General features: G+C 38.7%; 1 protein-coding gene across 2 annotated transcripts; it reads left to right on the forward strand.

Annotated features, from left to right (window-relative positions):
- Window positions 1-23,746: 23,746 nt before the first annotated feature.
- Cyp4x1 (cytochrome P450 family 4 subfamily X member 1) lies at window positions 23,747-50,936 on the forward strand. Of its 2 annotated transcripts, XM_026410671.2 has the most exons (12): window positions 23,747-23,953; window positions 28,050-28,191; window positions 30,209-30,253; window positions 31,838-31,965; window positions 33,981-34,108; window positions 34,193-34,347; window positions 41,087-41,193; window positions 41,770-41,960; window positions 46,995-47,128; window positions 48,399-48,463; window positions 49,878-49,960; window positions 50,464-50,936. In XM_026410671.2, the coding sequence occupies exons 1-12, from the start codon at window positions 23,777-23,779 to the stop codon at window positions 50,636-50,638; spliced, it is 1,530 nt and encodes a 509-aa protein (XP_026266456.2). In that variant the 5' UTR covers window positions 23,747-23,776; the 3' UTR covers window positions 50,639-50,936. The 2 variants fall into 2 exon arrangements, with proteins under 2 accessions (XP_026266456.2, XP_026266457.2); XM_026410672.2 differs by lacking the exon at window positions 30,209-30,253 and having other exon boundaries at window positions 23,941-23,953.
- The last annotated feature ends 18,400 nt before the right edge of the window (window positions 50,937-69,336 follow it).

Genomic DNA, 69,336 nt, shown 5'->3' on the forward strand with positions numbered 1-69,336 from the left:
GGCTGCTTTGAACAGCAGCAGAAGCAGGCCAAGCAAGGAGCCCAGAGATGATGTTCATATATTGGAAGGGCTCAATGCAGAGATGCTCATGGAGCAGCAGCTTCTGGGTCACTCTCTGTACCCCAGTGTCACTGACTTCTGACCCCCACTGCTAATGATTTGGGGTGATTGTCCTACCTACCTGTGGGATAAGAAGGGTAAGGACCAAGCTCAACCTCAAAGTCCAGAGTTGATTAACCTTCTTGATCCACCTTGGGAGTCAGTGAGAGCAAAGCTTTAGCAGCTGACAGTGGTAATGCGTGCACATACCCACGTGCATACACACATGCGCACACACACACACTTCACCTTCTCTGTATTGTTCACAAACATTTAGTGAGTACCTATTATGTGCCAAGCAGGAGGCTAAGTGATGGGGTGAACCTTCAAGAAAAACAAACAAAAGCCCCAACTTCAAGGAAATCTTAATCCAGATTACCAAATGTTCAGTGGGTGTGACCGCTTGTACCAGTACCATGATTTCAGTGATGAGAAACTGATTAGACAGAGGTAAATGATGTGGTCAAGGGAAATGAGGCACTGAGAGTCCAAGATGATGTTAGAACCCTTCTTTGTTGGACTCCCAAAATCCCTGCTCCACCTGCTTCCAAAATGTTCCCTGGGTCTTTTCATATCTACTCATATGTAGCCAGGAGCTTATCCTCTCTGAGCCTCACTGACTTTTTTTCAAATTTTATTTACTTATTTATTCTAATTTGTTATACATGACAGCAGAATGCATTTCAATTCATAGTACACACATAGAGCACAATTTTTCATGTCTCTGGTTGTACACAAAGTAGAGTCCCACCACTCATGTCTTCATACATGTACTTGGGGTAATGATGTCCATCTCATTCCACTGTCTGTCCTAGCCCACTACCTCCTCCCTTTCTCTCTCTCTCTTTTGCCTGATCTAAAGTTCTTCCATTCCACCCATTCTTTCCCCACATCCCCATTATGGATCAGAATCCCCATATCAGAGAAAACATTCAGCCTTTGGTTTTGGGGGATTGGCTTACTTCACTTAGCATCATATTCTCCAACTTCATCCATTTACTTGCAAATGCCATGATTTTATTCTCTTTTAATGCTGAATAGTATTCCATTGTGTATATATATCACAGTTTATTTATCCATCCATTTACTAAAGGGCATCTAGATTGGTTCCACAATTTAGCTATTGTGAATTGTGCTGTGGTAAACATTATGTGGATGTGTTACTACAGTATGCTGTCTTTAAGTCCTTTGGGTATAGAACGAGGACTGGGATAGCTGGGTCAAATGGTAATTCCATTCCAAATTTTCCAAGAAATCTCCATACTGCTTTCCAGATTGGTTGCACCAATTTACAGTCCCAACAGCAATGTATGAGTGTGCCTTTCTCCCCACATCCTCACCAGCACTTATTGTTTGTAGTCTCAATAGCTGCCATTGTGACTGGAGTGAGACAAAATCTTAGAGTAGTTTGGATTTGTATTTCTCTAATTGCTAGAGATGTTAAAATTTTTTTTGATTGATTGGATATCCTCTTCTGAGAACTGTCTGTTCAGTTCATTGGCCCATTTCTTGATTGTGTTATTTGATTTTTGGTATTAAGATTTTTGAGTTCTTTATATATTCTAGAGATTAGTGCTCTATCTGATATTTGTATGGTAAAAATTTGTTCCCATTCTGTAGGCTCTCTATTCACCTCTTTGGCTGAGAGAAAGTATTTTAGTTTGAATCCACCCCATCTATTGATTCTTGATTTTAATTCTTGCTCTATAGTCTTATTAAGAATGCCAGGGCCTAATCCAACATGGTGAAGATTTGGGTCTACTTTTTCTTTTATTAGGCACAGGGTCTCTCATTTAATTCCTAGGTCCTTGATCCAACTTGAGTTGAGTTTTGCGCATGGTGAGAGATAGGGGCTTAATTTCATTTTGTTGCATATGGATTTCCAGTTTTCCCAGCACTGTTTGTAGAAGAGACTATCCTTTCTCCAATATATGTTTTTGGCACCTTTGTCTAATATAAGATAATTGTAATTACGTGGGTTAGTCTCTGTGTCCTCTACTCTGTACCATTGGTCTACCAGTCTATTTTGGTGCCAACACCATGCTGTCTTTGTTACCATTGCTCAGTAGTATAGTTTAAAATCTGGTATAGTGATGTTACCTGCTTCACTCTTCTTGCTAAGGATTGCTTTAGCTATTCTGGGTCTCTTATTTTTCCAGATGAATTTCATGACTGCTTTTTCTATTTCTATGAGGAATATCATTGGGATTTTGTTTGGGACTTCATTGAATCTGTATAGTGCTTTGATAGTATAGTCATTTTGACAATATTAATTCTGCGTATCCAAGAACAAGGAAAATCTTTCCATCTTCTAAGATCTTCTTTAATTTCTTTCTTGAGTATTCTGTAGTTTTCATTGCAGAGGTCTTTCACCTCTTTCATTAAGTTGATTCCCAAGTATTTTCAATTTTTTGAGGCTATTGTAAATGGGATAGTTTTCCTAGTTTCTCTTTCTGAAGATTTGTCACTGATGTACAGAAATGCCTTTGATTTTTGAGTGTTGTTTTTATATCCTGCTACTTTACCAAATTCATTTATTAGTTCTAGAAGTGTTCTGGTGGAATTTTTGTGGGGAGGTCTTCTAAGTATTGAATCGTATTGTAGGGAAATAGTGCTAATTTGAGTTCTTTTTCTATTCATATCTCTTTAATTTCTTTCATCTGTCTAATTGCTCTGGCTAGTGTTTCAAGAATTATGTTAAATAAAAGTGGTGAAAGAGGACATCCCTGTATTGTTCCTGTTTTTTTAGAAGGAATGCTTTCAATTTTTCTCCATTTAGAATGATATTGACCTGGGGCTTAGCACAGATAGCTTTTATGATGTTGAAATATGTTTCCATTATCTCTAGTTTTTCTATTGTTTCAAAGATTAAGAGGTGCTGTATTTTGTCAAATGCTTTTTTATGCATGTATTGAGATGATCATATGGTTCTTATCTTTAAGCTTATTGATGTGATGAATTACATTTATTGATTTTCATATGTTGAACCAACCTTGGATCCCTGGGATGAACCCACTTGATCATGGTACACTCTCTTTTTGATATGTTTTTGTATTTGATTTGCCAGAATTTTATTGAGAATTTTTGCATCTATGTTCATTAGAGATATTGGAAGTTTTCTTTCTTTGATGTGTCTTTGACTGATTTTGGAATCAGGGTGACATTGGCCTCATAGAGTGAGTTTGGAAGTGCTCCTTCTTTTTCTATCTCATGAAATAATTTTGGAAGTATTGATATTGATTCTTCTTTGGAGGTCTTATAGAACTCAGTTGTGTATCCATCTTGTCCTGGACTTTTCTTGGTTGGTAGGCTTCTGATGGCATCTTCTATTTCATTGCTTGAAATTGATCTGTTTAAATTGTGTATCATCCTGATTGAGTTTGGGCAAATAATATGACTCAAGAAATTTGTCAGTGCCTTCAATATTCTCTGTTTTATTGGAGTAAAAATTTTCAAAATAATTTCTAATTATCTTCTGTATTTTTGTAGTGTCCAGCATGATATTTCCTTTTTCATCACAGATGTTAGTAATTTAAGCTTTCTCTCTCCCTCTCTTCATTAGCATGGCTAAGGGTTTATCAATTTTATTTATTTTCTTCAAAGAACCAACTTTTAGTTTCGTCAATTTTTTGAATTGTTTCTTTTGTTTCAATGTCATTGATTTCAGCTCTGATTTTAATTATTTTCTGTCTTCTACTGCTTTTGGTGTTGATTTGTTTTTCTTTTTCTAGGGCTTTGAGATGTAATGTTAGGTCATTTATTTGTTGACTTTTTCTTTTTCCGGGGGGTTTCTTTTTTTAATTTTTTTATTAGTTGCTCAAAACATTACAATGATCTTGACATATCATACATTTGATTCAAATGAAGAATGAATTCTTATTTTTCCATATGTACAGATTGCAGTATCACTTTGGTTATACAGCCACATTTATACAGAATACAACAGACACTAGTATGGCTGTTTGTATAAACATGACTTTTTCTTCTTTTAAGGAATGAGCTCCATGCAATGAACTTTCCTCTTAGAACTGCTTTCATAGTGTCCCGAGATTTTGATATGTTGTATCAATGTTCTCATTTACCTCTAAGAATTTTTAGTCTCTTCTTTGATGTCTTTTGCAACTGATTTTTCATTCAATATATATTATTTAGTCTCCAGGTATTGGAGTAGCTTCAATTTTTATTTTATCATTGATTTCTAATTTTATTCTGTTGTAATCTGATAGAATGCAGAGTATTATCTCTATTTCTTTGTATTTGCTAAATGTTGCTTTGTGGAATAATATATGGTCTATTTTAGAGAAGGATCCATGTGCTGTTGAATAGAAAGTGTATTTGCTCATTGAAGGATGAAATATTCTATGTTTGTTGGTTAAATCTAAATTATTGATTGTATTATTGAGTTCTATAGTTTCTTTGTTTAGCTTTTCTTTGGAAGATGCATACAGTGGTGAGTGAGGAGTGTCAAAGTCACCCAGAATTATTGTGTTGTGATCTATTTGACTCTTGAACTTGAGAAGAGTTTGTTTGATGAATGTAGATGCTCCAATTAGGGGAGTGTATATATTTATAATTGTTAAATCCTGTTGGTGTATGGTTCCCTTGAGCAGTATGAAATGTCCTTCTTTATCCCCTTTGATTAACTTTGGCTTGAAATGTACTTTATTTGATATGAGGATGGAAATCTCTGCTTGTTTCTGGAGTCCATGTGAGTGGTCTGATTTTTCCCAACCTTTCACCTTCAGTCTGTGGATGTCTTTTCCTATGAGATGAGTCTCTTGAAGGCAGAATATTATTGGGTCTTTTTTAAAAATCCAATCTGCCAGTCTATGTCTTTTGATTGGTGAGTTTAGGCCATTAACATTCAAGGTTATTATTAAGACATGATTATATTCCCAGTCATTTTTGTTTATTTTTGGTATTTAACTTGACTTGGTTTCTCTTTATTGGTTTTTCCTTTATTGTAATACCTCCCTTCGTTGATTTTCATTGTTGTTTTTCATTTCCTCCTCATGAAATATTTTGCCAAGATGTTCTGTAGTGCAGACTTTCTAGTTGCAAATTCTTTTAACTTCTGTTTATCATGGAAGGTTTTTATTTCATCATCAAAACTAAAGCTCAATTTTGCTGGATATAAGATTCTTGGTTGGCATCCATTTTCTTTCAGAGCTTGGTATATGTTGTTCCAGGATCTTCTAGCTTTCAGGGTCTGGGTTGAAAAATCTGCAGATATCCTAATTGGTTTCCCCCTATATGTAATCTGATTTCTTTCTCTTGTGGCTTTTAAAATTCCCTCCATATTCTGTATGTTAGACATTTTTATTATAATGTTCATTGGTGTGGATCTGCTGTGATTTTGTACATTTGGTGTCCTGTAAGCCTCTTGTATTTGATTTTCCACTTCATTCTTCATTTTTGGAAAACTTTATGATATCATTTCATTGAATAAATTGTTCATTCCTTTGGTTTGGAACTCTATGCTTTCCACTATCCCAATAACTCTTAAATTTGGTCTTTTTATGTTATTCCATAATTCTAAGTATTCCACTTATGGTTTCTTATCATCCTCAGTGTGTGGTCTGCATTCTTTTCATGATTATATATTTTGTCTTTATTGTCTGAGGTCCTGTCTTCCAAGTGATCTAATCTTTTGGTGATGCTTTCTATTGAGCTTTTAATTTAGCTTTTTGTTTCTTTCATTTCAAGGATTTCTGTTTGGTATTTTTTCAGAACCTCTATTTCCTTATTGAAGTAATCTTTTGCTTCCTTATTTGCTTATGTAGCTCTTTATTGAAATGATATTTTGCTGCCTATATTTGCTCTCTTATATCATCCTTTAACTCACAGAACATTTTAATTATATACATCCTGAACTCCTTCTCTGTCATTTCTTCTTTTGTGCTGGCCATGCATTTTAATAATGTAATATCTGGGATTGTTGGGGGGCACTTTCTTCCTTTGTTTTTTCATATTCTTTGTATGTCTTCCCTTCTAGCACTGTGGATCTGAGGCATTATTGTTTTTACCCTATATGCTTGTATATCCCTGAAGGTTTATAATACCTCTCCTTTAAGGGGGAGAACAATGTGAGCAGATTCCAATACAAACAATATACAACTTTAAACCAAATAACTGCTTATTTAAGGTGTTTACAGTTTTGTCACAATATACAGAAATGATGAGTTCAACTATCATCTACAATATAAACAGTAGGTTTGCAAAAGGGTCTACAGTTTCTGATAGTGAACAAAGAACCAGGGGTGAGGTGTAGGATGAGATGTTAAGGGGGTAGGAGGTGAGGATATAGAGTAATTAGATCTTAGAAAGTGTGAAATAGAATCTAAGAAATTGGTTAGTAGCAGGAGAAAAGAGAGAAAGTAATTTTGGAGAGATAATTAAGTGGCCAGACAGTACAGAAAAAAAAAACAGACAAACATGAATATTATGAAAAGTAAAAATAGGAGATAAAAGAATATAGAACACCACTGTAATATATTATTCAGACAGCCCAGTCCTCAGTAGCCTAATTATTGAAAAGTACTTGGTTTCACAAATGTTGGGGGTGTGAGGGCGGGAGAAGAGAGAGAGAAAAAAAAAATCTTGAAGAAAAACACAAGGATAGCTTTTGTTGGAGATCAGTATCTTTCCAGCTTCCCTTCTCATCCAATAGGTGGGGTTGTCAGTTACTTGCTGCTATCTCCTCCCTGAGGATGGTGAAGGTTATTAGAATGGGAGGTTTGGTCTTAGGGGTGTGAGTCCTGGAGTTGGTGTATAGTACTTGCTAACCCAATGGGAGACCCCGGGGTGGGTCTGCTGGTTGGCATCCGGTCCAAGCCCTGGGGCTGGGATGGGTCTGTCTTCAGTGTCTTCTTTTGCAAGATGAAATAACAATCCTTTCCCCAAATATCCTATAAGACTTCTCATTCAACTAATATTTCCTGACCTCACAGTCTAGTAGCTAAAATTAGAAAGGTACATCAGTACAAAAAAAAATAGTGTACAGTTGTACTGGACAAATGGAATGTTCACCAAGAAAAGAGAAATCTTCAAAGAAATAGAGTCTGAAAAGATTAATAGGTGTTTATCAAGTGAGGAATGCTGGGTAGGGAAAGGACACAGAGATCATAAAAGAGCAGCAGTTAACATGCTTATATCATCCTCATCCTCACTTTTTTCATGATTATCTCCCCCAAGATCTAATCAAATGCCCAGAATTCAATAAGTAAAACTTTAAAGATCTTTCAAGATGAATTCCTAGTATTTCACTCTCCCAGGGCCATGAGTTTCCTCCTGACTGGTTCCATCACTCAGGTAAGCTCCTAACCTCCTTTGCCTTATCTAATGACAGGTTATTTATCATACAACCCAGGTGGCAAGAATTCTTTTCTTTCTCCCCTAAGTCCTGGGCACTGCTGAGCAGTGGAATTCAACTACCTATATACCATCCCACCTAACTTTCCCCTGTTTTGTGGATATTTTCTGTCCTCAGGGACTCTTGGGCCATCACTCTGGTCTACTTGCCTTATCTCAGTTTTTCACCCACAACATGCGGGACTATAATGGGGAAAGGTCTGGAGTCAGAACCTAGTGTTTAATTGTGGCTGTTTTCTTCTCTCTCTGAATCCTGGGTTTGTTCTTACCATTTTGGGGGCTCATAATATGGTGATAGTTAACATTTAGTGAGCTGTTACTATGTACAGGGCACAGAATAAAGAACTTTACATGCTTTCTCTCACAAAAACCATACAAAATTATTTGTTTGTCTCTTTTACTCTCATGGTATAGATGGGAAATCCAAAGTAGAAAGAGGTCAGCTGCTCACCCAAGACCACCCAGCCAGTAAAAAGTACAGCCAAGATTCCAACCCAGGCAATCTGGCTCTAGAGAATTTACTGTTAAACATTGATGTAGGCCAGGTATGTAGCTCAGTTTTAGAGCATGTGCTTAGCATTTGCAAAGCCCTGGTTTCGATGACCAACACTCCACAAAAAAAAAAAATAAAGTAATAGAGGAAATGATTAGATTGAACCTCTATTCCATATGGCAGCAACAAATTTTCCAGAGAGTATTTCTTGTTTTTTATGTTTCATCCAACTTTTCTGAGTAGCAGGAAGATGTAACAGATTATCTACACCACATATTGGCACAAATAAAAGCTTCACTATCAAGGGAGTCTCCTAGAGAAGATGTATGACATACTAGGTGACTAGGTGCACATATCCATTGAAAATTATGTTTACAGAGAATTTGGAATGGAACCACCATTTGACCCAGCTATTCCCCTTCTCGGTCTATTCCCTAAAGACCTAAAAAGAGCATGCTACAGGGACACTGCTACATCGATGTTCATAGCAGCACAATTCACAATAGCAAGACTGTGGAACCAACCTAGATGCCCTTCAATAGACGAATGGATAAAAAAAATGTGGTATTTATACACAATGGAGTATTACTCTGCATTACAAAATGACAAAATCATAGAATTTGCAGGGAAATGGATGGCATTAGAACAGATTATGCTAAGTGAAGCTAGCCAATCCCTAAAAAACAAATGCCAAATGTTTTCTTTGATATAAGGAGAGTAACTAAGAACAGAGTTGGGAGGAAGAGCATGAGAAGAAGATTAACATTAACAGGGACAAGAGGTGGGAGGGAAAGGGAGAGAGAAGGGAAATTGCATGGAAATGGAAGGAGACCCTCATGGTTATACAAAATTACATACAAGAGGAAGTGAGGGAAAAGGGGAAAAAAACAAGGGGGAGAAATGAATAACAGTAGATGGGGTAGAGAGAGAAGATGGGAAGGGAGGGGAGGGGAGGGGGGGATAGTAGAAGATAGGAAAGGCAGCAGAATACAGCAGACACTAGTATAGCAATATGTAAAACTGTGGATGTGTAACCGATGTGATGCTGCAATCTGTATACGCGATAAAAATAGGAGTTCATGACCCACTTGAATCAAAGTGTGAAATATGATATGTCAAGAACTATGTAATGTTTTGAACAACCAACAATAAAAATTCTTAAAAAAAGAAACAAGATACAAGGCATTTGACACTTGTAGACTGTATAGTGTCATGTGGAATGAGGCCAAATGATTAACCTGTAGGGGCTGTTGCAGCTGACCCCCATTGCCCATCCATGATAGAAGTATGGCACCACCGTGTAGCTCCTCCACCCACTCAGCCCACCATTGTCCAGCAGAGAATGTACAAAAGCCCCAAAGCAGGATTCTTTCATGGAAAGCTGACAACACTGAAGAAAAATCACAAACCTCATAGGTCTCTGGAGGTGATGGGCAGGATTGGAAGAATGTTCAAGAAACTAAGACGACAGGGAAAACAGCACAGAGTTCTGAGTTTGGGGTGATAAAAGATGAAAGGAGAGGGGTTTAATAACCAGTTGTTATAGTGTGCGTTTGAGCCTCCTGGACCAAATAGGGGCCTCCTAGAGAGTTATGTGTGTCCTATTGTGTGTCTGATCTTACTTTACCCCCATACCTCCTCAAGGATGCAAAGCTGGCCAAGCAGGAGGTTCAACATTGGGCTCAAGTTAGAGAGATGAGCAAGAGCAAGAGTATCAGGGACTCGGGGCTGAGAAATCTGCTCCTTCAACGAGCCCCTTTGCCGCAGTCTGGCTGGGCACAATTCAGGAGCCACTTGTCAAAAGAAACAAACTTTATTTTTAAAACTACAAACGCCAAACAAAACAGCTCCTCAGGAAAAACCCTCAGAGCCCAACTGCCACCACCGGCTTCCACAAGCCTCTCACCACACAAACCACACCACCTCCCCCAATCCTCCTGCTCTTGAGGCCGATTGGCTGGGTCACGTGGGCGGAGCCAAAGAAGTCCCCCAATGAGCAGTTCCGTAGTCTGAAGGGCAGGGAAACAGCCCAATGAACATCACCACAGAGGAGCCAATCAGCTAGATGTTGCTGGGGCCGCTGTGAGCCAATCATCAGCTGGCAGTCTGAAGGGCAGGGAAACAGCCCAATGAATATCACCGCAGAGGAGCCAATCAGCTAGATGTTGCTGGGGCCGCTGTGAGCCAATCATCAGCCGGCGGCTGGAAGTTTGCTGGCAGCTGGAAGTTTGCTAGGGCCCCTTTGGCTGTGGCTCTCAACATCTCCCCCTCTCTGTTTAAACAACAAGCATGTGGCTTAGGGACCGTGCCTGCCTTAGGTTGTCCAATACTACATATGGTCCTTACCCGTCTTCGGATGAGCTGACCTCAGGGCGTCAGCCTCCTGTCTTAGGTTGGTACCATTGTAATTGGATCTTACCCATCATTGACTACCGGTCCGGTATACAGCCACACCTGTGGAGAGGTACCAGCGGGGGGGTGAGGTTCTTTGCCTCACCTCTGTTGGCCCCCAAATAGCTGAACGATCATGACAAGCAGAAGGGAGGAAGATATACCAAGCCAATCAACAGCTCTTGTTGGAAAAATTGTACCACCGATGACATCATCAGCAAAAATACTCCAACACTACCACAAGTCGCTGCACCAACAGATAGTTCACAATGCATACAAGTGAGTTTACAATGCATACAAGTGACACATAGTTTAGGCAAGTTCTGTAAGCGGTTCAGTGATGGCTATTGCAGAAACTGTAGATTAGTTTTATCTTTGTCTTCACCGGCACAGGGATGAAGATAATGGCTAAAGAAAACATTGTGTAACATTCTAGAAGGTATTAAAAGAAAACAATTTTCTTAACAATTTACATTGTCTTCACTGGCACTGGGATGAAGATAGAAATTCTGGCAATAATGGCTAAAGAAAACATTGTGTAACATTCCAGAAGGCACTAAAAGAAAACAATTTTAAAACATTGTGTAACATTCCAGAAGGCATTAAAAGAAAACAATTTTAAAACATTGTGTAACATTCCAGAAGGCACATTTGGGTATGTGCTATGACTCACCTGCCTAGAAAGATGAAACTACCCTGGAGGTAAAAGAGAGCCTAAGTTACTTTCAAGTCAAGTGAGCATTGACCACTCCACAGTGTGGTGGTCTCCACCCAGCCTGGCTTTTAAATGGTACTCACGGTTCAGGGATGTAGAGCGGGTCTGAGCCATGTCGGACGTACTGAGTACAGTGGAACACCCTGTAGGCCAGTCCTGCCAGAAAGTCTCGCGGGCTCAGGTAACCAGCCACCGGCCTCACCGTGAAGCCAGACCTCTCTAAAGAGACAAGAGGAGAGCCAACTAAGTATTAACTTGACATGGCCTGAGGGCCCATACAGGGGTTCCTATTATTTATAAGGATATTCTAGAAACAAAGTAATCAAGATTCTAAACTTTTGACTACTGAATGACATATCCTGTTAACAACTATCATGTTTGGGGCTTCTGGTGACTAAAATTCTCTCACAAATTATGATTCCCACAGGAATAAGACCTTCCTTAACAGGGAAAGGTAAAAAACTAAAGTTAAAAAAAATGTGTGTGTATATACACATACATATAAAGGGATTTCAATTCAGAAGTCAAATTAGGAGAAGAAATCCCAAAGACACAGGAAAGGATTAAAATCTCAAGTGATGGTTATCAAACATTTCCTTGTATCTTTCTAAAAGCCCCCCCTGGGGATTCCTTCTGCCCTTTGCTTGTGTTCCAAGGCATACAGCAAGGCACCCTTCACTAGCATCTAGGGATCAGTTCACACCGCAACTTCCTATGTGGATACCTCTCACTCCTTCATCCTGTATTGATGTTTTATGTGATACTATATTAATTACTAGGATTTAAAGAGGTACTCTGGAGCTCTACATGCTATATTTATGGTAAGAGAAATAAAATAAGAGCACAATAAAATCTGTAAAATTTAAAAAAAAGAGAGAATTTGGAAGGATATGGGTATAACTTATAAAAAAATAACAAATAATATAGAACTTTATGTAGAGTATGAGCTAAAATCTTGGGGAAATTGTGCTTGCTATTGTCAAGACTTATTAACAAATAAACATCTTCCCACCTTTCTGGTGAAAGGTTAATAAAATAGGTACTTGTCACTCCGTTTTTCTATATGCTTAACAAAACACTGTTGAAATCTTAATAACTGTTTGCTAATCTTGTTCCCAGAATGTGCTGTCCCCAAATGTGAACTGTTTGTTAATCTTGTTCCCAGAATGAGCTGTCCCCAACTGCCAAACTACAAAATGTAACTTCTCTCCCTGCCCTCTCCAAGGAAAGTATATAAGCTCTGCTTAAGCTGTTCTCAGGGCTCTATCTCTCTTTGCTCTATTCAAGTGAGCACTGAGCCCCAGCATGCTGGTCCCCAAATAAACCCTTTGCTGTTGCATGAGGCAGTCTCTTGGCAGTCTCTTCCTCCGATGTTTCGCCGGTCCCTTACACTGGTACCCAGACACCTCCACCAAAGACCCCTGGAAGGTTGTAACTAGGTATTATATGTCTTTATGTTTCCCATAGCATGGAGAAGTAGCTGTGCCTATTGATGCTGATCAAAAACTACTTTCTAACTTGTATAATGAGGAGTTGCTGGTCAAGATTTTCTCCCATTTTGTAGGCTTTCTCTTCACACTCTTAATAATTTCCTTAACTGTGCAGAGGCTTCCTAGTTTAGTGGCATCCCACTTGTTGATTGTTGGTTTTATTTCTTGTGCTTCACCTCCAAAAATTCTTGCATCATCTCATACAGAAGCTTTCATAAGACACCTCATATCTAAACCATAACACCATTAAATTCACCTATTTAACATTCAATAGTTTGGACATATTATGTAATTCGTTTTTATTGTTGAATACATGTAATATAAGATTTTAAACTTTAACCAGAGTACAATTCAGTGGCACAAATTACATCCACAATTTTGTGTAATCATTGCTGCTTATTTTAAAACCTTTTTAATAACTCAACTAGGAAATTTATAACCATTAAGCAAAAACTCCTCACTGCCACCTCAAGGTGAGGCTGAACTCCTCTACTCCCTGGTAATCTCCACTATACTTTTCTTCTTAAAATTCAATATAGCAGTATTTGAGCAACTTAAGGTAAATATTGAACAAATAAACCTCAAGATCAAACATACTTTTAACTCTATGAATTTGTATCTGCTAGCTACCACTGTATGTCATTACTGGAAAAAAAGGAGTACAATAAGACCCATGTCCCTAAAGTGCCCCCTCTCCATTCCCAAAAACCTAGAAAAGTTACAGTGAGAGCAAGTCTGGGATGGAATGTCCAGATAAATATTATTTTGAAGGGCACTGACTTGCTCTTATGTATGCTGGAAGTGAGGCACATTAGTGCTGGTTTAGTCAGCTTTTTCACTGCTATGACTAAGACCTGACAGAATAATTGAAGAGAAGGAAAAGTTTATTTGAGAGCTCAGGGTTTCAGAAGTCTCATTCCATAGGCAGCTAGCTCCATCCCTCAGGGCTTAAGGGGAGGCTGAACATCATGGAGGAAGAGTGTGGTGGAGGGAAGCAGCTCACATGATAATCAGAAAACAGAAAGAGACTGTACTCACCAGATATAAAACTTACACTCCAAAGGCACCCCACAATGCCCACCTCCTCTAGCCACATCCTACCTGCCTTCAGTTACCACCCAGTTAATCCTATCATGGGATTAATTCACTGATTGGGTTAAGGTTTTCATAACTGAATCATTTCTCCTCTAAACCTTTTTGCATTATTTCACACATGAGTTTTGGGGGAACACCTGACATCCAAACTGTTGGGAGTCACCCCGGCTCCAAAGACTAACTTCCCCATCCCCCAAGAAGAGCCGTCCAATGGTGAGCCCTGCTGGCTCACATGATCCTTACCCACCAATCAGACTAGCCCTGCTGGCTCACATGATCCTTACCCACCAATCAGACTAGCCCTGCTGGCTCACATGATCCTTACCCACCAATCAAAAAGCACCCCATGCCGACTGTCAAACCCTTCAACCATTAAACTGTCATAACTGTCAAACCACCCCCGGCTCTATAAATATGCAGAGCTGTTCCTCACTAAATGGGCATTTTCTCCGCGGCAAGCCTTGATCGTTCTTTCACAAACCATAACAGTGCTCTCTGAAGAAAGCTGTTTTCTTGCATGCATGTCAAGTTCCCTGGGATGCTGGTTGCACAATGAAGCAAAGCAAATTAAGTTAATGATATCACTACCTCTGTAACCTACTAACTTAACCTACAAAAACCTTGCTCCCTGTTGCAAAAGCACCACGGATAAGGAAGTCCTTGTTCAGCCAGTTGCCACTGGACAAAGAATCATGGGGGAATGGAAGCACAATTTTCTGATGAAGTACTGTTCATTCTACTGCCCCTAGACCTTCTGGTGAAGTACTTGTCCAGCATATTTCCCCTAGACTTTCTGGTTAAAAACACTTATCCAACCTGTTGCCACTGGATTTTCTCTGTAAGCATTTTTCAATAAACCTTATGCCTCACATCCCATTTCTGGTGATCTTTCAGCAACCTCTCCCACTGCCCTAGCACAACAGTGCTATGGACAGTACACCATTTTTCACAGTTGGGGTGACTAAGGCGTAGAGAGGTTGCTACTTGCCCAAGCACCACATGAGTCCAAGGGTTATGTTCTAGTCGCAGATGTGACACACTTGCAAACAATAGGTCAGCAGCCTTTGATCTATAAACAAATCGAACATAAGGCAGTACAATACTCCAATTTCTCTCTTTCCCTTTCCCATTTAAGGATACTCTCTCTCTAACTTTCTTGCCACAAGGAAAGCTTAATGTAGGGCAGACAAGGCGGGAAAGCAAACTCCTTTCCATATTTTTGTTTTCCTAATGGCTAAGGTTTAGATCATGTGATCCCAACTCTGAGGAAATTTTTAATCAGATGAATTATAAAGCATTGGTTTTTTATGTAATTGATAATGATTATTTAAAATTATAATTATAATATTATAAAATTAGAATATTTCTAGAATTAAACTCTAATGCAAGTATGCAACTAAACACACCTGCATTTCTTCCTCTAATCTAATTATTTCAAGTGAATTAAAACCTATTGTTAAAAATGTGAAGATGGCAAGAAAAAACAAGTGACCCATCAGAACTATTACCAAAGTAATTAACACTTTGAATAAAATCATTAAAAAAGAAATTGAAAAAGTAATACTTCTGCAAATTTTCTGAGATTATTATAAATACAATACACATGTAAGTTTTCCAAGGTACAATCTTTTTTCTAAATTTTTTGTTCTTTTTAGTTATATATCACCATCTATCCAAGCTGGTGACCTACGATGGGTTCACAAAATCGGACTATTCCAAAAACTTAAGAAAATGATAAAGAAAGCACTCAAACACACAGAAGTACCTTTTCAAAATCCGGGGATGACTCTGTGACCTTAGAGGTCTGTGGAAAGACAGCGAACCACTGGAATTCTTTATTCTTTTATAGGGGACACACAAGGGGAGGTTCCATGGAACATTCTATCCCAAAAAAAGGGCAAAGAGGTAGGATTACAAAGGAACAGGTGGGTGTAATTCAACCCCATCGGGTGACACCCACTCCTGGAGCCACACCTTCCTTATCTAAGAGGAGGTAAAGCCCAATGTATTGCAGGGTGCACTAACTGTTCAGCACCCCTTTACTCAGGACTTACAGGTGTGCACATAGCTTTTGTCGAGAGCAGATCCTGACAGTCATACATGGTAGTGGAATGTATTTCGACATATCATACATACATGGAGTGTGACTTCCCTTTCTTGTGGTTGTACATGATGTGGAGTCATTCAGGTCATATATTCATACATGGACCCAGGAGAGCTATGTCCCATTCATCTATTGTCATTTCAATACCCATCTCCGCCTTCCCTTCATTCCAAAGTACATTCTTAATTAAATTTATTTTGACAATTTCCATCTTTGTATTTTAGCACAGTATCCTTCTCCATATTAAAATTTTAAGAACTACTGAAGCAACACAATGGGATGATGATATCTAGCAACTGTTCCAAATTTCTCCTCTGCTAGGGCACCCAATCTTCTGCCTGGGCAGAAGATGCCTTGAGATCCATTAAGAAAATTGAGGTCATCTGGCCTCAGTGATCTCATCTGTCCATCTCTCCTCCCATTATTCCTCTTATGCTTCTAATGTGTTGCTTTTCCCAACTTGGATCACTTCAAAACTACTTTTTTGTTGATTAAGGAGCAGAACAAAGTGATCAGTATCCCAACATGATACTTTCATACTAGTGCTTAGAACTCACAATGAAATTTCTGTGCCTCATCCTATTCATTTCATCCATTCTACTTGATGCCTTATTCACCTCCTGAAGGATTCCCTGACCTTATACTTTCTCTCTTACTGACCTCTCTTAGAACCTGACAGTCTTTCTCTTGCCTTTTTCCTTCAGAGCAAGCACCAAACTTCTTGTCTTGATGATAACCATCATTTTATTTATGTTTCTCACCCTGCTCTTCCTTAAATCTTCCCTAGACCCTAGGTCAAGTGAATTAAACAACTTTATGAAATAGCTTCTGTGTGCCTAACCCAAACATGGGCTCTGAGAAAATCCAAGAAATGGGGAAAAACAGCGTTTGAGCTGCCATACAGTTTTAAAACCTGATTAGAAAAATAAATGGAAGCCTAGCACAGTGGTGAACACCTATAATCTCAGCTTCTCCAAAGCCTGGGGCAGGTGGATAGCAAGTTTGAGACCATCCTGGGCAGCTTAGTGAGACTTTCAATAATTTTTTTTTAAAAAAGCTGGGGATATAGCTCAGTGGTAGCACACTTGCCTAGTATGTGTGAAGCCCTAGGTTTGATTCCTGATACTACAAAAAAAAAGGAATACCAAAAAAAGAAAAGAATAAGATGAATATACAAAGAAATGCATTGTAGGTCTGCATTGGATTGCTGAATATGGAAAGAATAACAAATAAATGAGAATATGAGTGAATGAAGTGCCAAATGAGAGGCATCAAAGTACACGCTTTAATTGTCCACAAGATAGATTCCCATGGGCTGGGTGGTTAGGGAAGTGTTTGAAGAAGAGGTAAGTCTTGAGGATCACTTGGAGACATGAGGAAGCCACACAAGGGCAGGTGGTAGGGATGTGGTTGGGGTTAGAGAAGACTGGCTCTTCTTGCTCTTCCTATCTCAGTGAATAGAGACAGATTTCCCTGGGCTTCTTCCCTGTCACACCCATGTCCAGTCACCCATTCCCATGAAAAACATACCCCAATATCTCTCCCACACATTCTGGCTTTTTGTCCCTCTGCACGCCCCAGTCCAGGCCACCATCATGTCTTATTGGAATACTGCAATAGCATTGGGACTGGTCTCTCTAGGTCCATTTGTACCACTGCCCTCCAATTTATTCTCATAAATGTTAAGGTCTCAGTACCTGGAGTTCGACAGCTTGGAGTCAAATACAGGCCCCATTTCATACCCTCTGATATCCTCGGGGCAAATTCCACAATTTCTCTGTCTCTGTTTTCATCTATGTAAAATGGGACAATAGTAATACCTATCTCAAATATTTATTATGAAGATTAAAGAAGTTACTAGATATAATTTACTTTAGAATAGTTATTGATACATAGTAAGTACACACACAAAAAAAATTTTAGCTGATCTACTATCTAACCATGTCATTTCCCATTATAAAACCTATAGTCGATTCCCATTACTTAAGTAAGGTCCAAACTCCTTAAATGGGCCTCCTAAGTTACTGCAGTCTGACTTTTGCCCTATATGTAGTCTTAGCACCTATGCTACTTATTGAGACTTGAAAATCCAGCCATGTTAAACAACACTCACAAGCCAGTTGACTTGGACTGTTTCATGCTCTGTTCACAAATTTTTTTCTGCCCTGTGGAACACCTTTTCCCATTTTGTCCACCTACGGGATACCTGTGGCATTTTAAGGAATAGCCCCACTAGACTCTAAGCCACATGAGGGCAGGATCTTGTCTGTTTTACTCAGTGGTTAGGGCAATAAATGGCATGTGGTAATTGCTCAGTGAATATCTGCATAATACACAGATGAAAATATCTCCTTAGCTATGAAACTTTTCCTGCATTCTCTCCTGCATCCTTTCACCTTGTTAGACAGCTTGGATTCTCCTTTGCCTGCCTTAAATATCAGTACCATTTATATGATGACTACCTTAAGAGTACATAAGCAGTCCTCATCTCCCCACTACCCTGAGTTCCCAGCATGTAGATATATGGGGTCTAAGACATCCTACACGTCTACTAACTGAGCAAATGAGTGAATCTCTGGAATCCCACATTGGTAGGTAGCAATGCTGTCCTGGGAACCAGCACCACAAATGTCTAGATTTTTATCCCATGGTTCCATGTTCCAAAAAGAGTTTATCTCTAAAAACTTCCTTATTATTGAGTGATAATATATTTCCATGTTTTAATGGATCAAAATTATGTGTTTCTGTGCTGATTTATAACTTTGGTCAAGAGCTTGTTACCTTGCACTGCCATATTTGTAGATAAATGTATAATTTTCTGCAGATTTTGTACAGTATTGAGGTAGTTCCCTGATGCCACTAACCTCCTGTTTCTTGTTTGTCACATGGTAGAAGCCATAAGATGCACATTGGAAGAGGATGAAGGACTCCTTCTGGCAATCTCAGGGCATTGTTTTCATCAAGGGACGTGACTCATTATCTATATTGCTGAGACTTTTCATAATTCCCAGTCCCCTGAACTGTAGGCAAGGCAATTCAATTTAGTGGTAATTCAATTCAGTGCCAAGAGCAGTAAGGAGTCACTGCTCAGCTTTTGGTGTTCAGAATAGGATTTTGAGTTGTGGTAAATATTGAAAGCTGGTGTTTGTCAAGAATAAATAATTTTCAAAATTTATTTATCTTCCATTAGCATGCCCAGTTGGAGTAGCTTATAGATCTTCATTCTCAATAAGGGACAGAGTGAACAAGTAGAAAAAGTACATTTCCTATCACATTAAATGAAGATGGCAGGAAAAAGTACATCTCTTGCAGTAAGGTAAGGAGAGGCAGAAGTCAGGTATTTAGAGATAGGAGGGTTTCTTTTTCCCGTAGAGACTAAAATCCTACAAATGGAAGTTTGGATAGTATATTATATCAGCTTTCAGTTACTATAATGAAATTCCTGAGTCAAGTAACTTATAAAGAGAAAAGGACTATTGACTTACTGTTCTGTAGTTTCCGGTCCAAGATCAGGTGGCCCCAATTCTTTGGGCCTCTGGTGAGTTGGCACATCATGGTTGAAATACATGGAAGAACATTAGCTGTGTTGGGAGTCAATCCGGCTCCAAAGACTAACTTCCCTATCCCCCAAGAAGAGCTGTCCAATGGTGAACCCTGCTGGCTCACCTGATCCTTACCCATCAATCAGACTAGCCCTGCTGGCTCACCTGATCCTTACCCACCAATCAGACTAGCCCTGCTGGCTCACATGATCCTTACCCACCAATCAAAAAGTACCCCATGCCAACTGACAAACCGCGCCCCCCTCTATAAATATGCAGATCTGTTCCTAAATAAACGGCATTTTCTCCCATGGCAAGTCTTGATGGTTCTTTCAGGCTGGGGTTGTGGCTCAGCGGTAGAGTGCTCACCTAGCATGTGTGAGGCCCTGGGTTAGAATCTCAGTACCACATAAAAATAAATAAATAAAATAAAGGTATTGTGCCCAACAACAACTAAAAAATAAATATTTTTTAAAAAAGGAATACATGGAAGAACAAACTGCTCACCTATGAACCAGAAAGCAAAGAAAAAGAAGAGACAGGGTTCTACAATCTCCTCAAGGCATTCGCCCAGTGACCTAAAGACCTTCTACTAGGCCCCACCTACTAAAGGTTCACAGCATCTCCCAATATTACAGCCTTGGAGACTAAGTCTTTAACACACAGATCTTTGTGGGACATTCAACTTCCATATCATTCCTCTCAATGTCTCTAAAGTTTCATATATATTTTGGGGTTCATATCTATCTTGGCTTCTTTATATCGATACTATCAACTGCACCCTCCTTGACCACACCTTTACACAATGCAAAATGCACTCTTTCTAACCCAAGAGTCCCTAAAATCTTCTATTACAGCAACGTCCAAAAGTCTGTCTAGGACTGGGGTTGTGTGTGGCTCAGATCATTTTTATGTGGTGATCCCCAGCACCACATACAAATGAAATAAAGATATGTGTGACTACCTACAACTAAAAATAAATAAATATTTTTTAAAAGTCTGTCTAAAGTCTCCTCTGAGACCTAAGGCAAAGTCAGCTATGAGTTCCTATATAAATAAAAAAGGAGTTTATATAATTCCAAATGCAATGCCTGTCCCACACAGGCACAAAGTAAATATTAACAAAGAATAGGAAAACAGGGCTGGGATTTTGGCTCAGCAGGAGAGCGCTCGCCTAGCACGGGCAGGACCCCGGTTCGATTCTCAGCACCACATAATAAATAAAGGCATTGTGTTGTGTCCATCTACAAAAAAGATTCTCTCTCTCTCTCTCTCTCTCTCTCTCTCTCTCTCTCTCTCTTTTAAAAAAAAGAATAGGAAAACAGTAAGGACAGATCAGACTCAAACAAGATTGAAATCTAGCAGGGCAAACATGAAATCCTAAAGCTCCCTGTCTAACATCCAAGGCACACTGTGACAGAAGGTGGGCTCCCAAAGGCTTGAACAGCCCCACCCCTGCAGCCTTGCTAGTTCCAACCCACATGGCCACATTCTTAGGCGGGCTTTGCACACTGCCCATAGCTTCCCTTTACAAGTGCCGCACGCCCTGGCACCTCCTCCTTCTTTGGTTCTCCATTACAGCTTTGGTTTTGCTTCTATGGCTCTATTACACTTGGCCTTGTTGGGGACTGCTTGCAGGGACTCTGACCCCATAGCACACTGCCTTTTGGGAACATTAAACATCCAAACTATAGAAGATAGATAGAAGGAAAAGTTAAAAGCACAGATTTTTTACTTGCTTCCTTTGGGGGAAGGAACCAGAGTGACAATGGAGTGAAGGAGAGAGAAGACCTGAGCTAACACCTTCAAGCTTCTCATAGGCTACTTGTGTACACTGCAAAAAGTCACAAAGTAACTTTGTTACCTCCAAAAGAACATGGAGTGATTCTGGGTGGGAGAAATTGACCCTGGAGCAGAAGGGTTACTTCATCAACTGTGAAGGCCTCAGAGGGATTCACACCACCAGCAAGAGCCTGGGTGAGACCAGCTCTGACCCTGAGGACTATCTAGAAGTTCACCAGTCACACCCTGTATTGGCCAGTCAGCACAAGGGATACAAGGACCAGACAAGGCTAAATATCATGAAGAAGAGAATATTCAGGACCCTGAGGTACATTGATCACCATGTGGTCACATGAAGATCACCATATACCCATCATGGTTTGGGCAAGAAGCAGGATACTAAGGTGTCTTGAGTTACCCAGAAGAAACTAAACCAGAAGATTCTCAGACACTGTCAAATATCAATGTCCAGGGCTGGGATTGTGGCTCAGTGGCAGAGCACTTGCTTTGCACATGTGAGACACTGGGTTCAATCCTCAGCACCATATAAAGAATAAATAAAAATAAAGATATTGTGTCCATGTCTAACAAAAAATATATATTAAAAAACAACTATAATTAATATCCAGTTGAGGGATGGAGGTGGGCAGGAGGTGGAAAGGTCTGGGGAAGCTGGAACATTTACTGACATGGTATAATGGAATATGCAAGAGGCCAGAACTTGGTCCAGGATGAAGTTACCAGCCCTAGAGACTGTTTTAACCATGTACCTGCCAAATAAAATCCCAAAGACTGGGAGGAGAGTTGGATGGGGTGGGTACTGACAGAGAAGAGAATAGGAAGCTGTAGAGGAAATTGGGTTTATTGTTCAGGGCTGTAAATCCAACATCTGAATCATGCCTGCCTTCACATAAGTAAATAAACAAATGAATAGACGATGGGCAACACCTACAAAGAAGGACAGAAACTGGGGCCTGTAAAATCCTTGTTCACCATCTAATAGGAAATAAATTCTAAAAACTCACACTTTGTAATTACAGTCATCTCTCAGTATTCATGGGGGATTGGTTCCAGGACCAACTCCCCAGGAAGGATACCAAAATTTGCAGGTGCTCAAGTCTCTGGCATAGTATTTGCATATAACCTAACCATGTCCTCCTGTATACTTTAAATGATCTCTGGGGCACTTGTAATACCTAATACAATATAAATGCTGTGTATATAATTGTTGTACTGCTTAGGAATAATGACAAGAGAAAAAGTCTGTACATGTTCAGTACTGATGTAATTTTTAAAAAATATTTTCAATCCACAGAGGATTTACTGTACATATATTATATCATATATTTGACATGTATCAGCAGACTCTTGCTTGTAGAAACTGGTTTCAGCATTGGTTGCAGCTGCAGTTGGACCCTGAATAATTCTGCATCCATCAGCTCATAGCTTAGGATCCAGGTACAAAGGACAGAAAAACAGAAGCACTGTGACGGCAAAGATGGTATTTTACTCACTGCTTTATCTCCAGCTTTGAGAACACTGATTCATGTGTTATAAGTGATCGATATTTGTTGAATGAATAGGTTTTCAACAAACTATGTTTAAAACCCTTGATCCACAAGATTTGGGCTTTAATTAGAATAAGATAAATTCCATGCATGTATAATTTTATCAAAATGGACTCTAATGTCTTCTGTAACTAAAACTTAAAATATAAAAATTTCACATAAAAATTCTCTAGAGTACTGAGAAGGGGTGAGAATATCTGGTAGTTGGTTAAAGCATTCTAAAAGTCATTGACTGTTTCTTTAATTATTGTGCAACAAGCCACATTCTATGAAGGGCTGACTGTATTTAACAGTTGACTATTTTCTGTGCTCTTGAGGTTATTTCTTGCATCCAGGGCTGGCGACTTCATGGGCTGGGACCTGAACAGTACCCAGGACCCTAAACTTTGAAGGGCATTTGCTTGGTTTAAAGTTTTTCTGTTATCTTAAAATTAATAAAACTTTGATCCTACGTTTATTTTGAACTGAGAGCCATAAATTATGTAGTAAGCCCTGATTATATCTGAATGGTGGAAATACTATATGATGATGTATTGTTTTGTGTCTCTTTCCAATTCAGGATTCAGTGCCCTCATATCCACAGTATGAAACATTGTAGACGCTGGTACTAGTCACAAATTGGCGTGAGAAGCAATTGTAAAACATTCACCAGCACACTCTCTATAAGCCCACATTACATACATAAAATCATCATACACCTCCCTTCCCCCACTCCAGCGCCTGTAGCTTTAGATAGGATTCCAGAGTGGGAAGGAAGGTCTTTTTGCATAGCAGCTTATTATTTATTGATGACAAATAGAAAAAAAAAACAATTAGCTCAGCCTAGGCGTTATTTCAAAATCTAAATTCGGATCTTCCATGAGTGAAATACCACACCCCAGAACAGTGAAAGAAATTCGCCTAAAGCAAGATGCGCATCAGTGGATAAAGGGTTAGGAATCAAGAACGCGCGCCTGCCTCCTCTCCCCCCCGGCCCGAGCCGCCCCTCCCACCGCCCTTTCTCCTTCCCCGGGAAATGCAGGGCTGAGAGGCTACAGCCTGAGTGATGCTGGCCAGCTCTGGCTGGTGAAAGCGCACGACCTCCCGGTCCCTGGAGTCTGCTAGTGTGTCTGGCGTGCGCAGAGCGATGGAGGCCTCCTGGCTGGAAACGCGATGGGCGCGGCCTTTATACCTGGCGTTCGTGTTCTGCCTGGCCCTGGGACTCCTGCAGGCCATCAAACTCTACCTACGAAGGCAGCGACTGCTGCGGGACCTCCGCGCCTTCCCGGCGCCTCCCACCCACTGGTTCTACGGGCACCAGAAGGTAGATGGAAGGGAAGGGGTCATGGGCGGGTGCCAGAGACAGCCTGCGGACGGCGAGGCGTCTGCTGCTTTTCCTATCTCCAGACCCTCGGTCCTGCACGGACCCCCCAGCTCAGCCTTGACACTCAGCACCTTTTCATTAGTCTAGAGACTTCCAGCAGCCCCACAGGGAAAGGTCACTAGAGAAGAAACAGTGGGGGGTCGGGAGGGAGATTCTATGGATATATGTACCATATTATAAAATGCCTTCCACATATATTGTTTAAAATAGTATGTTATTATAAACAATACTTATTAATTGCATAAAATGTGCAACACTAAACACAATTGTTGGCACCCTACAGTCCATTCTAACCAAAGAAAATTAACTTTCTTTTCCCAAGATTCTTGTGAAGCAGGGAGCTATCCCAGCCAACCTCTCAAGAAATATGATTGATTGAAATCAATCAATCAAATAAAGAGGGAGACTGTTGCTTTTTGGTCTCTCCTGTTCTCTAAATCTGCTCCCAGTCCTGATTTTTTTTTTAAATTCAACCAATTTTGAGTGGCATTTGTGTGATAGATACTAGAATTACAAAAAACAAAATGGGTCCCTACCTTCAAGGGGCCCAAGTCAGGTACAGACTTAGGCCACCAAAAGAAATGAAAATACAAAGTAGAAAAAAAGTGGATGTGTAACCGATGTGAACCTGCATTATGTATATAGGGTAAAAATGGGAGTTCATAATCCGCTTGAATCAAATGTATGAAATACGATATGTCAAGAACTTTGTAATGTTTTGAACAACTAATTTTAAAAAAAGAAAGAAAATACAAAGTAGAGAGTGCTTCAGTGGAGGCTCATAGTCTTGGAGAATTCCTAGGAGAGGAAAGAATGTCTGTGAAGGGCTGTGCAGAATCTTAAAAGGATGGGTGGGGCATGTAGTGTTTTCATCTTCTAATGTCTTCTTCAGTTTCTTTCTTTGGTGTTCTATATTATTTTGGTTATGTGAATCCTATTTACTGCTGATCTAAATGGTCCAGGCTGATTTTGACCCTTTTCTACTACAGCTCCCTCCCCTATAGTATAGCTAACTTCCTCAGTTTCCCATGTGCTTAAATTTTCAATATCTGTTATGCTTTTTGTGGAAATAGCTTTAATAGGGCTATCACACACATCTCAGTATTTTCAAATATTAAAATATGCCAAATAATCTATCAAGCCAAATGCTTTTCTGGAGGTATTTCTCCCACAGCCCTCTCCTCCCCCTCCAATCCAGTTAGGCCTGGTACATAGCTGTTGTTCCAGGACCTCCTGTTGATGCTGTCCTGTGTCACATCTCATGTCTCCTGGACAGTATGGCTTCTTTTGTTTCCTATTTATTTCATCATTTTTATGGTTTGATTCTTGGGAATGAGTGAAGGATTTTTTGAGCTGTTAAATGGCCATAAACATTCTAATTTCAAACATGAATGGAATTAAGTTTGGCTAGGTATAGAATTCTTTAGAAATTATTTACTCTCAAGGCTGGCGTTGTAGCTCAGTGGCAGAGCGCATGCCTAGCATGTGTGAGGCACTGGGTTCTATCCACAGACCACTTGAAAGTAAAATAAAGGCATTGTGTCTATCTACAACTTAAAAAAAAAAAAAGAAAGAAAGAAAGAAAGAAATTGGTTATTCCCAAGCCAGGGGGGTGGCTCACACCTGTAATCCTAGCAGCTGCAGAGGATGAGGCAGAAGGATCATGAGTTCAAAGCCAACCTTAGCAACTTAGCAAGGCCCTAAGCAATCAACAAGACCCTGTCTCTAAATAAAATATAGAAAAGGGCTGGGGATGTGGCTTGGCCCCCTGGGTTCAATCCCTGGTACCAGAAGAAAAAAAGAAAAAAATTGTTTATTCTCAGAATTTTGAAGGCATTATTTCATTGTCTCTACCTTTCAAGATGACTATTGAAAATGCTAATAATTTTCTGATTAGTTTGTTTCAGGTTTTAATTGTATATGTTTAAGGTTAATAAAATGATGTTTTAATATATTTATCTGGATACGCATAAGAATAGTAAGGAGATTAATATAGTCAAACAAATTAGCATATCCATCATCTCATATAGTCACCTTCTCTCCTTTTCTTCCTCTTCTATCCCCTCCCAACTCCTTTTTCTTTTCCTTTAATTTTTTATTACTGCATTACAATCATATGTAATAGTGGGATTCATAGTGATATGTTTATACATGCCCGAAATTTGATCAATTTCATTCCATAGTACCTCCCTCTGCCTGATCCCTTTCTTCTACCCTAAGGGTCTTCCTCCTATTTTTATAAGATTTCCTCTCCACTCCAACCTCACCCCCTCCCCTTTTTTTTCCTCTCTCTCTAGCTTCCACATGTGAGGAAAAAAAAAAAAAAACATATGGCCCTTGACTTCCTGAGTCTGGCTTATTTTACTTAACATAATGTTCTCTAGTTCCTTCTTATAAGTGACATTATTTTATCTTACCTCATGGCTGAGTAACTCCATTGTGTATCTATATCATGTTCTTTATTCACTTGTCCATTGATGGACACTAAGGCTTCTTCCCTAACTTGGCTGTTGTGAATTGCAATGCTATAAATGTAAGTATGCAATTGTTGGTAGGACTGCAAATTAATACAACCACGCTGAAAAGCAGTATGGAGACTCCTCAAAAAACTAGGAATGGAACTACCATATAACCCAGCTATCCCAATTCTTAGTATTTAATCCAAAAGAACTAAAATCAGCATACTATAGTGATACAGCCACATCAATGTTTATAGCAACACAGTTCACAATAGCCAAATTATGGAACCTGTCCAGATGCTGTCAATAGACGAATGGATTAAGAAAATGTGATACACACACATACACACACGTTTTACTCAGCCATAAAAAAAGAATGAAATCATGGCATTTGCCAGTAAATGTATAGAATTAGAGAACATCATGCTAAGTGAAATAAGCCAGATTCAGAAAATCAAAGGTCAAATGTTTTCTTTCACATAGGGAAGCTAGAACACCATAAGGGGGAAAAGGAAGGATCAGCTATCATAAGGATATGGGGAAGATCAGTGGAGAAGAAGAAGGACATTGAGATGGAGGGAAGAAGGACTGGAAAGGAGAGGAAAAGCAGAATAAACTTAACAAAGTCATGCTCTGTGCATGTATAAATATACCACAGTGAATTTCAAGTATAGTATATATAAAAGTATATATATATATATAAATATATATATATATTAGATAGAAAGATAGAAAGCAAACAATCAAAAATAAATAAACAAGGAAAATAGAGAAAGGGAGGATGGGAGGGAAAGTGGGGGAAACAAGGATTGAACTGGAGTAAATCAAATACCATGCTTGTATGATTTTGTCAAAATGAACACAACTACCATGTATAACTATAATGCTCAAAAAAATTGGAATACATATGTACATATATGGTATCTATGTGCACTTATTTCTATGTGTAGCTATAGTATGCTACTTTAATTATTTTGGATAAATATCAAGCAGTGGAATAGCTGGGTCATATGGTGGGTCTATTTCTAGTCTTTTGAGGAGCCTCCATAATAATTTCCTTAGTGTACATATTAATTTACACTCCCACCAACAAAATGTAAGTGTTCTTTTTTGCCACTTCCTCACCAGCAATTATTATTATTGCAGTTCTAATGGAAGTGAGATGAAATTACAATAAAGTTTCGAAGATGTCAAGCATTTTTTCAGATATTTCTTGTCCATTGTTATTTCTGATTTTTGAGGAATATGTTTCCTTCATTTGTCTATTAACTGGATTACTTGGTTTTTTTCAGGAGGTGTTAGATTTTTTGAATTCTTTATATATTCTAGATATTTATCCCCTGTCAGAAGAATAACTGACAAAGATTTTCTCCCATTCTATAGTTTCTCTCTTCACACACTTATTTCTTTTGCTGTACAGAAGCTTTTCAGATTGATGCCATAACATTTGTTAGTCCTTGGTATTATTTCCTGAGTTTTGCAGTCCTGTTAAGGAAGTTATTGAGACAGGACAAGTCCAGCCAGTTCTCTAATTTCCTTTACTTTATTTTTTCTTTTTCTTCTTTTCTTCCCTGCAGTTTCTTCAGGAAGATAAAATGGAGAAGCTTGAGGAGACTGTTGAAAAGTATCCTTGTGCCTTCCCTTGTTGGGTTGGGCCCTTTCAGGCATTTTTCTTTATCTATGACCCAGACTATGCAAAGACATTTCTGAGCAGAACAGGTAAGACAAGGGGCAAATCTCAAGGACCTAATCCTCCTAGGAGTGAGATGGACATGACCCACAAGCAGGAACTGAAGCAGAGATTAGTACTGGGTCTTTAAAAAAAAACAAAAAAACAAGGGATTTTATTCATGAGGGAAAACCATGATTAGGACACAAGCCAGCAGGTGGTCACAGCCTCATAATACTGAGTGTCCACCTGCAGGGTAGGGGGAAGGACGAAGGGAATACACCCAGAAACCCCATTCCACTCCTAGAGACCCAGACACACTCCCAAGTGACTCAAATGACAGATGGGGACAACAATTAGATGGAATAGTGGCCAGAATGAGGACCTGTGAGACCTGTGGAATGTGGCAGGTGCAGAACCCCTATCCATTCAGAAATCTCTTGGACCCCATTTGTGTTCGTCTTCAAGGACGTCTTGAAGGTCATGTGCAAGTCTCTTCAAGGCAGCTTCTAGTTGCTTGCCATATACCCCGAGGCCCCAGCCATGGGGCTCCCCAGGAAAGGCTGCTGCTGGGACACTCTCCTGGGTACTCTCTGGAAGGTTCCCACAGGCCTGGCTCTGAATGGAGAAGCTTCTGGGGCTTCTTGGGCTGGGGAAGTGGGCGTCTTTGGCAGATGGGCATGTACAAGACAAGCCAGACCAGGAGGGGCTTGCCCAGGTTGGGCTTGCCCAGGTTGAGTGTGCCCAGCATGAACACGAGGGCTTCGAGGGCCGGTAGGGGTAGAATTCAAAGCGGTGACAGCCTGGTTCCCAGTACCGGTATGAACACTGCTGTACCCTAAACCAATTCTTCACGTGTTGCTCCTCTAGGCCAAGGTGGGAGGCCAGGGGCACCAGGGCACCCAGGGATGGAAAGGGGTCCTCAGGAAGTGTGCTTCTAGCTCTTCTTTCTGCTGCTTGCTGGGGATTAAAATAGGCCAATCCAGGGCCTATGGGCCCAGTATACTGCGAAGGCTTTGGATATTAGCCTTGGCAGCAGAGGCTCCATTCAGAGGAAAGGGAGTACTGGGTCTTTATGATCCCCTGGAGCAAGTGTGGAGAGGGGACAGGACTCTGACCAAGTGAACTCCTTATGTCCTTCTCGGTCCCTAGTCTAGTTCCCAACTCCAGAGTCCTTTAAAGCTGAGCTGTCATTACCAGACTGGCCTTTGCCCCTCTCATTTTTGTGACTTCCCTTTCATCAATACTCCCCACTCTCATCTGTCCTGAACATAAGCCTCCAGGGGAAGTCAGAAGTATCCCTGCCTCTGTAGGCTCAATACATAATTCTGGACCTATATCTTTCCGTTACCAGCCCAACCTCCTGATTATGATCCAATTTTTTTTAACCTTTATGTATGTACTCAGCTATGTTCTTTTGGGGGCCATGAATCAGCTGCCTCCTCTACCCACCCCTTTTCAAGGCCTCCACCGTGAATTATGCATAGCACAGAATTAACATGGCCAGTGTTTGCTCTGTCAACTTTGCAAAACAAGTGTCTCATATTCTAATCTGTTCTTCATATTCCTCATCCTTAGTAAAACCTCATAAAAGAAAAGAGCCTTTCCCTGAAAGTCTCCAGGTTTCCCATCCCCCTCCTCTGATTTGTCTCAAGTTCAACTCTTAAGAAACTCCATGTCAGTGTCACAAGAGCAACAGGGGGCGTTCGTGTCTCACTCTATGGTGACTGCTGGTGTGTCTCATATTTAATATACCTTTCACAAAGGATATATGTTGTGCTACTCTAGTTCTGGAAATGTGGCAATCCTCTGGCAACCACTGTTTCTGTTGGTAGAAGTGAAAATGAGGGAAGAATCTGGGTTTGGGTATCTATGTGTCTCCCGGGACTTGCTATTCTCTGACACTGAACCAAGACCTGTGTTTCCCCCTCCTCCCAGGGCTCCCATTTGCTCCTTGTGAACACAAGCAAATGGAAAAAAAAAAAAAACTTCACTAACTGGTAATGAGTGAATGAGTGCTCCCCTCTAATGCTGTCTTTTGTTTGTTTCCTCTGCTTGACTCTGCAGACCCCAAGTCCCAGTACCCATACAGGTTCATGACTCCGTGTCTTGGTATGTATGTGCCAACCTGTACCCGCTTTCCCACTAAGTCCCCTTTGCATGGTAGAGCATTTCAGAGACTCAAATCTGACCTCAAAAGTATCAAGAGTGAGGTTGATATATACTGGGAGTTATCTAGGGGAAGGTCACAGGGGAACTTGAAGGTCAACTCAGAACTTTCTGGAAAGCCTTCTTATCCATTTCTCTCCTCCAAGTCCCATTTTCAAGGCATCATAGGGATGAACCTGTCTCCTCAATTTCTTTTTTGTTTTAATAGAGACATCACATTTTTATTGTTTGTTTTAGCCAACGTTCATTGACTATGTGCATTCCAAGAACTGTTTTAAGCACTTCATATTAATAAAGCTTTTTTAATCCATGACATTGCTAATATGAATGAAGCAACTGAAAATGATATAATATATTCCAAACAAGACATAAATTTAAACTAAATCAGAATATCTATATTTTGTTTTTGTGTATCTAACCTACATTACCTTCTCTTTCATTAAAATTGTAGCTTCACCATTCCTACTCTGAGAGACTCCTTTGGTCTCTCTTGCTTCCTTGGATTTTTTTTTCTTTTTTTTTTGTAGTTCTCTTATTTTCATATGCAAATCAATAAATTTTATTCTGAAGTACAGTTTGGCAATATTCTATGAGCAGATAAATTAAGCTGTTTAGTCATATAATCGATGCGTGTGCTAGACCAGGAAAGAATTAAATGAAAGAATCTAGGCTTTGAATCCAGATCCCCTTAGATTTGAATCCTGCCCCCCATACCAGTAGACTAATTGAATGTGATTTTAAGGAAGTGATTTAATCTCTCTATGCCTTAGTTTCCTCATCTTTGAAAATGAGGATAAGAATCACTGTTATAGCTGTTATGAGACAAATTAATGTGTATTTCTAGCACTTTATGTAATGCCCAACATTGTACCAGAGCCAGACCATGCATCATGAGCCTGGCATATTTTAAGCACTCAATGAATAGTGTCATTCAGACTTTCAGGTCCTTTTAAAAATAAATCCTTAATGAACACTCTGGCAATAGATTATGGTGAGGTATTGGCCTTGATAAGTGTTTACATGGGTGTCATTCATAGACCAGGGCTCAAGAGGGTGGTATCTGGGAATAGAGTTCCTAGTGAATTTGTATTTCACTCATTTATGAATTGGTTTACAGTGGAAAGGAGATGGATATTTGTTGTGTTTCTACTGTGAGCTAGGGCAGGACTAGGTTTTGTATCTTATTATACATCTCCATAGAATCTGCATGACACAGTAAGATTGGTATTTATTATCAAAATTTATTATTGAAAAAAAATAAGCCTCAGAAAGTTTAATCAACTTCCTCAATTACTACATAGTGATTTTAGTATTACCACTCTCATTTCATCAGACTTTGAAACTTATCAGACTTTGAAACTCAGGATGTTAAATTCATCCATCCCAGATATAAGCAACAATACTCACTACCATCTTAACCTCTGAGCCCTTCTTTGATATTCCACTATTTCACTCCATGCTATTCTTTATCTTTCCTTTTTCTCTGATCTAATAAGTGTCATGGATTTATGTCTTTTATTTCTCAAGGAAAAGGACTCTTGAATCTAGATGGGCCCAAGTGGTTCCAGCATCGTCGACTACTGACTCCTGGATTCCATTGTGATATCCTGAAAACATATGTCGATATGATGGCCCATTCTGTGAACATGATGTTGGTAAGTAGGGTGGGGAAGTGAAGCTCTGTTGCATTGCAAGGGGCTTCTAACTGGAATTGTATTAGGCATACATTTCATGGATAGTGAAAATCAAAAGTCAATTTCTGAAATTAATCCATGTATAAGTACCCACTGAAAAATAGATGTTTGTGTAAGCTTTTGCTATTTTCTTTGGGTGATTAAAATAATGATGAAAAGATCTAGTCTTCTGACTTAGATATATTCTGAGATTCTATAGCAATACACCAAGTACCAAGTAGTGATATTCATGCAGTAAGTGCTGTAGGTGACAAGTAAGAAAGCCAAGACCAGCTATGGCAGCTTCTGATTCCAGAGAGACTAAAATTTACCATGAAATATAAATTAGATGTGTGTATATGTAGATAATATGATTGAGAAAGTTTTAGATGGAGCTGGTCAGCATGAACAAAGGTTTGTAGGTTGGAATGGATTTGTATGAGGGCCATAAAGAACTAAGCAGAGGATTAAATGTCTTCATTGAAATCCAGATATGAAGTTCCCCTTGTAGATAGTGAAGGATCACTATGAGATGATCTACACCCCAAAGGAGGAGGTCTTTGCAGAGGAGCATTCCTGGGATCGTTTCTGATTTATAGTTAGCTGTGCCCAAGCTCTACTTTTAAAAAGCTTTTAATTTTTAAATTGTATTTCTTTTAATTGGATGAATAATTCATTAATACAGTTTCATCGTAAATACTTCAAACACCAAAAAGCCAAATTCCCTTCACCATCATCTCCAAAATCATTTCTGTTCCCAAGGAATCACTGTTTCCTATTCCTCTACTGACTTCTCAGCCAAGTTCACAGAATCCCATTTAACCCCTGCCTGGATGGTGGTGAAGTCATTGGTGAGGTCATGAGGCAGAGATCCAGAGACTACCAGGGACAGAGTTAGAGAGGGAAGAGGGCACCCTCTTCCAACTCTGGTGCTGCTCAGCAACCAACACAATTTCAACCTCCATTTCTAGGAGCTATTTCTGCTTTTCCTGTTTCTCAGTCCATTTCCAGGAGTTCCTCTCATACTTCCTCTCCCTGCAGAACGGTTCCAGAGTGCACTGAACTTCAAAGACTGCTCATGCTCTCATCTCTTCTAAACGTAACATTTGTGCTCATTGTGCACACTGTATACATGTGTTGAAATATCACATTGAGCCCCATTAATAGATTCAACTAATGGAAATTAATTAAAATATTTTTTAAAGTAGCTAATTCAGATGCAAGCTAAACTGACTAAACAATTGACACTTTGGTATAAGGTTTTCAAACTCTACCTTTTATTCAGACTCCTAGTCCTTGGGAACTAGCTTAGCACTTGTAGATGCTCAACAAATGCAGGTTGACTTGAGCTTAAACATTTTCATTTATTTGCATTTTTCACAAAGAAAATTTATATTGACAATTACATTTACAACTGGGGACTCTGTGCCAGTTCAGGAAAGTCAGGCAAAGCATTTCAAGCCATGTGAATAGGTCTCTTTGTGGGGGGAATTCAGGTGGGCACAGGTTGCACCTGGCTGGGAGCCAGTTCCCTGCAACTACTCCACTGCCCAGTTTCTCTCTAGCCCAGTTTCTGAATATAAAATGTTTTTGAAAATGTTGCAAGTATCTTTTAAGTACCGTTAAGGTGGTTGAGAGTAGTGGCAGGGTGTCTAGCAAGTTGGGAACTGAAAGTGAAGGAATGAAACCCTTTGTACTTATGGGGCCTGCACTAGCGATGCCTATTCTACAGAACTCTGATCCATGTGGAAATAGTAATACCTGAAGGACCATTTACCAGATATGCAATTTATTACATGTTTTTTTATCACTCAGCTAGATGCATATTTTTCTTCTTCAAGCCCAATATAAGCACATGGCTCATTTGCTTTCTTAACTTTGGTTCCTGAGGGGTCAAAATTGTGTCTCTTATGTTATAAGGGCAAGGTCAGGGAGGAGACTGCAAATGAAGGCATTTTGATGATAGTAATGATGTTGATCTTGACCTCCTCTGCCAGGATAAGTGGGAGAAGATTTGCAGCACTCAGGACACAGCTGTGGAGGTTTTTGAACACATCAACTTGATGGCCCTGGACATAATCATGAAATGTGCTTTCAGCCAAGAGACCAACTGCCAGATAAATGGGTCAGTGACAAGAGAGCAAAACAGATATTTGTTCATCATTATCTAAGTCAATTATTGACACAGTGTCCTAACTTTATTTTCTAGCTCCCTTGATCCTTATGTAAAAGCAACGGTTGAACTCGGCAAAATTATATTTTATCGCATGTACAATTTCTGGCACCACCATGACGTAATTTTCAAATTCAGCCCTAATGGCCACCTCTTCCAAGAGTTAAGCAAAGTGCTACATCAACACACAGGTAAATACATGGGTATTTCTTGGATTTGATTTGCCCAAGTCCATATATCATCATTAATTGTATTGTGGCTATCAAGAGGGATAAGCCTCAGTGTGAACAGAAAAAAATTATTGTTCTTAATGGAGCTTTTATATGGACAATGCTCAAATTAAATACAATTTGAGTCCTTTAGAAGAGTTTGCTACATCCATAGTAGTAATTAGTCTTCTCAGGACTTCTCATTATGTTATGCAATTTTTATTTTGTACAGTTATTAATACAAACATAATAAGTGGACTCTTAAGATTTCGAAACATATAGAACATATAGGTTTTGTGCAGTTATTGCAGTAATAATTATAAGTTAAAAGTACTCATGCAATGTAGGAATGGATGGGAGAAAGAGTAGACATGGAAATGCACCAAAAGAAGCTTGATTAAAAAATATGTTTATGTTAGCAAAGTGTAAACTCAAAAATTAAAATAGAATAAATTTTTAAGCAATTCAACATTACTTTTCATAAGTATCATAATAGAGAATACTCACCCGGAAGTCTATCCTTCATGAACTCCATCATTAACTAGCAGCATGACTTTGGACAGTTACTGCTTTGTTTCAAAGTCATCTGAAAAATGGTGATTTAAAAATAAACCTATCTCATAGGTTTCTGGTGATGATGAGTGTGCTAATACATGTAAAAGGTTTAGGATGGTACCTGGCACTGGATAAATATTAAATATAAAGTATAGTTACAATATCTTTGCCCCCAGGAAACTTTCAAGACTCACCAATACATGCATATTCACACTTACATATACACATAGATACTATAAGGAGAACATTCAGTGAAGCAGGTTAGAAACAATTTAAGATACAAGTGGGCATTACATCTTTATAGTAATAGTCCTCAAATGTTTTTGCATCATGGATCACAGAAAATATTAACTTTTATATGGTTCATTGGAGTAAACAGGAGTGGATTTGAGGACAACTACGTATGACTTTGATGATTCTTTACATTTTCATTATGTATAATTATGATGAAAAAACAAAATCAAAAGTATTAGAGAAAATATTAAGTGTCCAGGTTGTTGAAAACTTTAAAAACAAAACATTTTCAGTTGTGCATGCCATAGTCCCAGTAACTTGGGATGCTGACGCAAGAGGATTGCAAGTTCAAGGCAGTCTCAGCAACTTATGGAGGTGCTGAGAACTCTGTGAGACCCTGTCTCTAAATAAAATACAAAATAGGGCTGGGGTGTGGCTTAGTGGTTGAGTGCCCCAAGTTCAATCCCTGGTACCTCCAAAAAAATTTTTTTAAATAACCTTCTGGGGATTTTAATTGTGTGTATGTTGAATCTAAAAATCAAGTAGGGAAGAAGTGACATCTTGACAATATTGAGTCTTCCTATCTATATACATACATGGAATATTTTTTCATTTATCTAGATAAATTTTATTTTTTTCTTCAGGTTTTTAAAGCATTCCTCATAATGGATTTGCACATCTTTTGTTACATTTATACGAAGTATTATGTTTTTCAGAACTAATGTACATAATATTCTGTTTTTAATTTCAAATGCCAAATGTTTGTTGGTAGTATATAAAAAATCACTTCTATTTATTAACTTCATATCCTACAACCTTGTCATAATTACTTACTAGTTTCAGGTGTTTTTTTGTTGAATCTTGGAGATTTTTCTACTATCATAACATCTGTGGATAATCATAGTTCTGTTTATTCTTTCCTAATCTGTATACTTTATATTACTTTGTCTTATTGTATCAGCAAGGATTTCCAGTAAGATGTTGAATAGGAGTGGTGAGAGAAGACCTCATTGCTTTATTCCTGACTTTATTGAAAATATCAAGTTTCTCATCATTATCTGTGATGAACACTTAGGGGTTTTGTAGATATTCTTTGTCAAGGTGAGGAAGTTTTCCTTCTGTTCCCAATTTGCTGGGATTTCTTTTAAACATGAATAAGTGTTAAATTTTGACAAATGGCTTTTCTGTATTTACTGATTAATTGTACTCTTTCTTCTTTACGCTGTTAATCAATAAGTTACATTGATTGATTTTCAAATATTGAACCAGCCTTGCCCACCTGGAGTAAATACCACTTTTTTTTTTTTAATATTTATTTATTTATTTTTTAGTTCTCGGCGGACACAACATCTTTGTTGGTATGTGGTGCTGAGGATCGAACCCGGGCCGCACGCATGCCAGGCGAGCGCGCTACGGCTTGAGCCACATCCCCAGCCCCTAAATACCACTTTTGTTGAATTTTTGCATCTATGTTCATGAGAGATATCAGTCTGTGGTTTTCTTGTAATATCTCTGTCTTATTTAGGTATGAAGGTAATGCTGGCTTCATAAAATGAGTTAAAGTATTCTACTTCTATTTTATGGAAGACACTGTATAGAATTCATTTGATTTCTTCCTTAAATGTTTGGTAAAGTTCACTAGTGAGATTATCTGGGCCTGTTTTTTTTTTTTTCCTGTTCTGGAAGGTTCTTAATGATTGATTTAATTTCTTTCGTGGATACAGAACTCTTTTAATCTGTCTCTCATGTGAGTTTTTTGAAGATTTTATCTTTCAAGGATTTAGTCCATTTCATCTGGGTTGTTTCTTTATTGGGTGAAGTATTCCACATATGTCAATTAGATTCAGTTGATAGATGGTATTGTTGGTTTTAACTGTGTGCTTCCTGATTTTTCTACACTGGATTTATAATAGAGAGACAGTGAAGTATCCAAATATTCTATCAGTTTTTGCCTCTTGTATTTGGATGCTTGTTGTTATGCATACACATTAAGGATTTTTGATGTGCTCTTAGAGAATTAACCTCGTTATCATTATAAAATACCTTCTTTATCTGTTGCCTTTCCTTGCTCTGAAGTTTATTCTGCCTGGAATGAATATAAATACTCCAGCCTTCGTTTGCTTATTTATTATGGTTTACCTTTCTTCATTTCTTTACTTTTAATCTGTAGGTATCTTTATATTTAAGGTAAGTTTCTTATAGACAACATGCTGTGTCTCATTTTTATGTACTCTGACAGTCCATCTTTCAATTGGTACATTTAGATCACTGGTGCTTAAAAGAGATAAATGATATATATAGTTGGATTAGTAGCTACCAGATTGATTACTGCTTTCTACTCACTGTTTTTGTTCTTTGGTCTTCCATTCTTTTCCTACCTTTTATGGGATTTTAATAAAGTTCTTTTTTTTACATTTATTTATTTTTTTAATGTGGTGCTGAGGATCAAACCCAGTGCCCCAAACATGCCAAGTAAGCTCCCTACCACTGAGCCACAACCCCAGCCCACCTTATGTAGTTTTTAATTCAGTGTTTTCTATGACTCAATTTTTTTCCACTCTGTCAGCATATCAATCATACATCTTGCTTTTGTCAGTGGCCATACATATCTACAGTTAATCCAAGTCTACTTTCCAGTAACACTACACTACTTCACTGGTAGTGCAAGCACTTTCTGGCTGAGTATTCCCGATTTCTCCCTCCTGTCCCTCTATAGCATTACTTGCCATTTATTCCACTTATCTGGAAAATATAATCATTAAGTATATTGTTGCTGAAATTACTTGAGACAAACTGTAATCTGTTAGCTCAGTTAAAAATAGGAAAATCAAAAGACCTACATTTTACCTTCACTTATCCCCTAACGCTCCTTTCTTTGTGCAGATCTGAACTTCTGGTCTGTATCATTTTCCTTCTTGCTGAAGAACTTCTTTTTAACATTTCTTACAAAATATTTCTACTGTAACAAATTTACTCAATTTTATATGTCTTAGAAAGTTCTCCTTAATTTTTAAAGATGATTTCTCTGGGTACAAAATTCTAGGTTAATGGGATTTTTTTTTTCTTTCAACACTTCAAACATTTCACTACACTTTCTTTTTGCTTGCCTAGTTTCTAACAAGAAGTCCAATGTGATTCTTATGCTTGGTCCTCTATAAATAAGGTGTTTTTCCTGTGTTTTCTTTAATGATTTCCTGTATGTTTTGTGCAGTTTGAATATGCTGTGCATATGTGTATTTTTATATCATCCTATATGGCATTCTCTGAGTTCCTTGAATCTGTGATTTGGTGTTATTAATTTTGGAAAGTTCTCAGTCATTTATTGCTTCAAATATTTCTGTTTCTTTCCTCCTTCTCCGTGTGTGTGTGTGTGTGTGTGTGTGTGTGTGTGTGTAAAGGTAGGTAGCACCTTCATATTTTTATCCATTTCTTCTATGAAAGTAAATTGTTTTTCTGTTTCTATTTCAGTCGATTTTGTTACATTACTTTCCATTTTATTTGAGTTTTAAAATATATGTGAGTAGCAGGAAATAGTCAATTGTAACTCAAAAATATTTCTGCAAATAAAAGTTATTTTCCTATTATGCTGGAGGCCTTTGACTTAAACATATGCAGGCAGATTTACCTTTGTGCTGCCTGATGGGAGTTGTAATTATAGATTATTTAGGTAATAAAAGAGTTGGTTCTGATGGGCATGAGACAAAATGGCCTAGTAGAAGAACCCTTTGAGGAATTTGGCAAGTCACAAGAGTGAAGGCAACAAAGGGGAAACTATTCCAAGGAGAGAAAGAAGAGAAACTCCAGGAATCAATAAATGAGTAACAGAAAGCCTAAAATGCATAGAAACAGAGGAAAGGCAACTCTGAGTAAAGTACAAAGCATTTTACAACCTCAGCCCTGACTCCCCAGCTGAGGGAGGTGAACCCAACCCTGCAAGCCCAAGGTAAAAGGTCTGTTACTTGAAGTATATATCTTCTTATCGATTGTCTTGTGATATCATGACTTTTAGTACTAAAAAATGAATCTTGTTTTAATAAGTTTTGTTCAAATTCTACTTTGTCCAATATCAAGATTACAACCCTGCTTCCTTGTCATTTCTGATTGTCTGGTATAATCTCACCTATCCTTTTATATTTAGCCATTCAGAATTACTTTAGGTATGTTTCTTCTATGCAGCACATAGTTGCATTTTATTTTATGAGCCAGTTTTAAAATCTTTTTATTTCAGTAAGCAAATCATTCTCATTCTCATTCATTGAAATGATTGTTATACATGGTCACAGTGCTGTCATATAATTATGTTATCATTACTGTGTGTATTATGGTATAATTACTGTATTTACTTATTAAAGTTGTCATAACAAATGATCACAAACTAGAACAGATGTTTAGAACAGACTTTTTCTCTATCACAGTTCTGGAGGCTACAACTACAAAGTATTGGCAGGGCCATGTTTCCTTGGGAAGGCTCTAGAGAAGGCTCTTGCCTTCTCCTTCTACCTCCTAGTGTCTGCTGATGATCCTTGGCATTCCTCAGCTTGCAAATGCATCACTATTATTTCTGCCTGTCTTCAAATGGTTGATTTCTCTCTGTTTCCAAATTCCTCTCTTCTTTTAATAATACAAGTCATTGAGGTAGGTCCTACTCTAATCCAATACAACTTTATCATAACTTGATTGCTTCCACAAAGACTATATTTTTGAAATAAGGCCTCCTTCACAGCTCTTAGTAGATATGAATTTGGGGGAGACATTATTCAATCCACTATATAGTTTCTTTATACAGCATGTCATCTTTGGTCTTTTTAAATATATTGCCTTTGATATTTAAGTTGTTTATATTTTTTAATTTTTTATTTGTTCTTTTTAGATACCCAGGACAGAAGAGAATATTTTGACATATTATACATACATGGAGTATAAAGATGTTTATGTTTTTGTTCTGAGGCTACCATAGTATTTATTTCCTTTGTAGAATCCTTAGTCTCCTACTTTTCTTTATTTAACCTTTTACTGTTCTAAGAGGTCTAGCTTGCCAGTTTTTGTATTGTGGTAAAATGTATATAATTTAGCATTTGCCATCTTAACCTTTTGCAAGTGTACACTTCAGTGACTTCAAGTATATTGACATAGTTGAGCAACCAACTGCTCTTTTAATGAAGTGGTCATCTCTGTAGATTCCTCAGAATGGGTTCATGAGCACAGCATTCCCTGAGTTCTTCCATGTTTAAAACAAGTTTTTTCCTATAGCCTTGATACTGTAAGGACAGTTTGTCTACATATAAAATATTTATCTCATACTTTGTTTCCTTGAGTTTCTTGGAAATGTTCTACTATTGTCTTGATTTCTTTACTGTTTGTCTCAAGTTTGAGCTAGCCCAATTTTCTCTTCCCTAAAACTCATTTAATCTTTTTGTCAGAAGTCTCTGAGGATTTTTTTTCCTCTGTCTTTAATGTCAAATATTTTTATGTTCCATATGTTTTTGTGGTTTTCCTTTTGGTCCCTTCAAACAAGCATGTGTTGGAGGTGGGGGGTTTTTTGTTTATTCTTGGTCATTTTTCCATTGTTTTGCCTATCTTCTATTTCATCGGATAATTTTCATGAAGATGATATTTCAGAGGAAAAAAAGAATGATTGATCATTTGAATCTAAATTTGAAATTATCTTAATTATATTGCTTGCCTACTGATATAAACTATGTCTTTGGTTTGTTGTATTTTACTTTGGAACTTTGATCAAAAGTTGTCCATTTGATGGAAAAATAAATCATCTGTGAAAATTAAATCAACTTAAATGTAATGTACCCAGTCTGGTCTCTGAAAAGCCAGCAAAATCTGAAGTTATTCATGGGCCCTGACTTACTTTATAATTTACTTGACTTTGATTGACTTTGCTGCCACTTTGGTAATGGGGAGATATTATTCTACCCAGAAAAGGTAATCCAGGACAGAAAAAAAACCCTCAAGGCTGGAATGAAGCAGGATAACACTCAAAAGACAAAGTACCAGGATTTCCTGGATATTATCATTTCTGCCCAGGTAAATCTTCCAAATATCTTAGCCTAATTAATCATCCAGTTAACTATGTGTGTAGGTGGATAAGAGGGGATGGGGTGGGGAAAAAAGCAAAGCTGATCCAATAAATTTAACAGTACTTTGAATTGAGAGGTTGGCTCCATGAAGGTTGGGGTAAGGATAGAATTCTGCAACTGTCACTAGACATAGTCATTGAAGACTAAATTATGTATTTGACAGGATTGGGGATTATATAGGTATATGGAGTTTAAAGGGAATCAAAGGAAAATGGGTCACATGAGTAAGCATGTAAAAAGAGAAGGAGTTGGCACTGGAAAGTCTGGTTAGATCTGGGAGTCTGAAGAGAATTCCTTGGGTCTGATGAGTGGAAAGCACTTTGCAGTCTGCTTTTCCTATCTAATGTTGGTTCTCCTTTATGCTCTGAATGAGATGTCACTCATAGAATATATTTGTTGAACTGAATTAAAATTGAAACTTTTTTATATCTCTAAGTTTTCCCCTAGAGCCATTAATTTTAATTGGGTCTCCAAAGATCTGTAAACTCGCATCTCATTAAAACATCTCTACTGTACATTCTAGGCTGAAAATGAAGACAGCTTCTCCAATGCTGACCTGCGGTCCGAGGTGAACACGTTCATGTTGGCTGGGCATGACACCTCGGCCGTGAGCCTCTCCTGGCTCCTCTACTGCCTGGCTCTGAACCCTGAGCATCAGGAGAGATGCCGGGAAGAGATCAGGAGCATCCTAGGGGACGGATCTTCCATCACCTGGTAAGATCTACCTCTCTAATCATTTCATTCTAGTTCTCTCCCTGGGATTCTGGGGTATTTTTGCCCTGGTTCCTTAATAATGACAGTGACTCATGATATGTGCATGTGGAAGCAGAAGAGGTAGGCTGTTTCTCTGTTCTTTCTCAAGAAAGCCCCAAGTAAGTGCCTTGTCTTTTGCAAAAGTTCATTCATCCAGAAATTGTCATTGCTTTTCTATTCAGTGGTGTATAAAATGACCCATTTCTTTCTTTCACCTAATCTCTGGCACATTGGAAATGAGGACCTGACCGGAGGCTAGCATTTAGAGTTTGAATGGTTGGGCCCAAGTGGAACTCCTGAGAGAGCTGAATGAACAGCTGCATCATTTAAGGCTCATTGTGGACACTCTCAACCATCCCCTTGTCATCAGTTTCATTCCTCGAGGTGACTTTGGACTTTGAACCTGGTATTCAGTAGGGAGATGTGATGTGGGCTCTGCCCTCAGCGAGCTCACTGTCTAATGCGGACACAGACCTCCATGGGACAAATTGAAATATAGCGTGATAAGGACAATGATAGAGATATGTGCTAGCCACCAGAAAGACTTAGAAGACAGGCACCTAGCCTGGCATGGGGGCTCAAAGTGATTTCCTTAGAATGAGTAGAAGTTAACCACATGGAACACTTCAACTCTACTTTGCTAGGTTTAAGCGTATCTTGTTATTAATAAAGTCCATCTTATGGATTTGCTCCTCAAATATGCTGTTTGCAAAGAAACAACATGTTTCTGACATAAATCACACCCTTCATCCTGCCTGGTGAAAAGGAGCAGAAAGATAGAAATTCTAAGGGTCACTGAGCCACATGACTAGGAAAACAAATATTGTATTTCATATGAGAAGATTAGCTCAATTGAAATATTTGTAAAGCAAAATTTGAAGTTATAAAGGTATAGCAGAGCTATCATTTTATAAGGAATTATAATGATTTCTTAACACAAATTAAAAGCTTAATTTATATAGCATAAAATACAAAATTGGGCAGTCATTTTTATTTTTTGCCGGGGGTGGGGTGGGGTGGGGTGGGGATTGAACTAGGGGGCACTCAACCTCTGAGCACATCCCCAGCCTTATTTTTTGTGTTTTATTAAGAGACAGGGTCTCGCTGAGTTGCTTAGTGCCTCACTTTTGCTGAAGCTGGCTTTGAACTCACCTTCCTCCTGGCTCATCCTCCCAAGCTACTGGGATTACAGACATGCACCACCTCATCCAGCTCATTTTTATTTTTAACTGACAAATATGCTTGTGATGTTTTGATACTTGTATAACTTGTGGGATAACTAAATCAATCAGTGGGTATATCTATTAACTTACATACTTATTTTTGGTGATGAGACATTTCAAACCTATCCACTTAGCAGTTTTCAAGTATACAACAAATTGTATGTTGTACTTGCAATGCTACCATAGAATTGCATGATGTGCAATGTATCTCCTGAATTTATTTCTCCTATCTAACCAAAGTTTTGTATCCTTTGACTAGTATCTCCTAGTCCTCAGACCCCTGAAGCACCATTCTACTCTCTGCTTCTAGGAATTCAACTTCTTCAGATTCCTCACGTGATTGAGATCATATGGTCTTTGTCTTTCTGTGCCTGTTTTATTTCACTTAGCATAATGTCCTCCAAGTTTTTCCATGTTTTTGCAAATGATAACATTTCCTTCTTTTTTAATATACTTTTAGTTGTAGATGACACAATACATTTATTTTGTTTTCATGTAGTGCTAAGGATTGAACCCAATGCCTTCCACATGCAAGGCAAGCACTCTACCACTGAGCTACAACCCCAGCCCAAGATTTCCTTCTTTTTAAGAGCTAGATGGTTTCCTGTTGTGTATGTATGCCACATTTTCTCTATCCATTCATCTGATGATGGACACTTAGGTTGACTCCATATCTGGGTTATTGTGAATAATGCTGCAATGAAGATGGGAATGCAAATGTCTCTTTGACATACTGATTTTGCTTCCTTTTGATATATATCTGGAAATGATATTTTTGGATCATATGGTCATTCTATTTGCAATTTTTAATGGAACTTTCATACTTCTTCCTATAGGACTGCATTAATTTTCATCGCCACTGATAGTGTACAAATGTTCCCTTTTCTCCACATCCCCACCAATGTTTATCTTTCTTTTTTATTTTATTATAGCCATTCTAACATGGTTAGGTGATATCTCATTGTGGTTTTAATTTGCATTTCTCTGATGATTAGTGATGGTGAACATGTTTTTTGTATGCCTGTGGCCATTTGTATATCTTTGAGAAATAGTGTATTCAGGTTCTTTGCCCATTTTTAATTGGATTATTTGTTTTCTTGAGACTGAATTGTGTCAGTTATTATACATTTTGGATATTATTCCCTTATCATATATATGGTTTGTAAATCTTGTCTCCCAGTTTTTAGGCTGTCTCTTCACCTTGTTGATTGTTTCCTTTGTTATGCATAAGCTTTTTGGTTGATGCAAACTCATTTGTCTGATTTTGCTTTTGTTGTCTGTGTTTAGAAAACTATATGTTAAAAAAAATGCTGTCAAGACATGTCAAGAAGCTTCTCCCTTTTGTTTTTTTAGTAGTCTTATAGTTTCAGATTTTAAATTTAAGTCTTTAATCCATTTTGAGTTGATTTTTTTATATGGGGTGAGATAAAGTTCTAATTTTATTCTTCTGCATGTGCACATCTGGTTTTCTCAATACCATTTCTGCCATTTCTCCACAGTGTGTTCCTGGCATCTTTGCTGAAGAATAGTTATCCATAAATATGTGGATATATTTCTGGGCTCTTTAACCTGTTCTGTTGGTTTTTGAGAAGGTGCCATGCTGTTTTGATTAGTAAACTTTATGGCGGTCATCAGATAAGGTAGTACTTTTCACAAAGCACTTTTACCTGTGAATGGCTGTGGGAACTTCCTATTCTCCTATCCTGCTGAGTAATCATTCTTTATTTATTCATTGATGTGATAACAGTGAATATCACTTTCCAACATGCCTTAGATATTTTAACCTTCACTAGGGTAAATACCTACACAACTAAAATATCACCCTTTCTCATTCTTGTTTGGCCTAAATGGGAAAAGAGTAAGTAACTCTCTGCTGGCTGAGAAAACAAAGTCTAGATGATCTGTTAATTGTCATTTATTTTAATGAGACAAAGGGCAAAAATATTACAAAGAACAAAATGTCTTTTTTTACTGTCACATGTATTTATAGTAATGACATTGGGATGTGGTATTCTGAGAATTTATATTTCCTCTAAACAGGTGCTGCAATCATTCTGCAAAAAGCAATTTCTGGGAAAGCTGGATAGTTGTCCAAGTTTTTCCATTTGGCTCCTTGTCAGACCATTTCTATGTTGGATTAAAATTCTTTCCTATTTTTTTTTTTGCACCATGATTGAGGTGGGCAAATTTTTAATTCTTAATTATATAAAGTGCCAGTGTAAGAATTATTTTTTTTATCCTTAAGGAAAGAGTTCAAAACTAAAATTTCATATTACCAAATGGACAAATTCTGCATTCACAGTAAGTAATAAGAAAAGAAAATACGGGCTGGGGTTGTAGCTCAGTAGCAGAGTGCTTGCTTAGCATGTGTGAGGCACAGGGTTTGATTTTCAGCACCATATATAAATAAATAAAATAAAGGTCCATTGACAACTAAAAATATACTTTAAAAAAGAAAAGAAAATACAAATACAATAAAGTGAATAGACTAAATATATATGCAGTTATTACTTTTGAACCAAACTGACTAACTAGAATGCAAATTAAAAATACAACTTTATTCTTCTGCTGACACTTCAGACTTGCTCTATTGAGCAAGTTCTTTCATCTCCAGGACAGAATCCTGAGATCACATAGAGGTCTCATCCATTTAAATCACAAGAGTAGTCTCATGTCCATGATTGAACTGTCCAGCCCCATATAATAGTGAGACCTTCAAATGCTCATCCTCTTGGAGCATCTCCCTCCATCCCAGTTTGGCACTTCTTTGGGCCTGGAAGCCAACAGAGAGTGAGGACTTTTTTGCTGTCTTGTCCTTATTGATCAGCTCCTCCCCTACCTGGAAGCTGCTCTTTCTGACTCTTCCAGGAATGATTGGGGCTGGGGAGAAAAGAAGGGGAAAAGGTCTGTAACTACCGTGATCTGTTCAGGGGGGTTGGTGGATATTTAATGCTTCCCTTTCTCTCACATCTGTGGGTCTCTTGGAGACTCCATGATTCCCAGGGAATTCTGGTCCTGGGCAGAGCCTTTCTCCAGCTGAATCTGGAGCTCTCTCTCCCTCCCTCTGCTCGGTTTGTTGGTCCATAGGACACATTGGCACATTTCTACTGTGCAGCTGCTCTCCCCTGCCTCTCTGTCCATTCTGAGCCTCTCTTATCAGTCCTGTGGTGCTCCCCAAACTCCAGGGGGCACTCGTCAGACACTAGTTGCCCTAGTGAAGCTTCCCTTTGTGTGTTGGAGATGGGCCAGCACCCTCTTCCATTCTCCATGGCACTCCAGTATTCCAACAATTCTCTTTAAAGGATTTTTTTTTTCTCTATTAAACTTCTCTAGCCTTTTCTCCTCATTCCTTAGTTATTCCTTATACATTCTTGCCAGGGTAAGAAGAATTACTCTTTTTTTTTTTATCCTAAGCTTAGGGAAAATGTTCAAAACTAAAACTAGAATTTCACATTACCAAATGGCCAATATGATGAGCTAAGGGTTGCAAAATTGGTTTTCAGAAATCTCCTTGGCAAGCCTTTTGCTGTTAGATGAACACCTCATTATATAATGAGGGTATGTGGCCCCTCTTTTTTTTCCTCTACCTCTGGGACCTCACCTGATCCTGAGGTGGAAAGTCCCATTTTAATGATCTTATACATAAACCTTTGACAAATAACTTTAACCTGAGAGTAGTGTGTATTCGGAACAAACAAAAGATAGGAAAATATCATTATTTACAACCAGATCTGAAGTCTGAGACCCTTCCCTCCCTCCCTCGTCCTCACAGGGACCAGCTGGGTGAGATGTCATACACCACAATGTGCATCAAGGAGATGTTCCGATTGATTCCTCCAGTCCCGTCCATTTCCAGAGAACTCAGCAAGCCCCTTACCTTCCCAGATGGACGCTCCTTGCCTGCAGGTCTTTGTATTCTTTTCCTAAGCAGTTCCTAGAGACCATGGGATCTTGGGGACCACAATGACAATGATTGGTGGGTTTCTACCCTCAGGGCCTCTGGCTTATGGTTAGGCATCTATCAATAGCTCAGAGGATAATTCCTTGATCAGATTTCAGTTTCAGTGACTCTCCCAAGGCACGCAGCCAGTTACTGCAAAGCTAAGCTCATAACCTACATTTCCAGAATCCAGCCCAGGCTTTCTCCCATTGTAAGGTGTTGTTTCTAAGATAATATTTGTTAGGGCTGAATTTGAGACCCAGATGAGACTTCATGGGAGATGAGCATCATTATCTTATTCTGAGAGACCCAGAGGGATTTACTTTTTGCCTCATCATCATAATATCACCCTAAGTTTGAAACACTTAATATACATAGGGCCTTTAAACATTTTCTCATTTTCACCCCTTGGAATTTGACTTCTACAGTGTTTTACAGTTTTTTTAAAAAAAATTAAAATACTTTTGATGTCACCAATAACCTGGGAGAACCCCAATGTACAGACGAGATTAACTGATATAAGCAAAGCTAAAATTCATGCAGAGGCCCCATACTCCAAGCTTAGACTTCTGGGCCGGGCATATAAGATGCAGTGGGATCACCAAGACATTCTTTCACTGTCTGCTTTAGTGCCCCACTAACTGCCTTAGGAAGCTAGTCAACGGGATTGCTTGTGGAAAACACCGACAACCTGTCCTGTAACTTGTTTGATAGATCCAGAATTAATTTACCAGAATTATTTCTAGTAACAAAATAAGTCTCAAATTCTCCTTTGTCTTTTTTATCCCCAAACTATATGAATATTTGCCAAAATTCCCCATTTTCCATGTCTGAACTGCATCAACAAAAATTGGCCACTGGATCTGCATGATACAATTATAGTTCTGTTCTTAACATACCCAAGTTGTTGCTAGTGGGTGCAACATATTTCATTTACAGACATTTAAGTAATTTCCAAATGTGGAAAAAAACATAAGCATAGTTTAGCACTTTGATATGACACCAAGAGCTCTCTAGAATAAAATCATGAATTAAGTAAATCATTGCCCTGAAAACTAGGGTATAAATCCAAGTCTCCTCTTCCCCTGTGTCCCTCTCTGGTGGCATCAGCTCTGCCACACAGCTCTGCCAGGAGCTAGCTCTCCTCCCAGAATAAAAGTCTTTCAGAGGAACAGTATAGCAGTAGTCCAGTTTGTTCTTTCTCCTGTATTCTTCTTTATGTCCCTCCTGCCTCAGGAATCACCGTGGTTCTCAGTATCTGGGGTCTTCATCACAATCCTGCTGTCTGGAAAAGCCCAAAGGTATGACTCTCTTCCAACAGACATTCTTCAGAGTACAAACGCTACCCAATTTATTGGGGGGCAGCTGAGCATGAACATGGCTCTACAGTTTAAGCAAATAGCTGAAAGCAATCAAAAAATAGACATAAAACTCCAAAATGAATAGAACTTGACCACTAATGGGAACTTACCGTCTTTCCCCACTCCTGCTTTACCTTTGCTTTGAATGAACAGATTGACATAATGTCACACAGACTGCTCTAAATTGCTGCAATTTCTATTTTAGCCATTTCCCTGTAAAGCTCCACCAAGCATTTATTTAGATATCTCCAAGACTGAGGCCTGACAATAGAGTTATTCAGGAAACTCCGTCTCTCTTTTGCGGGACGGAACAATAGAGATCCTAGCAGAAAATCAATGACACGCTCAAGTTGGGTGATTTGAATGTGTTGTAAGGAACTATTATGAGGATGTGGGCAGGGTTTAGGAAAAGCACATTAGAACAGACATCTGCCAGAAGTGTTTATCTCTTCTAGGCCTGATGATACCCAGGAGGGAGGGTTACAGAACCTGGAGAGAATGAACTTCAAGGGGAAAGGCCATCAGATAGGAGCTGTGGTAGAGATGCAGCCAAGCTGAGGCAGCAGGCAGAGAGGAGCCAGGGAGTAAATACAGGGAACTCCATCCTCCCACTCTCCAGAGCCGTTATCAGTGTCTATTATTGTCCAAACCCAATGGAAAACCACGTGTGTCAGCTTCCTGGGGCCCAGAATAGTCTGGGAAATAGAGAGAGAGAAAGAGGATCTAGACAGGCAAAGAAGAGATGTGTTGCAGCATTGAGTTCCTTGATTCAATATTTTTGAAACTCAAGTACTCAAGTACCAGTCCTATCTTTACATATGCCAGCAGGGTTTCAGCTCTAACCTGGTCTACCTGTCCTGGTAATTAATAACTATGGAATTATGTGGCTTTGACTTCTACATGAGTGCACTCTCACTTCCAAAGTAAGAATAATGCCACTTGTCATATTTTTGCTTCCCCTTTACTCTGACTGGCAGACAAGTCAATTAGTAGCCAAAGTCTGCAGGTCTAGAGGTGTATTGTGAGGGAAGCAGCTCCTAGCCTACACTGAGCTACTGCACACTTGAACGTGGCTAATCAGGATTGAGATATGTACTTTAAAGACGTAGTACAAAAACAATGTGAAGTATTTCCTTAATAATTATTTATACTAATTATATTTTGGAACAATAGAATTTGGGGGTTAAATAAATTCTACTCTAAAGAGTAATTTCATCTTTTTAAAAGGTGCCTACCAAGGCATTTTAAATTGCATATGAGGTTTACATTGTTTCTGTTGAGCAGTATGTGGTAACTTTAAGAAATATGTTAATATTGTTTTGGGGATGGTTGTGGGGTTGTCTTCTTATTGCAGATCTTTGACCCATTGAGATTTACAAAGGAGAATTCTGATCAGAGACACCCTTATGCCTTCTTACCATTCTCATCTGGACCAAGGTGAGGACAATATGAAGTTGCTGAAAATATACAAAAATGTTCAGTTAGGAGTCACTTCCTTTAGACCCTCAGGTCTATAAATTCTTCCATGGAACCTCATTGTCTCATAAGGCAGATCTTGGTTTAAAAAAAAAAAAACAACTCTGAAAGGATCAGTGAGTTTCACAAAGGATATCACGATTATCTTCACATCTTATGTAGCCATGCCTCAGAAAGAGATCATACAATGTAAACTATTGCTCATGGACTCCATGGAGTCCATCATCAATGCAGAAGAAACAGGTAATTCCAACTGCCATCTTATGTAGGGAGGACATCATGTTGGAGCCTCCCATCCATCTTCTTACAGGGAACAACATAAGGCTAGAGTCCAAGTTTCAGTGACATTTAATGTGAAAATGTTACTTTGCTATAAACTTTAGACTTGTGATTCTAGAAATTTATTAGAGTCAGGAGGAATATCATTGCTCCAAGCACTACTTTCTCTTCCTCTGTGTCTTCAGGAACTGCATCGGGGAGCAGTTTGCCATGCTGGAGTTAAAGGTGGCCATTGCCTTGATTCTGCTCCACTTCAAAGTGACTCCAGACCTCACCAGGCCTCCTGTCTTCTCAAACCACATTATCCTCAAACCCAAGCATGGAATCCATTTGCACCTGAAGAAATTCCCTGAGTGCTAGATCCACAAGTACAATGACTTAATATACTTTGTTTTTAAGTCACATTTACAGTTAATGGTTCAAGCAAATAGAGAGGAATCAACATGCGGTAAGAGGGTTGGAGATAGATGGATTAAGGGATATCTGTAGAGCTGCACATTCCCTAAGGACATTTCCAGGTAACTCCTAACACTGTTTGTTTGTGTGATTCCAACTATCATTAATACTATATACCAAGCACTTTGCTAAGTGACTTCCAAACATATTCTGTTGTTTTTTTAAAAAGTTTTTAGAATTACATGATAGATGAATATATAAATATTTGCTGTAAAAGAAATTCAACATTAGAAAAGCATGTAGAATAAATTAAAAATTTCATTTTACCTTGCCCATACTGAATGCCCTGACCAATCCTACCACCTTTAAAAAAAAAAAAGAATAATTTGGTATGTATTATTTCATATTTTTTCCTATATATTTCACATATATACACATAGGAATGTATTCTTACCAATGGGTTCATATCAATATTGTTCTTGCTTTTCTCACTTAATAAAAGTCTATCTCATTCCAAGGATTTATGGTTTTCTATAATATGAATATTCTATTACTTATTTGACTATTTTCCTCATTAGATATATGTTATTATAATTTTTAAAATGTATCTATTGGCCATTTATGTGCCTATTAGCCATTTATCTTTGATTTGTTCTCTGTGATTTGTCTGCACATCATCTGTTTGTTTTTCTATGATGTTGTATTTCTCTTATTTACTCATATATGTTCTTTATATATTGTGGATAATAATCCTTGATTATAACTTTTTATATTCTTTTAATTTCTTTTAAACTGCATTTATAATGTCTTTTAACATGCAAAACTTTTTCATTTTCATGACCCAAGACATATACAAGTTTTTCCTTATGTTTTCTGAGTTTTGATTCTTGAATAAGAAAGCCTTCATTTTGAATATTACAAAAATATTCCACATATTTTTCTGGTGCTAGCCATTCTTGTGAAGCCTGAATGGGGAATTTGTTAATAATTTCCATATCCATCACTCATTGAAGCCTAATCAGAAATCTAGTCTTATTTTTAAGGGTAAGGGAAGCCCTTTAAAGGTTTTGCACCACAGGAAGGACTTGAGGTTAGAAAAGTTTGCATTTGTTATATGGAGGAGCAAGAGTGGAAACAAAGAAAAGGGCCCAGTCAAAAAGGTATTATGATCGTACAGGTAAGAGATGGTGTTGCCTGACAAGGATGGTGGCATTGAAGTTGAAGGTAAATGGGTGTGAGAAGGATTTTGATGGTGTTTGGTAGAGTAGATAGAATTTGTTAATTGGTTGAAAGTACAGAATCAGTAAAGGGAGATAATCCAAGATTTGAGAAGCCTTGGTTACAAGACTATCACATCCAACCATGGAAACACTTTTGATAACATTTGTGATCACCAGACATCCATCAGTGCTTTGCCTTTTGACATTTTGAGTATAGGGAAATCCTGTAATGAAGGATATCAGACCTGAGGGCTGTAATAAGAACAGAAGTTTAGTGTGAGAGAGAGTAACTTGTGGGATCAAGAATTCCCTTAGCCAGATGGAAAATCCACCATCTTGGATTTAATGAAATCCGTATACTGCCAAAGATGTATGAGGGTATAGATAGGATTTTGCCCTCAAATATAGTGATTCCAAATGCCTCCTAAAAAAATATCTAGCAAGTTCACATAATTCTGACATAGTTCCTACTTTCTTTCTGTCTCCTCTGTATCCATTTGTATGATCGTGAAAGACCCTCAACTACCAACTTCACTGGTTTAATTGGTAATCTATACACAGTGCTTCAGTGCCAAGGAGGGAGACAGCGGAGCTTATGTGATCACAGTGGCTATGGTCATGAGTGCTTAAAGCATTCTGGAACTTACAGCAGTAATCATACTTGTGATGGACCTGAATGGAGATTTCCTTTATAAATGTACCTGTATGTCTTTTGGAAATCTGGATGATTATTGATTACTGAACCCTAAATGTTGTGAACGTGGTGAACCCTGTTCCAGTTACTATTTCTATTTCTATTTTAAAAGCCCCATCCCAGGCCCTTCTTCAATGGGCCAGTTGGTTGTGGCAGAGATGACTCAGCAACATTTCTTCCATGTGCTTTGTTCACTCCTACAGAAATAGAAGGTCTAGCTGAGTGCAAAGCTGCCAGCTACAGACTGCATTGTCTAATCTCCTTTTCAACTAGATGCCTGCTGGAACTAGATTTGGGGCAGAGCTGTAAGCAGAAGTGATATGCACAACTTCCAGCTAATATCTTAAAAATATAAGGTCCATGATCTCCCTTCCCCCTCTACTGCCTTCCTACTTTACTGAAGGCAGATGGGGTGACAGGAGTAGAACCACTAGATCAGACCATTAGCTGGAGGCTTTGTGTTCAAGATGCAGAACTAGAGAGAAGGAGCCTCATGACTGCAGGACCCTGTAGAACCACCTTCCTACCTCTGGGCCACCCACCTCCTTAAGACTACAACATTACCTCTCTCTATACCAGCTCATTCCTTGGGCCACCAAATGTCTGGGTTTATTTTCTTCCCAAATATGAAGACATTTACCCCCTCCTCAAGGATGCTAACAAAATGTCTAGCTAGCTAAAAGACCAATGTCTCTAACTTATGCACATTTCTCTTCATCAGCCTGGGTGTGAGTGACTCTTTGTGTTCCAGGGGCCTATGAACTAAAAGACAAGGTATATTCACCCTTTATCCAATATACATGATAGAGCCGAGTTAGAGAAACTGCAGTGAAAACTCCCAACTCTATCCCTTTAAACTTGCTATACATGACTGTGTAATCAAGCTTGGGCCAATGGATATAAATAAATTCGATGTGTGCAACTTGGCTGCTCATCCTGGATTTTTTTTCCTCCTTTTCTGTCTTAGTCTGTTTTCCATTGCTATAACTGACTATCACAGACTAAATAATTTATTTAAAAAATAAATTTATTTCTTATAATCCTGAAGCTGGAAATCCCAAGGTCAAGGGGCTACATCTGATGGTCTTCTTTTTGAAAGCAATTCTGCAGAGTCCCAAGGCAGCACAGGACATCACGTGGTAGATGGAGCAAATTTTTATTTTTTATTTTTTTAAAGAGAGAGAGAGAAGTTTAATATTTATTTTTTAGTTTTCGGCAGACACAACATCTTTGTTTGTACGCAGTGCTGAGGATCGAACCCGGGCCGCATGCATGCCAGGCGAGCGCGCTACCGCTTAAGCCACATCCCCAGCCCAGAAGGAGCAAATTTGATAGCTTGGGTTTCTCTTCCTCTTCTGAAAAAGCCACTAATTGCATCTTAGAGGTTCCATTCTTATAACCTCATCTAATTCTAACTACCCTCAAAAGGCCTTGCCTCTAATATCATTAACAGATGATTTGAGCGATTTAAGTTTCCAACACACACCTTCTGGAGAACACCCCAAACAACAGCACTTTCCCAAGGGCTGGAAAGGCAAAACCTCAGTCTTGTCTTAGAAGTGAGATTGATATTTTAGGGGATGGTAGATAGACATGGAAGAAAGGTGGGTTCCTGAAAACTTCATGGACCATAGCTTCTCCATGAGCCTGGGCTGTCCAGATGATTGATGATGTGAGAAATAAATAATCATATCTTTCCCTGTGTTTTGGTTTCTGTTACCAGCTGACCTTCACCTAAATTAATATATTCCTCCAATTCCAAAAACCCTTCCTGTACCCCAAGAGGTCAAGATTTCCTGACTTCTGTAATACCTTCCTTTGTTTTAGAGTATAGTTTTATTGCTGAAGTATGCAACTTTAAATACTGGAGTTTAGTTTTTTGTTGCTTTTGAAGTACACATGAATAAAATCATAATTTAATTTGGCTTGTTTTATATCCATTTCACACCTTTTTAAGAGTAGCTGTACTTCAGTCATTTTCATTGCAGTATAGAATTCCATTATGTATTCACCACAATTCATATATCCATTCCAGTCTTGATGAACATTTAGGCTATTCTTAGGTTTGGTTCAGCTTTGATAGTATAAATAATGCTTCTATAAAGCAACCTCATTACATGTATCTTAGTATACAAACACACACCTTTAACAGTGGAATCGATAGGGTATAACATAATTATATATGTAAATATAGTATATAATACGTTTACAGTCTTTCCAACAATGTATGGAAGTTCCCATTGATCCACAAAATCTCACCATTGCCGCTTGGTGCTGCCTGATTTTTTTAAACTTAATTTGGTGAGAGTGTATCTCTTTACGGTTAGATTTTTTATTTCCCTGGTGGCTAATGAAGTTGAAGATTTTCACATGTGTTAGGTGGATTGGCAATCCTCTTTGCAATGCCCTTGTTAGACTCTGCCTATTTTCCACTGAGTTTTTCTCTTCACATAGGTGTCTAGGCATTTGTTATACAGTCTGACATCGATCCATTTGTTAGTAATATCTGCAATTACCTCCTTTCACTCTGTGGAATACCTTGTCATGTCCAAACAGCAACCTTTCATTAACATATGTTCTTAAATCTCATATATCCAAATTAATCAAAATTTTTATAGCTAATGTTTTTTTTAAACCCATTTGAGAAGTCTTTGCACTTCCTGATCTTTTATAAACCCTGGGGGGGTGGTTGTATTATTTTTTGGCCTTCACTTACAGATTTAGAAGTCACCTGGAACTGATTTGTCTAAATACTTTGAGTTAGGAATTACATTTCAATGTTTGTTTCATCTGGATAATCAATTAACCCAGCCCCATTTATTGAATAAGCTATTTATTCCCCAGTGCTTCCCAGGGCCCTATTTTTCTGAATCAAGAGTCCATACATATTGGGTCTGATTCTGGACTCTCTGTTCTGAGTTCTTATTGTATAGCCTCGTGCTAATACCACATTATTTTGAGTACCAGACTTTTATAAAAACTTGATAGCTGATGAGATATCTTCTCTCGTCACTTTTTAAAAGTATTCTTGATATTCTCAGGCCTTAATACTTTCATATAAAGAATTGAATCAATTTTTCCAAATTCTAGAGTATCGTAGTTCCTATTTTGATTGGGAGTTTCATGAATTTATAGACATGTAAGAAGAAACTGATATTTTCACCAAATTGAGTCTTGCAATGCACAGTGATGGAATATCCCTCCACCTGTTTTGGTGTTCCTAAGTTTGTCTCAATTACATTTGATAGCTTTTATGAAGAAATCATATTCATTATTCATGGATATTTGACATTTTTAGTGAAAAAAAATAAATTATATGCTCGTTTAATTTCTGAGAATGTGTTGAAGTACAAAACACAATTCTATTTGTAGATGATATAGCCAACAATCTGGTTAAGCTACTTATCTATCCATTTCTCTAGATCTTCTACCTGATTATTCCACATCATCCCAAAATAATGTTTTATTCCTTTCTTTCCAGTCCTTATGCTGTGCACGTGTACTTGCACACAGCTTTTGTATGTGGATTTTTTTTTTTTTTTGCATTTCTGCATTACCTAGGAAATACAGCATATTAAATGGAAGTAGATAGAGTAGTGGCTATCTTTGTCTAACTCCTGATCTTACGGGAATCTTTCAGTATTTCACCATTAAATATCATTATGGTATAGAAATGAAAAAAAATCTCATGTGTGAGACAATGCAGAAACTTTAGAGGTGAAATGATGGGGTTATGAGAGCCTCAATCTAATCAACGCACTAATCCACTGATATGGATTAACTGGGTGATAACTGTAGGGCAGGTAAGGTGTGGCTGGAGGAGATAAGTCACTTTGGGGTTTATATTTTGTCTGTGATGAGCAGAGCTCTTTCTGCTTCCTGATTGTCATGTCCTGAGCTGCTTTCCTCAGCTATGCCCCTCTGCCATGATAGTCTGCCTCATCTTGGACCCAGAGCAATGGAGTTGGCTGTCTAAAGACTGAGACCTCTAAAACCATGAGCACCAAATAAACTTTCCTCTTCCAAAATTGTTCTTGTCAGGTCTTTTGGTGATAGTGGAACAAAAACTGACTAAACATGTATATTGTCGCTTTGGGTTTTTTTTTAATAAAATTTCCTTATCAGATTACATTAATTATGTGCATCCTATACCAAACTATCCCAAGATTTGCCCGTTAATGTAATTGTCTATTCCTCACAGTTTCTGAGGGTCAGGAATTCATGAGAAACTTAACTGGGTGCTTCTGACTAAGTCCTTCATGAAGTCTGGTCAGGATTTCATCAAGGGCTGACATACCCACTTCCAAATGTCTCACTCACATGGCTGTTGGAAGGAAACCTCAGTTCCTGACCATCTGGGTCTCTCCATAAACTGCTTGAGCATCCTTACAACATGTTGAGTGGCTTCCATGGGAACAAGTGATCCAGGAGAAACTGAGGAGAAAGGAGGAAGCCAAAATACCTCTTATGACCTATGAAGTCTCACACACTGTCACTTCTGCTTTATTCTTGTTGTTAGAAGATAGTCACTAAATCTAGGGAAACTGGGAAAGTTGAACAGGGTTGGGGAATTGAGCCCCATATTTGAAAAAGAGGACTGTCAAAGAATTTGTATATATATCCTATTTTATTGGTTTCAGGACACAATGAAGTTATGGCTTTATATCTCATGGTTTGGGGAAATTTCTCAAATATTATCTCTTTAGACATTACTTTGATTCAGATTTTTTTCTCTAATTCTAGGTCTCTAATTGCACAGGTACTAGACCTCTTCCCATTATCACAATGTCTCTTACACTTTTTCCTGTATTTCCTATCTTTTGTCTCTCTGTGCCTTAATCAGAATATCTTAATGTAATATACATCCTATCTGTTAATTTTCTTCAATCTGTCAAATCTGAAGTCCATGTACCCACAGGAATCTTCTTTTTTGGTATCAATAATTTAAATTGTAGAACTTTTATTTCATCTTTTATAACTTGGGATTGCCTGCTGAAATTTTCTTATATATATATTTTTTTTTTCTTTTTTTTTTTTTTTTTTTTTTAGTTTTTGGCGGACACAACATCTTTGCTTGTATGTGGTGCTGAGAATCGAACCCGGGCCGCACGCATGCCAGGCGAGCGCACTCCCGCTTGAGCCACATCCCCAGCCTGCCTGCTGAAATTTTCAATCATGGGTTTTATCTCCATGTACTTAGTAAGAAAGAATTATTTTAAAACTAAGTCTCATAATCCCAATATCTGGAACTCTTATGAATCTGATTTTATGCTGTACTGTTTCTGCTGGAGGCAGGCGGGGGGGTTCCCACCATGTCATCTGGGCTTATTTTGTACCTGCCTCCTTTGTACTGTGCACCAGATTTTTGGCCCAGTTGCTTGTAGGCTTGGGCTGATGTAAGCTTCTTCCAGAGAAGATTTACATTTGTTTATGCCAGGTACCAATAATCACCCAATTCAGAATCCCCTAATCCAAATGTAGGGAATTTGGATAATTAAAAGCTGAGCCGTTGCTCTGGTAACTGTCTTCCCCTCTTCCCCCCGCCCCCCGCCCGCCCAGTTTACTCTTTTTAGTAGGAAGTTAACTTTGAGCTTCCAATACAAAGTAAATGAATTCCACAGGCACCTTCCCCTGGAGAGCCTTGGAATCTGATTCTAGTCCCTGGAGCCATAAACTACCCAAAGCACTTCTGAGTTAACCCTCTGGAATTGGCAAGCCCCCCTGCAGAAAAAAATCTCTGAATCCCTGGATCAAATTCCTGAATCTCCATCCCCCTCCCCACCCCCAAGACCAACATCTCTTCACTGTATTATGAGGTCTCTGATGTGTTCAAGTAGATTGCTCTGTGTGTGTGTGTGTGTGTGTGTGTGTGTGTGTGCGCGAGCGCGCAAGCATGTGCATGCACACATGCATATGTATTCCAGATTCTTTGGTTGTCATATTTAGTACATCATTACCAGAAACAAAATTCTAAGTTACTCTTTTTTTCTAATTCTGGATATTTATGCTTGTTTGCTTTTCTTAACATTCTCACCGGAGGCTAATCAATTCTATTAATCTTTTCAATGAATCCCAGTGTAGCACTGCTGCCCTTGTTGTTTATGCTTTTTCCTATCTCCTAGGTTGCTACTCTTAACTTCACTCTTTTTTCTTCTAATTCTTTGCATTTGTTCTGCCTCCTACATACTTATTTCCAGGATGCATTTCCTTGCAGTCCCAGCCCAGGGCTGAGTGTGGTCCGCCACCGTCCTTACAAGCAGTGAGCCTTCTACACAGGCTCATGTCCCCTTGCTTCTGTTTTCCCAAAAGCTCAACTTGTTGCTCCAGATGTTCACTCTGGCTCAAAAAGCATCTGCTTACTTCTGTGAACTCTTATCTTCTCCATAGTCTCCTCACAACTGGTTGAGTCACTGATGCTTTAAGAATATTTTTAAATGTTTCCTAACTTTTTTCAGTTCTTTTAGTCCAAAAAAATGGATATGTATCACACTATTACTAGAAATACTTATTTGTTCTTCATGGGAAAAAGCCGTTCTAGAACCCACAAATCTAATCAGATTTCACAGGTGCATGATATTGTGATCAGAAAGCCCCTGATAAGTATGTCTCAGGACTCTCTCAGGCCCTATGTCTGCAAAAGAGATGCTCTAATGCAGCCCCACCCTGGGAAGGGAGGCTACAATGCTTTTGCAGCCCCCAAAATATTCAGAGTCAGATTGGTAGGAAAATAGACTTTATTAAAAGCCAGCTTTGAGATAGAAGAAACCTAATTATTTAAAATTTTCCACATTTGGATTTCCTGAAATTGAGAACTTTTTTTTGTTGTTGTTATTGTTTTGGGAAATTTTGTCTCTCTCTCTTTTTTTAATTGTTCTAATTAGTTATGCCTGATAGTACAATGCATTTTGACACATTGTACACAAATGGAGCACAACTTCTCCTTCCCTTGGCTGAACATGGTGCAGAGTCACACCAGTTGTAATCTTACATGTGTATAGAGGAATAATGTCTGTCTCATTCCACCCTCCTTCCTATCCCCACACCCCCTCCCCTCCCCTCACTCCCCTCTGCACAATCCAAAATTCCTTCATTCTTTGCACACACACACACCCAATTATGGATTAGCATCCACTTATCAGAGAAAACATTTGACCTTTGGTTTTTTTTGGATTTGGCTTATTTTGCTTAGATTGCTATTCTCCGGCCCCATCCATTTGTCTGCAAATGCCATAATTGAGCAGAACTTTTAAAGGAGAGAAAGCAGGAAGAAGAGACAGCAACAAGGAAGTGAGACAAAGAGCGGGAAATGAACACATAAAGATTTAGTTAGCCTGCCTTAGACAGGCCCCCAGCTTCACCTGTCAGGGTAGGGGGTTACTTCTGTTCCCTTCTGTGTTCTTCCAGGGAGCACCTGATCCAGGCACCTTACAGAACCCCGTGCATCACACAGTGCCTGCCTCTTCCTACCAGGAGCAAATGTGTCCTGGTTGCTCAACAAACTCATTACTTTTCAGATGGACCTTCTTTACCTGCAGGTCTTGAAACTTCTTTGCACACTGTGTCTCCAATCATCATTTTTCCTTAGAATCTGTGGAACCCAGGGCCATGAAGTTCCAGAAGGAAAGATGAAAGAACTCTCAGGACCACCCACACAGGCACAGGTGAAAAGGTGTAGAATCTTTACTCGACTTCAGGGAGGCTGGGGGACTTAATCGAGCATCATGGTTTCAGCATTAGACCTTGGACATCCAGGAGATTTGCATCCTTACAAAGGTAAGAGAGGTATCATGGCATGCAGAGAGAAAAGCAGACATGAAGCAGCAGGCAGCCTGCCTCCTCCCCTCCCTCACACACAGAGCATCTCGGGAGCCATTCTTCCCACACCATGCCCCCTCCTCATAAACACTCCAAAATTCCACTTTCTTCTCCCTTTAGATTGAATATCTGGACCCATCACTTTAACTTTGCTCTTAGCAATTCCTTCAACGCCCCTGAATATTTCCTGTTTCACTGTTCTCACTCATTAATAATTCAACAAGTGTTTAATTATTCTAGGTATTTTCTCTGCCCTGCTAATGGGCCATTGAATATGGCTATAGGACATCAAAGCATGACTCACCTCTTTCTTTATATTACCCAGAAATCCTGTTTCTTCCTCATTAGAAGTTAAGATCATTTCTCAAAGAAAACACAGAACATGTTTATGATGACTGCTTTTTATCCCATAACTCACAATGTTGGCCACATGTTTTCATCACTCTCTGGCTGATACTGCACCATATCCCAATTCACATTTTTTTTCTGTACTGGAGATCAACCCAGCACCTTGTACATGCTAAGCAAATGCCTGCCACTGAGCTACATACCCACTGACTGTTGGCAGGAAATCTACTATATGTACCCTTCTCTTTATTCCTTTCTCTAGCAATTGTCCACTGAGTGTCTACTCCAGGTACTTTCCTTTGTTCTGAGCATATTTTGATGAACAAAAGTTCCAAAATGGAATTCATCATCCACTTTCTGCCCCTAAACCTGTTAGTTCTCCTGGATTCCTATATCAATTCCTATATCAACCACTTTCCATGTGTGATTTTAAGTCAGAAAACAAGAAGCATCCTAAATACCTATATCACCATCCTAAACCTCTTTCTGACCCAAATGGTATCCACATCCTAGAATTTCAGATTTTTTCTCCTCAACAACCTTGCTTTCATGATTTATTATTGCCTTTTTTCACCTTATGCTACCAGAGTCCCCTAACTACTTTTTATATTTCTGTACTTAGCTATGTACCAACCAATCTACCTATAAAAGAGAAAAATCACAATCCTGGGTAAATTCTAAACCCCAGTACAAGAAGGCCACCTGACTGATTGTGTTGGCCATTGATCCACCCTAAAATCCTACTGATATGCATATACTAAAATGCAAAAAGAAATAATCCTATAAAAATGAAAAGAATGGAGGGAAAACACTTAACAAACAAATCAACAAAAAGAGATTTCAACAAACTTGTGAAAATAAGAAAGGAGGTGAGATTGGGCTGCCAAACAAAGGAGCAGGAGGAATTACCAGATCAAAAAGGGTGCGCTCACAGGAAAACTTTCAGGGAAGAGAAGGTGCCTCTACATTTGAATCCCATTGGAAGAAGTGCAGGAATCATGGTCTTCATAAGTTTAGGAAGGCTGAGCTGTTTTAGGGAAAATATCCATCCATCACCTACAACAAAGAGACCATACTAAAAACTTTATCTTTTAAAGGTTAAAAATTTTATTTTAACTATTCTTTAGAGCCTTAGGTACTATTAAAGAATCCTTATTTTGGCAGAAAATAAAGGATGATCCTTCTATTGACAGACTGTGACCCCCAAAATATAGAGATTCCATAGAGAGTTATCACTTTGTTTCTGGATGGTGTATTCTACCACACGGCCTGCACAATGGTTTCATTAATGAGGTTCTAGGCATAAAGTTAGTTAGAAGAGATGGAAATAAAACACACAGACTCAGTTACCTTATTTCTATTGCTAGGTCCGAGACGGCTCCCCTCTCTGGTTCGCTCCTCTAACCACCCAGCAGGGCAGCAAGGATTACTCAGGGCTAGCAGGAGAGAGTGAACACGCTGGGGACTAGCCTTTTATTGGGGAACAAGAGATTCAGGGGAGAATTCCATCCAATGAAGGTTGAGGGGGGCTGCACTCCAAGGTCAGGGTCAGTGATTGGGTCCCCGGGGTCAGTGGTCAGGCACACCCCCACACGGATGGGCTCTCTCATCAGGAAAGGGCCGGGAAAGCTTCGACACAGCCAAAGTGCCTCAGACCCTTAACGGGAGTCACCCAATCGTGTGTCAGAAATGGCTTCCCACAATGTATGATCTTTTATCACTGATCTTGTTAAGCAATATTTTGACCCTTGCTCAGAATTACTTAGATTTTTGGAACACATCTGTTGGAGATGGGAAGAGAGTTATAGAGAAGGTAAGAATGTACAGTCAGAGCAGTTGAAGACAATTATTAATCTTTTCCTTTTTTCAGGAAGTCTACTGAAGTTGAGTCAGTCTTTGAGGTGTTTTTGTAGATTTTCCATGTGGCAATCAGAGAGGGCAGAAATGCCTGAGTTGTGTATTCTATTTTCTTACTACCCTAAGGCTCCTTGGAGATTGAAGACCTCAACAAAATAGAAAGTTCCCCAAATTTATCTGTATATTTCTAAACATCTACCAGATACGTATTCTTTTCATCATCTTGAGAAATTGTCTCAAAAACAGATCATATATTAGGCCACAAAATAAGTAAGTTTTAAGTTTTTTCAGAATGAAATCATATTCTTCTCCTTTCTGATCATAATGGAATGAAACTAGAAATCAGTAGGAAGAGAAATTACAGAAATTATACAAACAGTTAAGACTGAAAAACATACTTTTGAATGGAAGTGAGATATTGAAGAACTCATAATGAAAATTTAAAAATTCACTGAAGCAAATGAAAATGTAAACACAACATGTCAAAACCTGTGAGATGTGTCAAAAGCAGGACTAAGAGGGAAACTTGTGGCCATGCATGTCTGCATTAAAAAAAGAGGAAGACTTCACAAACTTTTAATTTTTTAAACCAATATCTTAGTATTTTAATATACTATACAGTTTTCTACTTTCTAGTAGTTGAAGTGTCTACATAATTTTCAAATTTTAAATTTTTCATAATTTTAAATTATGTCTACAAAATTTTCCTTGTTTGGAAATGTCCTGTTTATATCATGTATCAAGTTTTCCATCATGTTTCTCATTATTGATTCCCAAGAGTTGCTCATATGTCCCAGCATTGTTCTCTAATCAGTCTCAGATATTGCAAATATATTCTCCCAACCTAAAAAAAAAAAAGGAATATTTCAAATAACCAACCTAGTGATGCCTCTCAAGATCTTAGAAAAGCAAAATCAGACCATACCCCAAATTAGCAAAAGGAAAGGAATATAAAGATCAGAACAAAAATAAGTGAAGTAGCATTTAAAGAGCAATTCAAAGGATCAATGAAACACAGAGTTTGTTCCTTGAAAAGATAAACAAAATTGACAAACCTTTAGCTAATCTTTGACTAACCAAAGAAAGAGAGCAAAGACCCAAATCTATAAAATTTGAGATGAAAGTGAGACATTACAACTGATATTACAAAATTCAAAGGCTCAGTAGGGATTATTTTAAACTATGCTAACAAATAGGAAAATGACGAACTTCTGGGTACATATGCCTTACCAAAACTGAACCAAGAGACTATAAAGAAAAAACTCAATAGACCAATGACAGCTAATGAGACTGAATCAGTAATGAAAAGTCTCCCAACAAAGAAAACGCTAGGAACAGATGGCTTCACTGCGGAATTGTACCAAACTTTTAAATAAGCACTATCACCAAGGCGTCTCAAACTAGTCCATATAATTGAAAGGAAGGGAATTATGAGACCAACATTACCCTACCACCAAAATCTAACAAGGTCACAAGAGCAACAATAACAAAAATTATATATTAATATCCCTGATGAACTTAGATGCAAAAATCTTCAACAAAATACTAACAAATTGAATCCAACAGCACATCAAAATGATCCTGTGCCATGATCAAGTTGGTTTCATTCCAGAAATGGAAACATGGTTCAACATATGCAAATTGACAAATAGAATAAAGGAAAAAAATCACATTATCATCTCAATAAATGCACAAAAAGCATTTGATTCTGCATTTTTTTAAATGAAAGCCCTGAACAAATTAGATATAGAATAATCTAATATCTCAACAGAATAAAGGAACAAGTTCTCTCTGCTTCCTTGTTGCCAAGTCCTGAATTGCCTTCCTCCATGATACCCTTCTGCCATGATGTCCTGCCCCATCTCGGGCCCAGAGCTATGAAGTCAGCTGACCATGAAATGAACTTTTGAAACTGTGAACCAAAATGAAGTTTTCCTCCTCTACACTGTTCTGTCAGGTCTTTTGGTCACAGTGATGCAAAAACTGACTAAAACAATTCCTAAGACATGGAATCAACCTACGTGCCCATCACCAGACAAATGGGTAAAGAAAATATAGTAAACCTACACAGTGGAGTATTGTTATTCCACCATAAAGAAGAATGAAGTTTGGTAATTTTCAGGAAAATGGATGGAATTGGAGGAAATCATATAAAGCAAAATAAGCCAGGCTCAGAAAAACAAGTATTGCATATTCTCTCTCCTATTTAGAAACTTAAAAATAAAATGACCAGAGGAATTATTAGGGAGTGGAAATGGAGCTGGGAAGAGAGATGGTTTGAGGGTAAAAGGAGGATAGGAATAAACATCACACAATGTATACATGTATGGAAATACCAAAGAAAATTCCATCAATTTGTAAACTTAATATGTGTTATTATGATCTTAAAAACCCACAGCTAATATTCAACTGAATGTTACAGATTCTAGATACTTTCTCCCTAAGATTAAGAATATGATATCCTCTCTCATCACTTCCTGGCAATGTTGTATTGGAAGTTCTAACTGTTGCAAAGGAAATGCAAGAAAAGATATATGATGAATAAGGAATACATAAGTCTTTATGTGTGTGTATGTGTGGTGCTGGTGATTGAATCCAGGGCCTTCTGCATCCTAGGTAAGTGCTCCACCACTGAACCACATCCCCAGACCTAAATCTCTTTTTCACATAGAAAATATTCATTTAAAAATCCTAAGTGTTCCTCACACCCATTAGGATGGCTACTCTCAAAATAAACAACAGCAACAAAACAGGGAATACCTAGTGTTGGTGAGGATGTAGAGAAATTGGAAACTTGTGCCCTGTTGACAGGAATGTAAAATAATGTGACCCCTATAGAAAACCGTATTGTGTCTCCTCAAAATATTAAAAATAGAATTACCACCAAGAAATCCTACTTCTGGGCATACATCCAAAAGATTTAAAACATAATCTTGAAGAACTCTTTGCACATCCATGTTCTTAGCAGCATTATTCATGATAGTCAAGAAGTAGAGGCAACCCAATGCCCATTGACTGAATGGATAAACAAAATGTGGTATGTACAGACAATCTAATATTCCATCTTAAAAAGGAATAAAACCCTGTTACATGCCACAGCATGGATGAATCTTGAATATGTTAGTAAAAATAGCCAATCACAAAAAGACAAATACGATATGATTACACTTCTTTGAGGTATCTAAAGTAGTCCAGTTCATAGAAACAGAAAGTAGGATTGATATGATATAATGAAACACCACCTTACTTCTGTAGTCAACTTTCCAATAATCTATAACCCCAGTCTTAGGGAGAAAAGAACATCCAATTCCAACGAACATCCTACAAGATACCAAAGCAGTACTCCTCAAAACTGCCAAGGTCATCAAAACAAGGACAATCTGAGAAACTGCCACCGCCAAGAGGAGCCTAAGATATATGACAACAAAATGTAATACAGGATCTTGGAACAGAAAAAGGACATGATCCAAACATTTCTCAAAGCCTCACGGTTGAACATTGCTGCATTGAGGACCAAGCCTTCAACACACCAGCCTTTGGGGGACATTTTGGGTGCAAACCATAACATAAATATACAAAAATCAATCTATCTGTATATACAGTTGGTCCTGACTTGAGATGGTGGAGTTTAGGATTTTTTTTTTTTAATCCTAGGATGGGTTTATCAGGACATAACCCAAATCAAGGAGCATCTATACTAGTGACAAACAGTTGTAAAATAAAATTTAAAACATAATTTCATTTAGAATAGCAACCAAAATTATAAAATTTGTGAGAATACGTGACAAAATATGTTCAAAGCCTATAAACCAAACTACAAAACATTGCTAAATAATTCCAGAATTTCCATTTCACTCATTTGTATGGATTAAGTTTTTATGAGATCCTCTTTCCTATTATTTTCCCAAGCACATTAATCATAGTTTGAACATTTCTGCCTAGCTACTCCATAGCTGAATCTCCTGTGGGGACTATTTCTGCTGTCTTTTCTCTCTTTCTCTCCCTCCTTCTTTTTCTTTTGCTTTCTTGGGGTCATTTGGACTGCTTCTTGGCATGCCTACTGAGTTCTTCTTGAATGCTGAACATTGTGTATGATGTGTTGTAGAGGCTCTGCTTGGCATTATCTTCAGCTAAAGAGGATTAAAATATCTTCTGGCAGCCACATAAACACTGGCACAGCCTCGTGATGTGGTTGATGGAGGTAGGCAAATCAGACGCAGCATTCTTTCAGGACTTGCAGATTGCTTTGTTTTACGGCAGCTGCAATTATACTGAACGTTTATTTTATACCATTTCTCCCCACTTCGTAACCCAAAGAAGCTTTTCAAAAAGGTGCCCATAAATGTCAGAAGGTAAGGGACATGTAGGGAAGGGGCAGACAGATACAGATGAGCATTTTATATGATGTCATCTCACATCTCTTTCCAAGACAAAAGGGAGGGGATCACTACCCAGACTCATATCTTAAATCCTTTGAACACATTTTCTAATGATGGCTAAAATGTGCTTACAGTCATGAGGTGTCCTTATTATTTCTTACCTCAACAAATAAATGAAAGCTAGACTTGAGGCAGGGTAGTGCCAATTCTAGAAACCCAAATGCCTGATTTCCACCCAGGACTCTATCTATTAAGGTCACCCCCATGTCTCCCCAGCAATCCTATCAATGGCCACTTCCTTCAGATCCTCTAGCCTGGGCAGACTCCCCCTTTTGCACAGGTAAAGTGGAGTTGCTGGTTCATCTTCCCAGGGACTATGTACTCTCTGCCATCTGGTGGCTATTCAAAATACTGCAGTCAATACATAGAAAAGAAACATTTCACATAGAAAAAGCACACACTTTGTGAACAACCTTTTGAAAAATATTTGGCCTCAACGCAGATTTAAATCACACACAAACATGCTGCTTACACTGCAGGTTTATTAAGTGTAAATGGATTCAACCCTTAAGGGAAGCAATAGAAAGCGTTCATTTGGCAAGAGCCTCAAAAACGCCCATGTTCTTTGATGGAGTGGTTCCACTCCTGTAGTTAGTCCTTAGCCATGGCCATTGCTCCAGGGCTTCACTGTAATATGTACAATGATCAGGCTCATCCAGACAGAGGCACAGAGCTCCACAGGGAGTGGCCAGAAACCAGCCTTCAGCCCTAACTGGAGTAGGCAAAAAGAGGCCTCAGCACCCAGTAATCCAGGAGGTTTACTGCCTTAAGGAAAGAGGAGACTGAGTCTATGCTTTCCAGGCTAAGGAGCCCCCTAGCTCAGCTGACCCAGCTGTGTCCCACCCCTAGTAAAGAAGGACTCTTCACCTGGTGGGGCCAGGAAACAGGGCTGAGCAGAAACTGGCTAACACACATTGCATTAGCAAGTGCTCTAGGCAGGTGTCTGCCAGTGTTTCTGGAGACGGCCCGCCCTCCAAGAGCTCACAGACCCAGAATATAGACCAAATGGTGATAGTGGGGTGCAAAGAGGTGTTGGAGAGCCTTCCAGAAGGAGGTGAGACTGAGATGTGAGGGCGATCTGGTTGTAAGGTCTGTCACCTCACTGATCACCAGGGATGACTCAGCTGGTCTGGCTGTCTAGACAGATGTCCCCTACCTCCCTCCCCATCCCCGCGCTTCTCTCCCGAAGTTGTGCACCCGGTGTAAGAGATCAACCTGCCGCGGTAGAGTACCACTGTTCTTCTGTCAAGGGTGTAAGAGTAGCTGCGGTCCCCCTGCTAGAAGTTCCAAACATGAAGTTAAAGCTGGCTGAATGAAAAACATAAACCCTGAATATGAACAACAGAGGTACTGAGAAGTAGAACAGCTTGATCTGGGAGGGGAGGTAGAAGAACTTCTGCTGTGAGGTGTGTGGCAAAGAATGGAAAAACAAAGGCTGGGGAGGAAGGAGGCAGAGTTGTAGTATGGCCATCTAGTGGCTGATTCAGATATTGCAGGCAAGACAGGTAAATGTTCCATGTAATGACCATAGGTGTTCTGTAGATGTAGTAACTCATATACTCCTCACCACGTTCTTATCAGATGGACATAGCTTTATTCCTAATTGCATATTCAGATGCTTATGTACATTATTAATAACTTACCAAACATCATGCTAATATAAAATTAGCCTAGGGAAGTTGGGCTTCAAGTCTATGCACATAGCCAAAGCTATATCTGCCTCAAAAAACTTAAGATTCACCCTGCAGGTGCAAAGAGCTGAATCCTGGTTGGATTTGCATTTTACAGAGGTGTCTCTAAACTTCCGAACTGTGGCAGGATAAAGGAAGAATACATACAAGGAAAAGAGGGAGGAGACTGCTGCAAACATCCAGGCAAGACAGTGACCTGAAGCAGGGAGCCCGCAGGCACGGGAGGATGATTTGTTGGAAAGTAAAAACTAGGCGAAGCTGAGGTGGGGGCACTCCAGGTGTCTCTCCTGTCTCTGGTCTGGGTGGATAGGTGCCATTTACAGGAACTGGGGGCTGGAGTTGGGGAAAGATTAAGAATTCCACTTGGAGTGGGGCATGGTGGCATATGCCTGTAATCCCAGCAGCTTGGGAGGCTGAGGCAGGAGGATTGCAAGTTCAAACCCAGCCTCAGCAAAAGCGAGGCACTTAGCAACTCAGTGAGACCCAAATATGGCTGGGGGTGTGGCTCAGTGGTTGAGTGCCCCTGAGTTCAATCCCCAGTACCCCACCCCCCATAAAAAGAATTCCACTTGGAACCTGAAGTGCCTATGAAGTTTTA

The sequence above is a fragment of the Urocitellus parryii genome, chromosome 11 (assembly GCF_045843805.1).
Source record: "Urocitellus parryii isolate mUroPar1 chromosome 11, mUroPar1.hap1, whole genome shotgun sequence".
NCBI lineage: Eukaryota > Metazoa > Chordata > Mammalia > Rodentia > Sciuridae > Urocitellus > Urocitellus parryii.

Bases quoted from the DNA above. Each gene is read 5' to 3' on its own strand.
- Cyp4x1 (XM_026410671.2), top strand. From the start codon at position 23,777: ATGGAGGCCTCCTGGCTGGAAACGCGATGGGCGCGGCCTTTATACCTG. The intron at 30,254-31,837 runs GTATGTATGTGC...TTATTTCTCAAG, and splicing joins GTTCATGACTCCGTGTCTTG to GAAAAGGACTCTTGAATCTA. The intron at 34,109-34,192 runs GTCAGTGACAAG...TTTATTTTCTAG, and splicing joins ACCAACTGCCAGATAAATGG to CTCCCTTGATCCTTATGTAA.